The sequence below is a fragment of the Sciurus vulgaris genome (genome assembly GCF_902686455.1).
Source record: "Sciurus vulgaris genome assembly, chromosome: 6".
In the NCBI taxonomy this organism is placed as follows: Eukaryota; Metazoa; Chordata; class Mammalia; order Rodentia; family Sciuridae; genus Sciurus; species Sciurus vulgaris.
This window is the reverse complement of record NC_136466.1, coordinates 69,907,732-69,977,914: the sequence shown is the minus strand read 5'-3', so window position 1 is coordinate 69,977,914 and position 70,183 is coordinate 69,907,732. Positions and strand designations below refer to the sequence as shown.

The 70,183-nt window shown below is 51.8% G+C and overlaps 1 protein-coding gene and 1 long non-coding RNA gene across 5 annotated transcripts; both read right to left on the bottom strand.

Moving 5' to 3' along the window:
• Positions 1 to 29,643: 29,643 nt before the first annotated feature.
• On the bottom strand, positions 29,644 to 39,977 carry LOC306664690. Its single transcript, XR_013764775.1, has 2 exons — positions 31,226 to 39,977; positions 29,644 to 30,617 (listed from the first exon to the last, which is right to left on the bottom strand). It is a non-coding gene; the product is annotated as an uncharacterized lncRNA (long non-coding RNA).
• A 3,722-nt stretch (positions 39,978 to 43,699) lies between these two features.
• PCDH1 (protocadherin 1) lies at positions 43,700 to 69,508 on the bottom strand. Of its 4 annotated transcripts, XM_079144363.1 has the most exons (6): positions 67,076 to 67,371; positions 60,237 to 61,099; positions 55,157 to 57,352; positions 49,961 to 50,180; positions 48,940 to 48,978; positions 47,611 to 47,722 (listed from the first exon to the last, which is right to left on the bottom strand). In XM_079144363.1, exons 1-5 carry the CDS (start codon positions 67,227 to 67,229, stop codon positions 48,953 to 48,955), a joined length of 3,459 nt encoding a protein of 1,152 aa, XP_079000489.1. In that variant the 5' UTR covers positions 67,230 to 67,371; the 3' UTR covers positions 47,611 to 47,722; positions 48,940 to 48,952. The 4 variants fall into 4 exon arrangements, with proteins under 4 accessions (XP_079000490.1, XP_079000488.1, XP_079000487.1 ...); XM_079144364.1 differs by lacking the exons at positions 48,940 to 48,978; positions 67,076 to 67,371 and adding an exon at positions 69,301 to 69,508 and having other exon boundaries at positions 43,700 to 47,722; XM_079144362.1 differs by lacking the exons at positions 48,940 to 48,978; positions 67,076 to 67,371 and adding an exon at positions 69,166 to 69,188 and having other exon boundaries at positions 43,700 to 47,722.
• Positions 69,509 to 70,183: the final 675 nt, after the last annotated feature.

The following is a 70,183-nucleotide window of genomic DNA, read 5'->3' as shown; positions in this document are numbered from 1 at the left end:
ACTGGGAGATCACCAGTGGAAATTACAGAGGACTACAGCACAAAAGACTTAAGTCAGACTGGAAATGAACTTTCAGGAAATCAGGCAACAACAAACCCACCTCTTCCTGGGATCTTTGGCTGTATCCTCTCCTGCAAGAGGATGAGCTCAGCCTGATTGTGCTGGAAGGCAGACAGGCAGACAGGGTGCCCCTGAAGGTGCCTCCTCAGGCCAGAGAGGGATGTCGCTTTGGTGTGTGGTAGGGCAGATCCTCCACGGCCTTTCTTTGAGCCTCATCCTCTGGGGGCCTTGTGATCCTGCAGGAAGTCACTGGGCTTGTTCTGGAGCAGGGGTTGTGTCCTCACAGACATGCCCAGGTCAGCCACAGGACACAACTCTATTATTTAAGGTTTTCATAAAAGAGCGGACCTCCGGGGCTGGAAGAATGGCCAGGATCTGACTCTTCCTGCACAGGAAATGCAGCAGCTGTGCTGGAGGCCTGGCTTGACCTGCAGAGGACGCCCCAACCCCTGCAGAAGTCCCCCTGCCCAAGAGGTCCCACTGCAGCTGTGATGATGCCCCCTGGGCCGGGCTGGTCCCTCCCCTGCACCCTGAGCCAGACCCCCACCTGGACACTAACTGCTTGTGGACTCTGCGCTGATTTTATTGTAATTTCCTTCTTGTCGCAGTTAATAGCATTAGTTTGTTAATTACTGTATATTTTAAAAGTAAGAGGAAAGGGAATTCCCACTGGAGACTTGTTCTTGGCTGAAACAATGTGACATGAGGGAAGGGAGAGGGTGGGGTAATGAGCTTGCCTGGCCACTTTCTGCTCCTTCAGACCGTGCCTGGGGCCAGAGAGGGCGCTGCGAGGTGGGAGGCGCCCAAGCCTCTCCTTCAGGGGACCGTCCTTGCAATGCCACACCTCAGCCCCAAACCTCTGCTCCACCCCCAAACCTCTGCCCCACCCCTGCACGAGGATCAGAGAACTCCTGCTCAAGGCGAGGGGGCTGGACCAGGAGCCCTGGGGTCAAGGGAACCAGATCAGAGTGAAATCAGATGCTGAGGATCCTGGCCTGTAACCAGGGCCAACTGATTGAGTAGGATGGAGTTTTAATTAAGAAAGAACCAGAATTTGGGGAGAAGCTCCTGCATTGAAATTAAGCAAGAGACTGCAGAGGAAGAATGGGGGTGGGGGACACAGGTCCCAGCAGAGGCAGGAGCAGCAATTGTGGTTGTGCACAGAGATCAGGCTGAGGGGGACCGAAGCCCTCACACCAGGAGTCACTTCCGCAGAGGAAGGGCACCTCTTTTAAGTCCTGCGACTGAAGGGGTTCAGTGCACACCAGCAGCACGCTGCTCTCCATTCTTCCCACCCAGAATCTAGGGAAGGGAAGCCGGCCCTGAGCCCTGGGACCCAGGAGGGGTTAGGGCAGAGGATGGGGGAGGGTGGACAGGGAGAGAGAGCTGGAGGGAAGAAGGCCCAGAGAGGGGAGAGCCTCAGACAGAGAAGGATGGAGACCAAGAAGGAAGTTCATCCCATCTAGAGGAACTGATTAAAATCCTGGAAGATAATGTGATGGAAAGACTTTCTATCTTCCTATTGAGACATTTAACCTAAAAGAAATGAGTTAAATAATTTATACAGAGAACGAGTGAAATTTGCTTTGATCAAATTAAAAAATATGACTGTGGAAATAAAGTGTCCGCCGCGTCGTTTCCAGGCGGCAGAAAGAGCTGCCGAGAAACAAAATGACAAAGACATAAAAATAACTAACCCTAACCCGGCGAATATTAGTACCATATTTTTTGGGAGATTACAGAGCGTCACTGTAGGCCACGCAGAGAAATCCTCTCTAAGCACCAACAGGAGAGGTCTTGCTCATTGTGGAAGCCCCATAAAAGCCAGAAAATGGATAAAATTTTCCTTTGCAAAAGTGATCTGACTTCACTCAGGGATTGGCCCAGAAGTCACAAGGGATCAAGTTAAATTTCCCACTTGTGCATTTCAAAAAAAGAAAACTGCTCAGCTCCCCACCCCGACTGTGTTTCTTGACAATGTCTCCTGTTCTTCTCCCAAACACCTTACACACGCACCCACACACACATGGACTCAACTGCTCTTCAGAAACATCACAGATCAGCTCCAAGAGCAAAGGGTAAGCATGAATACCTCTGACTGAACCTGTCTTGGCCTTAGTGTGTCACTCTCTAAAATGGACTCACCTCTATTGCACAGGAGACTGGCAGGCAGACCTGAGTCAGAAAGAAATTGGGACCACTTCTTCCTCCTCCACCTGAAGAAATGCCCAGCAAATGCCCCAAATGCCAGGGACTCCAGCCTCACTTACATCTCCTCCTGGAAAGTCCAGTCCCTGAGAAAAAGTTGAGCTTTGAGGGGCACCAGTCCTTCTGAATTTTGGGGTTCAATTGACCACAAAACTGACTTAGTTTTGGGAGAACATCCACAGATAAAAGCACTGGCTTGGGTATTAGTAACAGGCTCAAATTCTGGCTTCCCCATTTTCCATAGCTGTGTGACCATGGCCAAGTTAACTTACTTCCACTTTCTCTTCATCTGCAAAATGGGGCTGATAGGGAAAAAGATCTGCTAGGATTGACTGAGATAAGGGATTTAAATGGGGTGCCTCAGATGTTGTAAACATTTCATCAACGACAACAGATTTCACAAAGACCTTGGAGAGACATTCAAGGTCAGAATGAATTTTCTTTCCAGATCATTAGTTATGGTTTCTGATCCCCAGATAAAGAGGGTCTAGCTGACCTCTGTCCTGGCTGCAGTCAGCACTGGAGCCACCGCTGATGGTTCTCCAACACATCCTGGTGGCACAGAGCAGGGGAACCAGGATGAAGGGGCAATGCAGCTCACTGACAAGAAGCCTGGAGAGAGGATGGGGAATCAGCTCAGCAAGAGAGACTGGAGGAGTCAGGGAGAATAACGGCAGCCTCCCCATTCCCAGAGATGGTCGTTGGCCAGGAGTCTGAAAGTGGAAGTGGGCTTTGCAGTAGTGAGCTCCCCGCTTCTGGGGGTGGTGTGTGTAATCAAAGTCTTGGGGCATGTCAGAGGGGCTTTGAGCATCCACCGAGAACTACAGGGGATCCCTGTGCAGTTCCCGGGACACGTCAAAGGGGGAAGCAGCTCAGAACCTACCCTGCCTGCTTGGTCTTGGGGAATCTGGCCCCTGTCCTTCTTTTCTGTGCTTCTTCCTTCTTCTTGTCCTTCTCTATGGAATTCTCTTCCCTTCTCCCCACCCCATTCCTCTGAGGGCCCCTGAGAAAATGCAAAGACCATATGGGGATAGGTGTGCGCATATTGTGGGTTTGTTTGGCTGAATAGTGTGAAGATAGGAAGGAGCCCAGGTGATGGAGAGGCAGGTGTGTGTGTGAGAAAGGGAGGGAGAGAGGGTGATGGGAGAAGAGAAAAAGGAAACAGGAAACAGAGAGAAGGAGAAGCAAGAAAGGCTGCAAAGAGCAAATGAGCAGAAGAAGAGGGGAAAAGAAATATCAGAGGAAAATGCTGAGAGGGGGAAAAATAAAAATGAGAGACAGGACATTCAGAGGAGGGAGAGCGAGTGAGCGAGCACAGCAGGGCCGAGCCCAGCGGCCTGCACTCGCAGCTGTCCAGGAGGCCAGTGCGGGTGGGCCCGGGGCACACGCGTGTGCACACACAGACATGGCCACTGAGCCACTGTGTCAGTGCGAGTGCGTCAGCCCCGGGACGGGGATGAGCTGGCTTTTATCTCCTCTGGCTGCGCAGGATTTACAAGCTTTTGAAATGCAGGATTAATAAGAAGAGGCCGGTGTTTTAATCTATAATGGAACAGAAAGTATCATTATTGTTAAATAATGCACAGCCTGTCGTTTATTAAGAATTAATGGTTTATCGAGTGCTCAGGTTGCTGTAGCCGCCTGTGCCCTCCCAGGCCTGGGCTCCTAGCTGCTGGCCTGGCGGTCCAGCTGTGGCCTCCAGAGACCACCTGGCCACCGGCAGGCTGGAGGAGCAGCAGCCGGCCAGGAAGGCTCTGTGCTCCTGCTCAGAGTCTCAGGCTTTCTGTGGTCTTCCCTTGGAGTTGCTGGGAGTGATGGGATGAGTCCCCTTCATCCCTTCAGCCTGGATCTACCTATCCTTCCTGAAGAGGTTGGTAGAAAAGTATCTTCCCACATGAGGCTTAGCCACAAAATTCACCTTCCACCTCTCACACCAAAACCTGTGGAAGGGGTGAGAATATAGGGAGTCAGGGTGTAGGAATACAGAGGTCCCCTGCTCCCCCTGGGGCCTAGAGTAAGGGATCCCACTTCCCAGGAGAAACAAGCACCTGTGGAGGCCGGCCACCTGGCCCCGGGAGAAGGGAGTCCTGTCAGTGAGAACTTTCTCCAGACGGGGCTTCACATGGCCTCCATCACCAATCCCACAATGCCTCCATTTTACAGATGGGAAAGCCAAGACTTGGGGAAGATGTGTCATCAGCCAAAGGCCAGATGGCAGGAACAAGTTGTTCTATTTTATTCCACAGCCCTTCCCACTCTAGGTCTTGTCTCAAAATGAGTGACTTCAAGGACCAGCTATATTCAAGAACTGCTATAGGGTCTCTGTTTGTCACACAGAGCTATGACTCTCATAAAACACCAAGCCACAGCAAACTAGCAGGGGAAACTGCAGCTGGTGGGTGGCTATCCAGGATGGCAACCTGGGAATCTAACACCCAGCTCAGCCAGACTCCATCCTGAGCCTTTGTGACACAGGATGTTCTGTCCTTCCCCACCACCAATCTATATAGTTTGAGTCTCTGGCCAGAAATATCCAGGTCCAGACACAGAAGCTCACCATGTATGCATCATCCGAGGCAGGAATTAGAGCTGTGTGGCCTGGGGCAAGTTACTCAGACTCTCTGAACCTCCATCATAGTAATAATGCTTGCCTCAAAGCGTTGTTGAAAGTACTGAATGAGGTCCTCCATGTCAGAGTGTGGCACAGACCCTATAGTAAGCACTGGTGTTGATATGGGAGACAGGAAGTGGCACTAGGGGTTGCTGGGATTATTGATTCCAGCATAAGTATGCTCCCAGCAGCCACAGCCCACCTTACTCATTCATTCCACAAAGACATGTGAGCACCATCTATGGAACAAGCACCTACACTGGCCAGGCTGTGCCGGGTCTGTGATGAGCGAGCCCAGAGGCTCCTCCTATTACACCTGTCTTCACTTCTTTTCCTAGATCCTTCTCACCCAGTCCCAGATCCCAATTTCTTACCTCCATCTTCCTCCTGCTCCGTCCCTATTCCCATCCTGGCCTTCTCTTGGTTTTGTTTGTTAATTTGCAGTTCTGGGAAAGGAACCCAGGGCTGCTTTTCTACTGAGTCACATCCCCAGCCTTTTTTATTTTTTTTATTTTGAGGCAGGGTCTCGCTAACTTGCTGAGGCTGGCCTGGAACTTGCGATCCTCCTCTTCAGCCTCCCTAGTCTCTGGGATTACAGGTGCACCACTGCACTCTGTCCTGGCCTCATCTCCATGCCCAAGTCCCCATTCTACACCACCCTCCCTTTCCTCCAGCCCATTCCTCCTCCCCAGCGGCAGCCGGCAGCGTGCCCATCTGTTCCCGCCTTCCCCTCTTTATCCTTTTCTCCACCCCAAGCTCCCCTCATTCTCGCCTCTTCTCTGTCGCACCAGATCCGCTTCCCAGTTCCAATCTTTCACTACCATCTCTCCTCTAATTTACCCCATCTCTATCTCAGTCCTTTCTCATCCCCATCCCCAATTGTAGGAATCCAGGGAAACTGACAAAGAAGGGGACGCTGCCCCAGAGGCCACACTGCCCCCAGAAGCCACTGTGGGAAGGCACATCCCAGGGGACGAGCCCCAGATCCCCGAGGGTTGGTGCAGCCACAGCACCTGCAGTAGGTAGAGTCCCCTCCATTGGCTGGAGTGGGGTGAGCACTGACTGAGCTGCAGACGCGCTTCTCTCCCCACCCCCATCTTCTCTCTCTCCTCTGGGCGGGCCACCACGCTGGGACCTCGGCCCACAGCCTGGCTCCTCACGCGGCTCCTGTTTTATTAACCTGCCTGTCGCTGCTCTCGCCACTGAATAGGGCCTGTGGGGGGGCCAGGAGGGGGGGGCCCTGGGCTTTGCCAGGGATCACCATGGAAACAGCAGCCTCGGCCAATCAGTGGGCAGCCAGCTCCGAGTGCGCCGGGCAGCTCGGTCTCCGAAGCCTCGTGCAGCCCGCAGGCTGACTCCTGCCTGACAGGCCCTCCACAGCCCCTGCCGAGGGAGAGGATAAAAGGGGGGACAAGACCCTAGGGGAAGGGGCAGAGGCAACAGAGTGGTGGGGGTGTAAGGGCAGGGGCCCTGAGCACTGGACTAGGAGATGAGGAGAAATTGGAGGAAGGGGATCAGAGACCCCTGGTGTGGAGATCTAGGGGTAGAATATTGGGAACCCGGGTAGGGACTGAGCTTCTCCCCAGCCACAGCTCTCTGCCTAATTCAGGGTTCCGCAACCTCATCACTACTGATTGGGACCAGGTAATGCTTTGTCATGGGAGGCTGTCCTCTGTGTTGCTGAACATTAGCTGCACCCCTGCCTAAGCTCACTAGACCTAGTACATCCCCTGCCCCCCAACTGTGACAACCAAAAATGTCTCCAGACATTGCCAAATGTCCCCTAGGGGACAAAATCGCCCCTGTTTGAGAACCACTCTTCTAAGCACTCACAAGGCAGCGGTCACTGTGAAACTTGCTCTCTCTGAGCTGACTTCTCTAAAGGGAAAAAGGAAGAAGGGGAGGGGAAGGGGGAGGGGGAGGAGGGAACCCAGGGCAGGGTTCCAGGTGGGGGGTGAGCCTCTGGAAATGGAGATGACATTTGGCTGCCAATTTGTGCTGCAGAGATTAAGTATGGTCTCTAAATGCCTTTCTTTGCTGGGTGTGGTGGCACATGCCTGAGGCTGAGGCAGAGGTAGGAGGATCACAAGTTCAAGGCCAGCCTCAGCAATTCGGTGAGGCCCTGAGCGATTTAGCAAGACCCTGTCTCAAAATAAAAAATAGGGCTGGGGATATAGCTCAGTTGGTAGAGTGCTCGCCTCACAAGCACAAAGTCCTGGGTTTGATCCCCAGCACCGCCAAAAAAATAAATAAATAAATGAAAATAAAAAATAAGCAGGATTCAGTGGGGCACCGCCTACCGCCTATAATCCCCAGCAGCTCAGGAGGCTGAGGCAGAAGGATCATGAGTGAAGGTCAGCCTTAGCAACTCAGCAAGGCTCCAGAACAACTCTGGGAGACCCTGCCTCTAAATAAAATATTTTAAAAAAGGGCTGGGGATGTGGCTCAGAGGTTAGATGCCTCCAGGTTCAATTCCCGCTATGAAAAAATACATAAATAAAAATAAATAAATTCAAAGGGCTGAGGATGTGGCTCAGGGGTAAAGCACCCTTGTGTTGGATCTCCAGTAAATCTCCCCCTGCCAAAAAAAGCCTTTCCTCATTGAGGTTCCTGGTCCCTTCTTAGCCTTGCCCAGATGTCTTTTCTTCAGGCTCACCTCAGGCACTGCATCCAGGAAGCCCTCCTGGATTCACTTATTAGGCTAGTTTTTCTTCAAGATTCCTCATTATGTGACTTCTACCTCTGTGCCAGCAGCCTGGATGCTGGTTCACCTCTAACACAGATAGCTTTACTGAAGGTTTCCATATGCTGAATCCTGACTATAGGCTCTAAGCATATTATCTCATTAATCTTCCTTCTGATTCCACGAGCTAGGTACCATTATCATCGCCATTTTACAGATGAGGAAACTGAGGCTCAAGATAAAAAACTTGCCCAAATGACTCAAGTTAGATCATTCAAACAGAGATAGCAAAATGAGGACACAAACCCAGGATGTGGAGACCCAGTGATGAGATTTCTAACCTCTGATGTGCACTAAGCTAAGTGCACATCTACCCCACTGAATTTGCAACTCCTCACCATGTCCAGTATGTGCTGGTGAGTAACAAGTGCTTGAGAGTTGTTCTAAATTGACTGGTGGTCTCTGGAAAGGTCTGAGTGGGCACAGGGCATCTAGCTGGGAAGGAGAGGGCCAACGGGCAACTCCAGGGTGCAGGTCCCACTAAGGCCCCGGTTTGGGCTGGGATGTGGTTTAACTGGGCCAGCCCCATGAAAAGCAGGTACCATGGAGGCTACATCTCAGTCACACTGCTTCCTTGCGTCACCTCTGGTTTCTAGGACAGGAGTCCCTCAATCCCATGGAAGTTGGGCCATGGCCCCCCCCTAGTGGCCAGAATGCCTTGCTGGTGAAGGTGGTGGTGATACTGCCCAACGGGTTTCTATCCGAGCCCTATTCCCAGGCTCCAAGGCACCCCCTGGGGTAGAGGGTTAGAGCCAGAGGGCTCAAGTTAACTGTCATGGAGGAGCCTGGCCTCTCGCCTATGCCTACAGGACAAAGCAACCCCCTATCTCCCACCACCGCCCCCCAGGAAGAGCCCATCTTGCTTCTGCCCCCATTGAAATAGAGGGAGTGGTGTTGGCAGAGAACTTCCATCGCGGCTCCCTCCCTCCGCCAGTATAGATCCCACCCCCATCCCTTCCTTACATTCAGTAAGAGAGGGCTTGAGGCTGAGGGGCGTCTGCCAGGAAGCATCGTGTGATGCCACTTCCCGCTCAGGTTAGGGTTTTGATCTGGAATCCAGGAGCTGGAGTCCCAGGGGGCTCACATCAGAACTGCTCCCTGCACACACCACCGCCTCCCCCAGGAGCCTGCAGCACACCACCTCAGCTTTGAAGGCAGGGCTCCTGACAGGCTGCTGTTCCCATGGCAACCCCATCCCAGGCTGCCCTACCCGGTGCTTCCCTCCACCCCCTTCCTCCACCCTGAACCCACATCACCTTCATTCACAGAACAAGAACTGCCTCATGTGGACAAAGTGGACTCCCCTTCCCCCAGCTCTCTCAGTCCCCTTCTTTTCCTTCCTCTCTTCAATGGAGAACTGTAAGCCAGAGAAATGGATGGAAAGAGTGGGGGTGGGAACAGGCTGAGCTAGAGTGGGTGGAAGGGTGGGACAGAAATGGAAAGGAGCCATGGCTCAGCACCCTCCACCCCCATTATGGCATCCAAGGTTCAGGTCTCTGTTCATCTTGTTCTCAGCTCCATGGGTCTGTACCTCTCCTGCTCTCTTTGAAGATCCAAAGCCCAGACAGCCTCCCTCATTATCCCCAGGTCCCAAGTCCGACAGGGCCAGGTCTCAGCCTCCAGGCCTAGGTCTTCTCTCCAGCACCAGCCAAACCATAACTCAGAGGCCAGATACAAAGGATCGGCCCTGGAGCCCCAAGGCTGCTCTAACCCTGACCCTGGTACCCTTCTTGCATAGGACACAACCTTGAAGATGTGACTGGGAAGCAAGAGGACTCAGTTTTAGGATGGGATTGTGGGAAAGGCTAGAGGAGAGCCTCAGATCCCAGCCCTGGCTAAACTGTGCAACTCCCCTGGCTAGACAACACTTGGCTTTGGGGCTTTGGCCGGTGCTCTTGAAAAGTCAGGAGAGGGCTGCTCAGAAGAGGCACCAGTCCCTTTCTGCAGGAGGCCCTGAGCAATGGTCAGCAACTCAGCTTTAGAATCCACTAGCCTGAGCTTGAATTATAATGCCCTCATTTATTCATTGATTCATTGTATGATGCTTATGTTCTCTGAGCCTTGATTTCTGTATCTGAAAAATGGAAATAGCAATTACGTACAAGAATATGACTGACACTCATGAGCCCTCCATCCCTTCCAGACAGGTCTTGAGATAAATTATTTCACTTAATCTTCCTGTTAAGCCCAGTGAGGAGGTAGATGTTGTTGTTTATTATACAGAAAGGAAACTGAGGCCCAGTGATATTAAAGTCAGAGAGCAGAGCTTCAAAGCCAGTGTAATACACAGGATCCCACAGCTGCTAAATCTCCAAAAACTGAGGATATTCTTTCTTTTCTTTTCTTCTTCTTCTTCTTCTTTTTTTTTTTTTTTTTTTTTTGGTACTTGGGATTGAACCTAGGGGTGCTTAACCATTGAGCCACATCCCCAGCCCTTTTTATCTTTTATTTTGACCCAAGGTCTTGCTAAATTGCTTAGGGCCTCACTAAATTGCTGAGGCTGGCTTTGCACTTGCAATCCTCCTGCCTCAGCCTCCCAAGCTGCTGGGATTACAGGTGAGCGCCACCATGCCCTGCAAATGGGGATATGCCTAATAGTGCGTTTTATGTCCTAAACCGCGGCTTCACATCTCACTGTCCTTGCTCCACAGATGCACAGCCTCCACTGGCAACCTGGATGTGTTATCACCAGGCAAGGTCAAGGAAGGGGTCCAGGCTTGGTGAGACTGGGGATGTGGTAAAGGGGGGGAAACTAGATTTGGTCCAAGGAGCACCTGAACTGACAAGAGTTGTGACTATGCCTAGCCACCCCCTTGACCATGGACACAGGGCAAGGTGAGTCCCCAAGGAGGAAGTGACTTGTCCAACCTTACTTGGTGAACAGGACAGCTCTACCCCACCCATCCCCCACCCCATAGTGAGCAGTCTTTGGAAAACAAGACAAGGTCAAAAGCATGAAGTGGGGTGCTTAGAATTTCTGAGGAAGGCTGGGAGGAGTTGGAGGGAAGTGATATTTCTACAGGGGCTGATACCCAGCCTGGAACTCAAACCCACTCAACCAGACCTGCAGCTTCCCCGCCTCCCTTGGGTCCCACCCCGGCAGCGCTGGCTTCCATCCGCCGAGCTAAAGCGTCCCGCACCCCTGAGCAGCCGCGCCCCTCCCAGAACCTCCAAGCGGGGGCCCAGCCGTCTCCCCCACCCCCACCTCGAGTGAATAAGCAGAACAAACAGCATTGTTCCCCCACACAATGGACACAAAGAACTTGGGAATTCACAGAATGGTCCTGAATCTCAGCTTCCTTCCCCTCCAAGCCCTAGAGAGATCCATTGTCTGTAAACTCCACTTAAAATACGCACCATTGCTCCAGCTGGGGAGCCACTTAGGACGCGCGGAAGAGCCTCCCCCACCTCCCGGCTCTTCCTCTCCCTCCCGGCCCTTGCAGAGCCCGACCCGCAGGGGAGGAGCAACCACCCAGAGCCCCGGCGCCCGTAGGATGCTGCCCCCAATCCGCGCCCAGTAGCACTCGGTGGCCGCGTTTACAGCTGAAAAGAGCGACTCGCGGTGGGGCTGAGGGACCTGATCGCCGGTGGAATCCTAATCAGGGGACCGTGGCGTTGAAATGAAGACTACCAGGAGCCCCTCCCTCTATTCCGATGTCTGTGTTCAGACCCCCAAGGACAGGGAACTCACCACTCTTCGGACACCTGTTCCACTCCTGAAAGTTCTCCTTCCAAGACCTTCCTCGGAAGGAGCTCCACCCGCTTCCCTTAAGGCCCGGTGCTTCTCCTGGGCTCCGGGTGCCACTGCCTTCCTCCAGGATGAGACGGACTCTTGGAATTTGAAGGCTTTCATGGTATTCCCCTGAAGCTGTCTTCCACCCCAGGCTGAACGACTCTGACGTCTTCCTTAGACCCCATTAATCAGTAGTGCTGAGTTCCTTCCCTATCCTGTTCCCCCCATCTAAGTTGCTCCGGTGTGTCCTTGGGGACTCAGTGGTGCCCAAAGCTGACCCTAGCATCATAATCTTTATTCAACAGTCTATCAAATGCCTTCCAGGTACCAGGCAGTGTATTTGGAGCTAGGAATCAGATAAGATCCCAGCTCTCCTGAGGTTTGTAATTCTGGTGGGGAAGTTAGATATTGATAAAAGATAAGATGGGAATTAATACATAATTACCAAATGAAATAAGGATGTGTCCGCAGGAGCTTGGTAACATGAACGCATCCAACAAAGAAATCTGATTAGTGTGGGAAGGAGAGGGATAGCCTATCCCAGACTACCTGAGATCCAAAGAAGGGAGGATCTAACTGGAGTCAAGGGCTGTTACAGAGTTCAAGATCATAGGACTTGACTGTGCAAAGGTCCTGTGGTAGGAAGAAGAGTGTCTTATTAAAGGAACTGAAGAGGCCAATGGGATTGGAAGCTAGTGGGCTATTGGAGTGGGGTTGAAGGCCTCAGTGAGAAGTTTGACATGATTCTTTTTTAAAAATTTTTATTTATTTTTTTAGTTATCAATGGACCTTTATTTAATTTATTTATATATGGTGCTGAGGATCGAACCCAGGACCTCACACATACCAGGCAAGTGCTCTTGCCTGAGCCACAGCCTGAGCCACAACCACAGTCCTTGACATGATTCTTAAAAGCAATGAAAAGACACATGTATGTATGCAATAAAACCTGGTTCACTTTTTTTTTTTTTTTTTTTTTTTTTTTTTTTTTTTTGGGTGCTGGGGATCGAACCCAGGGCCTTGTGCTTACAAGGCAAGCACTGTACCGACTGAGCTATCTCCCCAGCCCCAAACCTGGTTCACTTTTACCTCAAGAAAACAAAGGTACCTAGAGTCACAGTTTCAAAACATTCCTCTAAGCCTTTGTACTTACTGTTTCCTCTGCCTGGGATGCTGTTTCCAGAATTTTTGTTTGTTTGTTTTGTACTAGAGATTGAACCCAAGAGTGCTTTACCACTGAGCTACATCCCCAGCCCTTTTTGTTTTTGAGACAGGATCTGGCTAAGTTGCTGGGACTGGCCTGAAACTTGGCAATCCTCCTATCTCAGCCTCCCAAGTTGCTGGGATTACAGGCATGCTCCACCATGCTGGGATGCTGTTTCCAGAATTTTCTGAGGCTGATTTATTCTCATCATTAAGTTCTTTGCCCAAACCACCCAGTTTAAAGGAGCTCCCTCAACATGCATTGCCATTCTCTATCCCTTTAGCTAGTTTTATTATTTTTATGGCATTATTGCAAACTGAAATTAAATTATTTATTTCTCTCCCTGTTTACTGTTACTCCCTCCCTTTGCTAGAAAATAAGCTCTGTTTGGGTAGGAATTTTGCCTACTCGTTAAATTTGTATGCTTCCAAAATAAGTCAGGAGGCAAATAAGTCAGATGAGCAAAGAACCAAATTGTCCCAGAGAGTGTCCACAAGTGACCTGCGTCACCCCTCCCTTCATAAAATTCTATTTGGTAACTAGAGAAAGATATACTGGGGACAGGGAATCCATCCCTTAGTGACTATCGCATCACAGCATATGGCATAGTGCTGGCACATAGTAGGGCCTCAATAAATAATCAATGAACAATTTAATACTGACTGCATTCCAAGATAAAAGGGCCAGTGTTTACCCACAAATATGCACATATAAGTGTATGTGCACTTATGGGCAAGTGCACAGTGCCCAGTAACTCAGAGACTTCCCTCACCTACATGGGCCACCTCTCAGGGGTCTCTTAGACAACCTAGAGTCAAGGTCTATGCAGTTGATCACCTAAGTAATCAATACTCACCCTCTCTGACTGGACAAGGAGGAATCAGACAAGCAGATTTGTGTCAGGTCGGCTAGTGATTAATCAAAGATGAAGGTGAAATTTCATTTATTTATTTTTATTTGCAATAGTGAGTATTGAATCCAGATGCACTCTACCACTGAGCTGCCTCCCACCACTTCTTTTTTTTTTTTTTTTTTTTTTTGTAATAGGGTCTCACTAAGTTGTCAAGGCTGGCCTTAAACTTGTGATCCTCCTACCTCAGCCTCCAGAATAGCTGAGATTACAGGCATGCTCCAACACGCCTGGGAGAAGATAAAAATTTAAGTGCCCTCAGAGGGGCAGTGGAAAGTGATTGATTCACGTGGCCTGGGAGCTGTAAAGCCCCTCCCAGCCTCCTCCGTTTCCCACCTCCCCCTTGTCCCAGTCCACTTCTCATTATTCCCTGCATCTGCTCTACTGGGAGTGGTAGAATCAGGTATTGTAATGGGAGCTGGAACAGAGAGATTAGAATTTAGTGAGATTTTCCAGGGTTTGAAAATTTGACTAGTTAGGCAACATTTTATTTATTTATTTACTGGTCACAGGGATTGAGCTCAGGGTCTCCAATGTGCTAACGTGTACTCCACCACCGAGTACACCTCCAGCCTGGGGCAACTTTTCTTTTTTTCTTTTTTTTGGTACTGGGGATTGAACCCAAGGGTGCTTTACCACTGAGCCACATCCCCAGCCCTTTTAGATTTTTTTCTTTTGAGACAGGGTCTTGATAAATTGCTTAGAGTCTTGCTAAATTGTTGAGTTTGGCCTAGAAGTTGAGATCCTCTTGCCTCATCCTCCTGAATTGTTGGGATGACAGGTGTATGCCACCACGCCTGGTCTGGGGCAACTTTTTTTGTGGGAAGAAGGCGGTACCAGTATTGAACTCGGGCACTCAACCACTGAGCTACATCCCCAACCCTATTTTGTTTAAAGACAGGGTTTCACTGAGTTGCTTTAGTGCCTTGCTTTTGCCAAGGCTGGCTCTGAACTTGTGATCCTCCTGCCTCAGCCTCTGGAGCCTCTGGGATTACAGGCTTGCACCACCACACCTGGCCTGGGGCAACTTTTAAAGTAAGCATTTGTTGATTAATTGAGTGCCTCTGTAGTGTAAAGCATGTGTAGGGACTTGCCAGACTCATACATAATAGCTGGTTCAGGGCAGATGGCGAAACATTATTTAGGTGGAAACCTTAGTGGTATAATCTTTTTTTGTATGTGTAATACTGGGGATTGAACCCAGGGGCCCTTTATCACTGAGCTATACCCCAGGTCTTTTTAAAATAAATTTATTATTTATTTATTTATTTATTTTTATTTACAGGTAGAGTCTCACTAAGTTTCCAAGGCTGGCTCCAACTTGCAATCCTTCTGCCTCAGCCTCCCAAGCCGCTGGGATTACTTGTGTGTGCCATCACACCCAGCTTTGAGGTAAAATTTTGTGTACTTACGGTATGTGTTGGAGCAGGGTAAGGTCAATTCCTGGCTAAGGAGCTCTGGGATAGCTTACTGAAGTATTTAAAATAACTAATGACTACAGGGATAGAGCACTTAGTGCGTGTTAGGTATTTTTTATGTGGATTTTCTCATTTAATCCTTTCTCTAAACCTGTGTGTGTCTGTGTGTCTGTGTATCTGTGCGCGCGCGCGCGTGTGTGTGTGTGTGTGTGTGTGTGTGTGGTGTGTGTTTGCTGTAATTCCACTCAGAGATTGGGACTGGCACACCAAAGCTCAGGGAGAGTTAAGTAACTTGCTCCACAAGCGAATTTTCCACAGCTGGTAAGTGCCAGAGTAGATCCTCCAGCTCCAGAGGAGGCCCCAAGGTCCCTGCTCTTAACCAAGATGGTGGTTTGAAGCAAAGGTGAACCTTGGATGGGAAGATGGGGGTCTGTTCTAGGAAGAGGACCGTAGTTTAAGTCAAAATGGATAAGCAGTGCTGCCTGTTCTGTTTTTTAAAATCTCTGGTAGCCTAAGGTTGTAGGAGATTAAAAACCAACAAAACACCAGCATGATGACTTTCCCTCTCTCTCTGGCCTTTAGCATATTAGCTCCCACGATGGATTGCTTGCCCTGGGTGGATCTTTCTCTGGTCCCCAAGCAGAATTTTATGAAAGGATGGATGAGGTAGAGGGGTAAGTGACTGGGGAGAGGCCAAGAGGGTACAGTACTTTCAATGAGTTGGTCTTCTCCCTACCCTGACTGGGGATGGGAGCTACTTGGGGACACTCTGGGCCAAGCTAGTCCTGTGCCCATCTGTATCCCTCCCTCCTGACTTATTTCATTCCAACCAATAGAATTGAAGCATGCAAATTTAATGAATAGGCAAAGCAATGATTGGCTCATTTTCCCCTGATGTAATAATGCCACTATTCAAGTAAGTTCTATGTACCCCACCCCCACCCCAATTCAGGGCATTTGATCATGTTTCTGGCAAGAATCCCCAACTCCTCTGTTTCCCTGTTCTTTCCCCATTCGGGGTTAGTAAATCACTTCAAAATGCCCGACTCATCTCCCAGGGTGAGATGTGTGGAGGACCAGCCAGCATGCACCCATAGGCCTAAAGCACCACAGCCTTCCTAGGAGGTCCCATATGCCTCTGCTGGTTGAGAGTATCATCAAATCAGGGATAAGAGAGCCCATTTACTAAGACATTTTGTGAGAATCCATGTCCAAAGGCTTCCTGAAACCAAACCCCAGCATATCGGCTGTTCTTTTCAGCCCCTAATTTAGTAATTCTATTGAGAAAAAGAGATTGTGGGTTTTTTTATTTGGTGTGATTTATTCTTTATCATATAAATAATAATAATTTACACAAAGCTCTTCCCCAAACAGAAGAGAATCTGTACATAAAAATAAACAAAAATTAAACTGAGCTGGGCCTGGTGCCCAGAAAATCAGCCAATTCCAAACACAACCAAGGGAAAAAAAAAATCCTGCAGGTCCTGGGAGCTCTGGGGCCTTGGCTGGAACTCTGGGTGGAGGCTCTGATCCGGGAAGCCATTGCCCTCTCTTCCTAGTTCCTTGCAGCATGATGGCACCTCTGGCAGCCAAGCACTCCGAGAGCCAACCAGCAAACTCATTGGGTTGGGAGGTGGGTAGGGTTTGGACTCGAAGGAATAATCATTTTTAAACTCCTGGGCAATATTTCTTGCTGCTGGCTTCCAGGGCCTGCAAGAGCTACTGCGGCTGGGGAAGATGGGGTGTTGGCCAACACCCAAAGTGGGTGGAAGCTGCCTATGGTTCCGGCCCTCCCCTATAGCTCATTAGAGGCCAGGTTGGGTAGAGTATCTTCTGGTCTTCTATTCCCTTGGAGCTCCAGCCCCTTCTCTGGAGGCTTGTTATTTCTATAGATATTGAAAGATGACAAGCAATCTCCCTGGCCATTGATTAATTTCCCTCAGCAGATACTCTTCAGCTGTTTGAAACTTCTTCCACCCCTACCCTTATTTCCAGAAAAGTCTCCAAGAGGGAGAATGCCTGTTTTAGTCAGCTTTTTCGCTGCTGTGACTAAATGACCCAACCAAAACAACTGTAGAGGAGGAAAAGTTTGATTTGAGGGCTCACAGTTTCAGAGGTCTTAGTCCACAGAAGGCTGGCTCCATTTCTCTGGGCTCAAGAGAACATGATGGCAAAGCATCATGGCGGAAGAGTATGGTAGAGGGAAACAACTCACATGACTATCAGAAAGCAGAGAGAGACACTACTTTCCAGATACAAATATAAACCCCCAAACTACACCCCAATTCCCATCTCCTCAGCCATACCCTACCACTTCAGTTACCACTCAGTTAATCCCTGACAGGGGATTAATTCACTGATTGGGTTACAACTCTCACAACGCAATAATTTCTCCTCTGAACCTTCTTGCATTGTCTGACACATGAACTTTTGGGGACGCCTCACATCCAGACCATAACAATGCCTTTCCATATTCTGGTTTTGTACCTGTGGATTAGACCGGAAGCCCCTCCTGCCGTCCCATGGCAGGAATTGGGTCTGGGATGGTCTATAAGGACCACCATTGCAATTAGGGATGTCTTAAAAGTTGAAGTTGATGATGATAGTGGACACAACGAGGTTGAAGAGGACCCTGAGGAAGATGAAGGGGAAGACGAATTGGATAGCCGTGCTGAAGCTGTGCTGGGGGTGAATCTGTGGATTAGACTGAAATGAGAAAATGCTGCCATGTGAAGGTGGTAGTGATGGCAACAATGAATGGGAAAGTGAAGGACAGGAGAAGGGGGAAGAAAAGGGACATGTGCAGGCACAGGTGCAGCTTTTGGAGAAGAAATGGATAGCAGAGTAGTTGAGAGCTTAAATTCTGGAGCCAGTCATTCTGGTTCCAAATTCCAGCTCCAGGAGGTGGCTCAGTGGAAGAGTGCCTATATGGCATGTGAGAGGCTCTGGGTTCAATTATCAACACTGCAAAAAAAGCGGGGAGCGGGGGAAATTCCAAATTCTATCTTGACCACTTATTGGCTTAGGGAAATTACTTAACCTCTCTGAGCCTCAGTCTCCCCATCTATAAAATGAGAATCACAGTAGCACCTGCCTTGTATGGTCTCTGGGCATACACAGAAAGTGCCTGGCTTACAGTAAATGTGGTGTATGGGTGTGCCACCGACGGTGTAGATGGGGTTACAGCTACATCAGGAGCAGGAGACACAAAGCACTGCAAGCAGCATGGGAAAGATTCAGAGACCTTGGTCAGGCTCTGTCACGTAGTCTGCGATTCCCACCTCACCCCTGTCTGGGCTTCAGTTGCCTTGTGAATGAAATCAGAGTTGAAGTAGATAATGTTCAAACATCAAAAGTCCCTTTGGGCATTAAAACTCTATGTGTGTGACTGATGCATGGCCCTGTGAGAACATCCAGGCTCAGACAAGCCCCTACAGGTGTGTAGGTCCAGGTGTAGATTCAGCAGGTATGCCTGTGCCCGAGGTCAAACACAAGGAGATGCTGAGCAGGTTGGACTGGCCTCTTTTTAGGGGGAATGGAAAGGTGGGAGGTGAGCTACTGCATGGTGGAGGAGGTTCCAGCTGCCCCTTCCTCCAAGGCAGCTGCCAGGCCCAAAGTGCAGCCCTGATGGGCGAAGGTGCTGCAGACCCTAGTTACACTGTGACTGTGGCCATGTTGGCATCTTTTCCCAAGCGCGAGTAAACCTGGAGTTTTACTAATAAACTCAGCCCTTTCCAGTTCTGCCCCTTGTTTGCATTCTTCACAAGTCTCTTCCTTCTCCCTAGGGTTGGAGGACAGGGATGGGAGGCAAAGGTCACCCATTCACAGTGCCTAATTAAATCTTTATAGACTCCCCTTGCTTAGCCCTTGTCTAAGGATGTCAGAGCTCTGTAAAGTCTCCCAAACCAACAGGTGCTAGCTGAGGCTGCAAGGTTGAAGGGGAGGAATAGACCACAAAATATTCTCCCTGTATCTTACCCCAGAGGGAACCCACCTTCCAGCTCATTGGTTACTGGAAGTCCAGGGTGAGGGAATGGGTTCAGTATTCAAGAGCCTTCATCAGTCTCTTGTCTTTCTTCCTGACAGACATTAGCCACTCGTCCCCCCTTTTATTTTTTCACTCATCCCCTTGAAGGGGACAATCTGAGTCCTGTCATGTCCTGGGTTCCAGTCCTGGGAATTGTCCTCACATCATGTTCTCTGGTCCCAGCCTGAATTTCAATCAGAAACCCAGCTCTGCTGGGAGAAGTTTGCCCTCTGGTCTACCACGTGGCTCAGGTCCCAGTTCCTCCAGGCAGGGCAGCTTGTGGGCTATGTGGATGCATCTGGTTGGTGCTTAAAAGAAATGCAGTCTTCTAAGACTGGGATGTAGCTCAGTGACAGAGTGCTTGCCTAGTGTGCAGGAGAGCGGGAGGCCCTGGGTTCCATTCCCAGCACTGAAAAAGAAAAAAAAAAAAAAAAAAAATAGAAGACCTGCAGTCCACTTCTTGAACTAGAACTGTGCCAGGCTTTATGCTAGATGCTCCACGTGCACTATTTTGCAGAATTCTCCTTTCCAGGTGAAGAAAAAGACTTAGAGATACTAGGTCACTTGTTCAAGGTCACACAGTTAGAAAGCATCAGAATGTAAACTCACCGACCTCCTTGATACCTAAGGCTGCCCTCTTACACTCTGCATTCTCTGTCCAACTGGATGCACGTGAGGCTGCCTTCTGTCACTGGGTAACCAGGTGTGCTGAGAGACCGTGTGGAAAGCCAAGATGGCCGCCCTCAGGCCCCAGAGCCACCTGTCCACCCAGGAGCTCCTGTCTATCTGAGACTGCCAGGAAGCCTCCCCGAAAAGCTGGAGCAGAGTGCAGAGCTGCCCAGACAGCTCAAGAATGTGAGTCTGCTGAGTCAGCAAACCCTCATCTACAGGCCCCATGAGGGTACTGCTCCCCCAAAAGCTCTCTCCAGCCCATGTCCCCACCACCAAAGTGACCCTTCAACCCCTGTCCTCCCTGTTCCCTCTCCTACCTCAAGAACAATGTTCCCGGCAGTGCCCCCAGGCTCCCTTCCTCCTGTGGCCCAGACGGGTAGGGTTAGGCTGGTCCAGACTGCAAATCTCTCAGTTGGGCTTCTCTTTGGGGAAGAGGGGTAGGGTCACAGCTTCAGATGCTTCTCTGCATCCTGCCTAGATGCCTGGACTTCTAAAAATCAAATGAAGACCCTGGTCTCCTTACCTTTCCTCTGGACTCCCCTCCCCCCCACGACTTCTTGCTGCTCACCAGCTGCACAATGCAGTCAGGAAGCGGGTGGACTGGCAGAAACCAGCTTGTTTCTGAGGCTGGAAAACAGAACTGTAGGAAATTAACAGGCTGAGAAATGTCTGCTCAGCTCCGTGTTTGTTGGGCACCCTCAGTCTCTGCAACTCCCTCCTCCTGCCCCCGCCACCTCGATCCTGGCTCCCTCGCCCCCACCGAGTGGGTGCCTGGGGCTTGGTGGGTGTGTGTCCGGGGCTTTGCAAGAAGGTGCACTCGGGGTGTGAGTGTTTCTCTGTGTGTTTAGGGATGGCAGACCTGCCCCTCCTCGGGAAGCAGCTTAGCCAGAAATGCCAGCGGCAGAGACAATTGTGCGGGTGGGGTGCTGAGCCCAGAGCTGGCGGAGCCCGCAGGCAGGCAGAGAAGCACCACACAAGAAATTGATTCCATTAAAAAGTAATCTTAAATTTAATAAAAGTTATGATTTGATTATAGCCACAGAACCTACAGGCAAGAGGGAAGGGGGTGGTGGATTCTAGTGATGGATAAACAGAAAGAAAAAAAAAAAAAAAAAAAAAAACAAGATGAGAGCAGGGAGGAGGGAGAGAGAGATGCTTAGGTTTGGATGGATGAGAGGATGGGAAGACCTGGGGGTGGGGAACGAGACCATTTTCTCTCTCAGATGGAAGAAAAAAGCCTGTGGCTGGTTTCCAAAGAGGAAGCCAAGTGAGGAGTGAGGGGGAGCCCGGAGGAGCTCTCAGGAGATGGAGAAGTTGGAGGAGGCTGGGTGTGCGGCCAGGCCTCCACTAGGTAGATCCGCAGGAGGATGGTCTTGAACCCCAGGAAGGAACACAAAGCATGACTTTTGACAGACAGGCAGTGTTGGTTTCCATTTCAGGACAGACTCTTTCTAGCAGTGTGACTGAAAACCTCTCAGAATCTCAGTTTCTTCATCTACTAACCAGAGTGCTGAAGATAGCACCTACCCCTGAGGTGGTCACCAGGAAGAATGGACTTATGTAGGTGCAGGATCTGGCATGTTCTAAGTGTTCCATGAAAGGTAGCTCCCTTGCTGATTCTCTCCCACTAGAAGTCATCACCCCAGCACTGCTTTCTACCATTTTTTTTTTTTTTGCAGATACTGGTTTATTCTACTTCTTTCTTTTAATCTTTTGGCAACTGAGGGGAACTGACTGGCTTTCATCCCCAATCTCAACCTGGAGGTTGGTTCTACTAGGTATTCTTATATTTGGTCCTTTGTCCGTCTCTCAGGGGCATTGACAACGCACCCACTTCCATTGTGGGTTAAGGGACCACATAGGGGACACATTGACTGCTCAATTCCTCACTTTGCCCTGCCTCTTCTCTCTCCTACTCAGCCCAGGATCATGCAGCGGCACAGAATTGAAACTGTCCCGACCATGGAGAGGAACACGTTGGGTGAGATGGCCCAGGTCTAGCCTCTCAGTCACTGCAGTCTGGTGGGTTTGGACAGAGCACTTGGCTTTCAGGCAAGTCTCCTGTCTGTCCCTTCCAGCCAGCTCAGGCCTTGCTGTGAGGCATGTGGGGAGGGTGCCAGGGCCTGGAGGGTCAGCACTACACCCTGTGAGTGGGGCCTGGGCAGGAAGCCAGGACATCACTGTGAGATGCTAAGTGAGGCAACAGCCAGAAGATCTCAGCTTCCCCAGCACCCAGGAACTGGGAACCAGGAAATGTAGTCAAGGGAACGTGAGTCTCCAAGGGACGTAAGAAAATCATTTCTGGGGATAACTTGACCAGCTCTGCTCGGTCCTCTCTTCCCCATCTGGACTACTTTCAGAGAAGTATTTCTACCTGGTTTCACTCTTGCTCTTTGGTCTGTAAAGACATCTGCTATTAGAGACACTCAGGAAGAGAGGACTGGAGGTACTGCACCTTCCTTTTACTGAAGAAGCTGAGGTCAGAAAGGGTCAGCTAAGGGCTGGGGTGCAGTTCAGCAGTAGAGTGCTTGCCTAGTATGTCTGAGGTCCTGAGTTCGATCCCCAGCACCACAAATAAATAAATAGAGCAAGCTACTTCCCTCAGACCCACAGCTTCCCCCGAACCATCATGACTATATCTACCTTGTCATGTACCAGGTGACGACATCTGCCTTGTAACCTGCTGCTCAGCTCCACTCTTACCAGGTTCAACAGAATCCAGCTACCTCACTGTTCTTTGCAAGGATTCCCTTCTTTCTCCTCTGCAGAGTCTGAGAATGTGAAAGGCAGTGACTGGGGTGAAGAGACCATTTAGGGAAAGGTCCCCGTGGAGTCTTGTCATCTGCATGGCATTCACTAATAAATCAGTCTCCAGGTCTCTCCTCAGACCTGCTCTTCCATGATGAATGCAGGAGATCCAGGCAGGGAAAGAAAGATAACATTGATTAAGAGCCTACTATGTGCCAGGCCCATGGTGAAGGTTTGGCCTGAGAGACACCATTTTATCCTTGCAATAGCTTTGTAAGGCAGCTCTTATGTTCCTTGGCAGTTAAGGAAACAGGAGTTCAGAGAGGTTAAGTGACTTAACCAAGATCACACAGAAAGAGCAGAGTCATAATTTGAACCTGAATATCTCTGAATGGACAATCTATGCTGTTTGTACCCTGGGTGTCTTTTATCTCTGGTTCAGCCCCTGGGAGGGAGGACTCCTCCACAGGGAAAAGGTCTTCACTCCAAGTTGGCAGTATCTTTCAAAATGAAAAATTCAGGGCTGGGGAGATAGCTCCGTTGGTAGAGTGCTTGCCTTGCAAGCACAAAGCCCTGGGTTTGATGCCCAGCACCCCCCCCCCAAAAAAAAAAAAAAAAAAAAAAAAAACCACACACACACAAAATGAAAAATTCATACACATTTTAAGCCAACAATCTCTCTTCTAGGAATGACTCCTCAAGAAACACTCATACATGTGCACAGATTATATTTGATGTTCTTGTTTGCAATGGCAAAAACTCAGAAACAAATGTCCATCAATAAAAGAATGGATAAATAAACTAAATTAATTTGTAACTATAAGAAAAGATGAGTTAGGCTAGGCACAGTGATGCACGATTATAATCCCAGCTACTGGAAAGGCTGAGGACGCAGGATCACAAGTTCAAGGCCAGCCTGAGCAACATAGTGAAACCCTGTCTCAAAATTTAAAAAAAATAAATAGGGCTGGATATAGCTCAGTTGGTAGAGTGCTTGCCTCGTAAGCACAAGGCCCTGGGTTCAATCCCCAGTGCCGCAAAAAAAAAAAAAAAAAAAAAAAATTAATTAAAAAAATAAATAAAGGGCTGAGGATGTGGCTCAGTGGTAGAGTGCTTGCCTAGCATGTGTGAGGCCCTGGGGTCAATCTCTGTTATTGGGAGGGAAAAAAAAAGATGACAGACTAAAGCCACACTGGCATAGAAATCTCTCTGTATCAAGGAGGAAAATAACAATACTTTGAATAGTGTATATATTTAGGTATATTTTATATATACAAATACATTACAAAGCTGTTTCTGATTTATGCAGGGTTTTTTGGTTTTGTTTTGTTTTTTGTTTTAAAGGCATCAACTGCTGCCCAGTGAAGGGAAGTAGGAAAAAGTGGATTAGGATAATGGGGCTCCCAGGCACCAGGAACCAGACCTTCCACCCTCTGTCTTTCTTTTTTTTTTTTTTTTTTTTTTTTTTGCGGTGCTGGGGATCAAACTCAGGGCCTTGTGCTTGCAAGGTAAGCACTCTACCAGCTGAGCTATATCCCCAGCCCTCTGTGTCTTTCTTTAGGGCTCTGTCCTCCCTGTCACCCCTGACGATTCCCAGCACAGACATAACAGTGTGCGTGGGACCAGGGAAGGGAGTTTCTTATGGGTTCTGGGCACGGCTTCCTCCCGCGGCCTCCGCCTCACCTGGCTGCTCCTGCAGCAGCCTTAGTGCAGACCCATGCTCGCCCCCAGGAGCTCATCTCTTTAGGTTTACAGCTAAAGGGGTTTAAGCACATCTTGCCACTCAAGGATGAGGGGCAAGTGGGGCTCACCCGCTCTGGGCAGCATCTCATGACATGTTGGAGTTGTGCAACCTGGACCATTTAGTTCTGCCATCTGTCTCTCTTGTTTATCCCTGAGATTTGCATACTGTACATCAGATGAAATCTGGGAACATCCGATAAGGAAGGGCTTGAGCTAGGGGAGGAATTCCAGTACATGCAACAAGCAGGGATGCATTGAATGTTCCACTTGTCTTTAAAGATATGTTTTGGAATGCAGTTGGCGTAATAGGAGCTATTAGTATAGATGTCCGTTGCAACTGGACACTAACCAGATAAACTCCAACAGACTTCATCTTCCTCTCCACCCCGTGTAGACCCACACCCTGCACAGTTCCTAGGGACTATTACTATTATGCCATGTTAGCAGCAAAAATGTTTTCACCCCATCTCAGATGGCCTCTCAGAAAAACATCTTTGGTTGTGTGTTGTTTTCAATAAACTCTCCTATTTCTGCTTCACTGCTAAGTCTCAGCTCAGTGATCCTAATGGACACCCCGCCACCCCTCCGCTTCTGCCACATACACACTTGCTTTCTCATAAACTCAGGCTTTATCCCTCTAGTTGTGTCTCTCTCTGTCTGGGTTGCCCTTCTCTCCATTTGTTTCTCTAAGCTGACTTAGAGTCTCTTGGATGCAAGCAACAGAAATTCAAAGCAAACTGGCTTAAGCTTTTTTATTCACATAATTAAAACTTTCAGGAACAGACTTCAGGCACAGATGAATCCAGGCACTCAGACAATGTCATCTGGCATCTGTCTCTTTCTGATTTAGGCCTGCTCTCCTTTTGAGTTAGCTTTACTCTCTAGTAGCCCCACCCCAAATAATCTAAGCATGGGAGGCTTAAACCTTTCCAGGTGACAAACCAAACAGAAAGAAGCACCCTTTTCCCAGTAGTTCAGCAAAAGATTCAGTGCTGATGTCATTGGATCAATTTCTGTTGAGTCACTGTGGCCCGGAGAAGACAGGCACAGATTGACATCCAGTCTCATGTCCACCCTAGGGTCTGGGGTAAGGTCAGGAAGGTCAGCTTCTTTCTAAGTAGACACTTGGAAGGGGGTCCCCTAGGGAAATTCAGGAATGCTCCCCAGAAGAAGGAAGGTGAGAATGGAAGAATGGAAGTGACTGTTTAACCAAGACACTGACTCTGGGGAGAACTTTACCTCTCTCTGTCTCAGTTTTTTTTTTTTTTTTCTCTCTCTCTTTTATTTTATTTTTGGCAGTGCTGGGGATTTGAACCCAGGGCCTTGTGCTTGCAAGGCAAGCCCTCTATCAACTGAGCTATATCCCCAGCCCTATTTTATTTTTTTGTACAGGGGATTAAATCCAGAGGTGCTTAACCACTGAGCCATATCCCTAACCCTTTTTTATATTTTATTTAGAGACAGGGTCTCTCTAAGTTGCTTAGGACCTCCTTAAGTTGCTGAGGCTGACTTTGAACTTGTGATCCTCCTGCCTCAGCCTCCTGAGCTACTGGGATTACAGGTGTGTACCACCATGCACGACTCAGTTTTCTCTTTGAAAACTGGCGTGTGGTGTCCAGATCTGATTCTTTGCTCTTGGGACTCTGGTGGCCTGGCTTCTCCTCACAGCCTTGGGCAGATGGTCTGGATTAAAGCAGCTCCCAGGTATTTCCTGACATCACCACTCTCGCTACTCCCTTCCACTTCCACTCTCAGTGGAGACCCCGGGAGAAGAGAGAAGGTAAGGGATAGGACAAGAGCTGGCACCAGTGCACACTGTAACCTCAGCCACTTGAGAGACTGGGGTATGAGGACTGCAAGCTCAAGAACAGCCTAGGAAATTTAGTTAAACTGTCACAAAATAAAAATCAAAAAGAGAGCTGGGGTTTTGGCTCAGTGGTAGAACACTACCTCACACGTGTGAGGCACTGGGTTTGATTCTCAGCACCACATAAAAGTAAATAAATAAAATAAAGGTATTATGTCTACAACGACAACAACAAAAACAAATCAAAAAGAGCTGGGGATGTGGCTCAGTGGTAGAGGGCTCCTGGGTTCCGTCTCCAGTACTAAAAGAAGGGGGTGGGGGTGGGGAGATATGATGGGAAAGGGAGAAAAGGGAAAAGCAGCAGAGCAACAGAAGTAGAGAAATGGAGGGAGACAGAAGCTCCCGAACAAACTTCCAAGGCTGCGCTGGTCCAGGTCACCTCAGGCCCACCTTCCCGCCTGCTCACATGCTCCAGCCTGGTGGGTGGTGCGAGATGGCTTAGCTATGCCAGCACCCTGGCTGGGCTGGCCTCCAAGCCCCTGCTGCCTTGTCAGGATATCATTATCCCCTTTCTGCAGCTCATGTCACCTGGAGGTTCTTTCTTCTCGCCAGCCCACACACTAAACCTGCACACAGGTGCTCCATGCTCACCTCTGCCAGCTTTTGGATCTTCCTAATTGCTGCCCCTTTGAGGGCCCTTTCACTGTCACACGGTCAGGGCCTCTGCCCAGGGAGTGCTGTCCCTCCCTAGCCCCATGCTCACCTCCTTTTCTTTCCCTCTGACTGGATTCTCTACTCTCTCTAAAGACAGCCTGGGCCTCTGCTTCAACATCTTCCTTTTTCTCTGTGGCAGACAGAGGGAGAGAAGGTCAGAAGAGGTATAAGAAAGGTGGCAGAGGGCTGGGGTTGTAGCTTAGTGGCACAGTGCTTGCCTAGCACATGTGAGACACTGGGTCCCATCTCAGCACCACATAAAAATAAATAACTAAAATAAAGGTGTTGTGTTCCTTTGAAATGAAAAATATTTAAAAAAAAAAAAAAAAAGGTGGCAGAGAGCTGGGCATGGTGGTGCATGCCTGTAACCCTAGCAGCTCAGGAGGCTGAGGCAGTAGGATTGCAGTTTTGAGGCCAGCCTTGGCAACTTAGTGATGCTGTAAGCAAACTAGCAAGACCCTGTCTCAAAATTAAAATTTTTAAAAAAAGATCTGGGAATGTGGCTCAATGGTAAGCTCCCTTGGGTTCAGTCCCCAATACCAAAAAAAATAAAAGGTAGCAGAGATACCCAGGTGTTGGGCAAATTAAGGTACCTGATCCTCCAGTAAAAACTGGGCATCCCTCTGGGCTCCAGTCCAAGATGCAACCACAATCTCCCCACAGCTCTGGATTTTCTGTTCCTCTACAGTTATCCCACACTCAAGGCTTCTGAATTCCCCATTCTCCTCAGTCTCTTGTCTACATCTAGTTGAGAAATGCCACCTGGGTTTTAGGAGACAGCAAGAGGTTTGAGAGTTGCCTGCAACTCACCTTGGCCAAATCCCTTCCCCCCGGGGCTCTTTAGTTGCTCCATAGTGAAGACATTGAAACTAGAGCAAGGATGTAAATCCTAGCACACACCACCATCTCTCACCCAACGACCATGGCAGACATTGCTAATCAATAATGGCACTCTCTCCCAGACAGCTCCTACTTATCATTCCACATTAGCCTGTGACTCGAAGCTTCTTTGTCACTCCTGGATTGGCAGATCTGAGGGCCCTTCCTATACTGACAGTAAAGGATTCTTTGGGCCTGACTGAATCAATATCACTTCCTCCATTTCCCATTTCTCCCACCAGCTCATTCTTTTGATTATCCCCAGCCCTCTCTCTCTCCCATCTTGCCATGTTTCCAGGTTTCCACTGCTGAGTCCATGTAAGCCCTAGATGATGTCTGGGTCTCCAAGGTTCTATTTACTGTCACTCAACCTCAGGCTCCTTGAAAGTTACATTTTATAGGCAGTCACACTTACATGCGTTGGGCGGTTCCGTGACACTGGCTCGGGGGAGGTTGGAGGACATGGCCTAGCCCATCAGGACTGTCCAGAGCAGTTTCAGAATTTCAGGAAATACTGTCCATTTTATCTGAGGGGCATGTGCACTTGTGAAAAGAGACACCAGAGTCAGTCAGAGGAGGTACAGGAGGGACAAGACCAGAGAAAGGTTGAGATAACAGAGTGGGCAGACAGAGGGGTAGAGTTAAATTTATGTATCAAGGTCATCCTGGTAGGAATGAGGAGGAGAAGTTTGAATGGAATTTTTCTGAACCCCAAGGTCACAGTGGGAAGAAGGATCAGGTAGAATCTAAAAGCAAAAGGACAAAGAAAAATTAGTGGTTCAACTGACAAACATGAAAGGAAGAAAGGGATACTTTGGTAGGGGGAAGTATCAAGAGTTGCCATAATGAGATGGACTGAACAGTGCTTTGTGAGTGTAAAAGCAACCACAAGTGATTGATCAGAGGAGTTTGATAGGAAAGGTAGGCGCTGGCCAATAGCCAATTAAAGGCTTAGAGCAAAGCCTGACCCAGGTTGGAGGACATGGCCTAGCCCATCAGGACTGTCCAGAGCAGTTTCAGAATTTCAGGAAATACTGTCCATTTTATCTGAGGGGCATGTGCACTTGTGTGGCATATACAAAGACCAATCAGTTAGAAGAGTGACCACAGGCTGGATGTGGCGGCACACACCTGTCATCCCAGCAGCCCTGGAGGCTAAGGGAGGGAATCAGGAGTTCAAAGTCAGCCTCGGCAACTTAGCCAGGCCCTAAGCAACTTAGTGAGTCCCTGTCTCAAAATGAAAATACAAAAGACTAGGGATGTGGCTCAGTGGTTAAGCATCCCTAGGTTCAATCCCTGGTACCAAAAAGGAGGAAAAAAGAAGTGACTACAAAAATCTCCCTAATCTCCAGACCTGGGTTCAAATTCCAGCTCAACTGCTCACTAACTGTAAGACTCTGGCCTCAGTTTCTTATCCAAAATCAAAACAACTCTAACTCTTAGGATCATTTTGAGGGTGGGTTGTGTGTGTGTGTGTGTGTGTGTGTGTGTGTGTGTGTGTGTGTGTTAGTAGGGATTGAACCTAGGGGTGCTTTGCCATTGAACTACAACCCCAGCCCTCACTAAGTTGCTGAGGCTGACCTCGAACTTGTCACCCCCCTGCCTCATACTCAGCAGTGCCTATGGGGTTATAGGCACACACCACCACATACAGCCAGAGTTTTTAAATTTTTTTTTCCCTCCTGATTCTGAAAATGAAACCCAGGACCTAGTACATGATAGACAAGTGCTCTACCACTGAGCTACATCCTCAGTCCTCATTTTGAGTATTAAATAAGAATGCACATGAAGTACTCAGCAGTGTCACATATATCAATCACATTTATATGTACATATGTATGTGTATACATATATATGTATGTATGTATATATGTATATTTTATATATACATATTATACACACACACACACATCAGGTACTGGATTATGAGTTTACATGTTTGCCAACTTGAAGGGTGGGATCCTTCCATGCCATCTAGTCCGATATGATAGATAAATTTTGTTTAAACCAAAAAGGCTGTAATCCAAAATGCCTGCTCTTAGGAATTGTTATTGGTATAGGAAGATCTGAACAGCTTCCACAGGGCATAGGAAGATAGGCTCGTTTTTCCCTAGGATGTAAAAGCCAGATGTGGCAGAAAAGCACTGGCTGGAAAGGACCCAAAGATGGTGACAGGAGAGAAGGGCAAGTTCTCAAGTCAGTCTTTTTTTTTTTTTTTTTCCCCTGGCAGGACTGGTAATTGAACCCGGGGCCTATGCATATGCTAAGCATAAGCAAGTGCTCTACCACTGAGCTACATCTCTAGTCCCAGTCTTATCTCCTTTACTATTGTGCTATGATTGGGTCCCTTCCAAGCCATCAGGCCCGCCCAGCCCCTAGCCCCTGAAGGAAATGGAAAGGCAAACAGGACTTCTGCTGCGGCTCCTGGGAGCCCTCCACTGTGAACTGCCTGGTTGGGGTCAGCAAGGGTCAGCCAGACCTGCAGGCGGGCTGTCAGGGCAGTCAGGATGCTAGTCACTTGGGACAAGAATCTAGGGTTGAGGCTGATGGGCAGCTTCCCAGAGCCCCTGCAGCTGGCCTCTCTGCTGCCACCGGGAGGCTTGCACTGAAAGGTGGCCAGGAACGGGAGCCAGAGACCATCTGACCTCATGTGTTGTGCCCACTGACTCTAGCAGGAGGGCAGAGTAGAAGCCCAAATCAGTGCAGGAGGAACCTGTCTCCCAGCAGGCTACTATCCCTGGGGCATGAGGAGGTGGACTTAAAGTTTGGAACACCATTGTTTTCAAGCTGCTGCCTCAGTGGGGGACTATACCCTCAGGCTGATGGCACAGAGGTTAAAAGGAAAAGACTGCAGAATCAGACCAACCCGAATTCAAGTCCCATCTTTACTAGGATCCAGGACCAGCTCTGTGAGCAATCTGTGCCTCAGTTTCCTCACCTGTAAGTTAGGGATGATAAAAATGAGTTCCTGACAGGATTGAGAATAATATATATGTAGTGTTTAGCCCAAGTCTGGCACACAGTAAATACTTGAAAAACGTTAGCCAATCTTCTTTCCATTAATTTATATGGTCCTTGAGGCCCCCAGAACATACTGTAGCTAAGCTGTTCCACAATTTCAATCAGATATGCCGTAGGGCCTAGTATGGAAGTGAATCTTTCCGAAATACACTTTACTGTGGTCCTGGTCCTTCTGCCACCGAGGATATGAACCTAGACTGCCACAGACGAGTTAAGAGTGTCTTTTTGGACCACTGTGGAGCCCATTTCCCATGGCTACTTGGTTGCACAGCTGGAAACACAAGCAGATCTCAGATGGTCACACTCCTGTGCCCCCTTTGGCCTCTGTCCTGGCCAGGGTCCAGGAGGAGGCAGAGGGTTGGGAACAGATGCCTGATCTGCTTTGCCCAAAATGGCTGTCTTCCCATCCCTGGGAAGCACAGGAACGGGATACCCTCAGGGGATATGACCCCAACCTGTTGCAGGGTGGAGATGGGGGAGAGGGCTCCCTAGATTTTAGTCCTGACCCTGGATGGTCAGGGCTGACCTCCAGGGAGGCAGCCCACGTTTCTCCAAGTCATTGCTGAGGAAGTGGGAAGACAGCTATCACTCCTGATGAAAGACCCAGGCCATTTTGGTTAGGGACCTTAGTTCAAGAGCTCCACTGGCAGCGTTCTCGCTCCCACCCCGTTCCATCCCCCACCTCTTGCCTTCTTTCTCCTCAGGAACAGACTGTTCCTGTGTTTACCTGTGGGTGCAGGGCCCCTGGGTCTGGGCATTTCTTTGTGGGTCCTTCCTTGTCCCCACCCAGAGGATGCCTGAGCCGGATTGTATATTTCCGGAGTTGACTACTTGAATCACAGGCTTTTATTTTTAGAAGATTACAAATGCGAGGGTTGGAAGGAGAGGACGGGGGCCTAGAGCTGGAGCAGAAGATGAAGTTTAGGGGTCTGGACATGGTGAATGTGGAACAGGAGTGGAGTGAGGCCCCAAGGGGAGTAAGTGGAGTGGTGGGAAAAAAACAAGGTGAGGAAGCGGGGGTGGTCTCACCCTCCCAGTGCCCTGAGGGCCCTGAGCCTGGATCAGAGTTTTTAGCTGGCTGGGGAGTCAGTGGAGGGGGCCAGGTCAGGGGTCACCTCTCTGGCATGTAGCTGGATCCCCTGGGAGGCTGAGGAGCCTGGGAAAGAGACTGAGAAAGTCGCTCCCCTCCCCCTTCCCCAGAGGCCTTTGAGACTGGGAGAGTAGCTTCCTGTGTGGACAACTCCTCTGTCCCCTGGGCTGGGGACATCTTAACCCTTCTGGTGCTGGTATCAGAGAAAGCAAAGAGCAACACATGTACACACATGTTCTTGCAGCGTTCTTGCAGGCGTGGCCCAAACGCTGTGTCCCACGAAGGCAGCAGTCCTCTCACTCCTTCCTGCTCCATGTGCTTGTCCCACATGCAGAACTCCAAGCCCTAGATGGCCCGAAACTGCAAGGATTCAGCGAACTCTCCCAGAGTACAGTAGGGAAATGGGGTTCCTCCGCTCTAGGGTGGTGAGGAGACATGAACCAGAATTCAGGGCTTGTGGCATTAGGAAATCTCCATCCTGCAATGAATGGGGGATTTCGGGTTGAGAGGAAATGAGCCTTAAAGTCCAGAGCCCTGGTTTGTTTTTCTGTCTCTGCGTGTGACCTTGGGGGGTTCCTATGGTCTCTGTGATTCAAACACCTCTGAAAAAATATGACAAAATCAAACAAGAGATGGTCTGGAGCCATGAGGAGCAAAGAAAGGATGTCTTTTGGTCCTTCCTTCCTTGGAGTCCCCTGACCAAGGCAGCTCCAAGTTCATAAACAATGATCTTCAGGACTTTCTTCTGCTGCATGAAAGCAAAAACTATTTGCTTTCTTCACCCCTGAATTAATACGCCAACCACACACTTGTTTTCTAAAAAGCTTATGAAAAACAAATAAATAGACAAATGATGCACTTTGACCTCAGGATACAATGTCTTTCTTTTTCCATTGTCTCCTTAAGAGCACTCACTAGACTACAGGTGAGAACTGGCCTGGGTTCAAGTTCTGACTGATACTTGCCAGTTGTGAGGCTTGAGACAAATCACATTGCCCCTCCAAGCTCCAATTTCTTTTATCTGTAAAACTGAAGTCAGAAATAAAACAACTACCTTAGGATAAAACAACGACCCATGGTAAATCCAGAAAGCCTTTGTAAGCTCTGAAGTTGAAACAGGGACGGAACAGCTCCCACCTCTAGTTATCAAAGTGATATACAAAAGCAAGTATACTGCAGTCAGTGACATTGTTGTCAGTCCTAGACCTAGTGCAGGGGAGTAGAGTGTGGTAGTTTCTGAGGTTAAAGAGGCTGGATAGATGTGTGACCTTAGGCAAGTTTCTTAACCTCTCTAAGCCTCCGTTTTCTCATCTGCAAATTGAGGCTTCTAATAATACCCACAGCCAAGGGTTGCAGGAGTGTAAATGAGAGAGTACACATAAATGGTGTGCGCGGTGAACTCCAGAAATAGTGGCTATTGTTATTTTCACATCCCCATGAACTCCTCTGGCAGCTTCCCTCACCCTTCCACCTGGAGGTAGTCACTGCACCCATTCCTTCCTTGCACATGACAGATATTCCCAGTTTTCTCCTTTGGCCTCATTTGGATGAAGATGTATTGCCCAGAAGCTACCTGCCTCACAGCCCTGAAGAAAAAAAAAAAAAAAGAGCAGGAGTGAGGGTTGCTGAGGGGAGGACACAGGCTTAGGGCATTGTGAAATGACGGGGGGCTCAGAAATTGACCGCCGGCACCCACCCCTCAGCCTCTTGGAATCAGGTGGCTCGGCCTGCCAGGCGGGGCACATAGATGTTGGGAGCTGCTTATCAGGTTAGAGCGGAGCTGCTGTCTCTGGCTGTCTTTGCACATTACCCGACCCATCCGTCCTGCTCTCCTGCGCGCCCTGCTTGCCCCCAGCTCTGCCTGCGCTAACTAGTTAATTGGATCTTGGCTAACCTGGTTATGGGCCAAGTCAGCCAGTTCCTCTGCCTCCAGAAGCACGGTGGGGGAGGGGAAGGGCGCAGGGCATATATGTTCCTGACCGTGGTGTTTGTGTAGAAGCCTGTCTTTGAGACCCAATTCCAAGCCTCCTGGGATCCCAGGAACCCATAGAGACCGAATTATAGAGGCTGAGGGAAGCCCAGAGCACTTTACCCCACTGTGAGATTTGGGAGCATTGAGTCACATGACCCTTTACAAAGGCCAGTTCTGCCACTCACGTAAGTCTACATGACCTGGGCAGGTGTGATGGGGCTGAGCCTCAGCTTCCTCCTCTGTAAAATGTACATTATAAACATATCACCTCAGGTGGCCGTGTGAGACAGGGAACATCCACATCAGTGCCTGGTACTTAGTAGGCACTCTGTAAATTATAACTGATCACCACCATCTTTAGTTATGCTGGGCTCCTGCCGCTCCCCGCTCCCCCATCCTGGGTGGAGGTAGGAGGGATCTCGGGCGGGGGTGGAGCGGCTTTCATTCACAGTTCCTTGCAGGTGTTTCCTCTGAGGCCCGACTCCAATCTCCTCAATTGTTCTTTATGCAAATGTTATGCTAATGATCACGTCAGTGCACCCCTGTGCCCAGCTCGAGGTGAAGGGTGGGCTGACTCTCTGGGTTTCCCTTTGGCTAAGTCTGTCCTCTTCCTCCTGCAAAAGGGTGCCAGTGCTGGTCCTCCTCCAACAACACCGTCCGCAGGGCAGAGATCGAGAGGCTCCGATGGAGAGGGAAACAAAGCAAGGCCCCAGTCATGGGCAGCCTCGTCATCGCCATAATCATCAACATCAAAAAAAGGCCTTTGGAAACGTCAAATTTTTCTCCGCCCTGTGCAGGCTACTCTATAATTATAGAGGCCCAGCCCCCGGCCCTCCCTCAGGGAGCTGGAGCTGGGTGGAAGGTAGGGAGGAGTCGGAGGCGGGGGAGAGCTAACAGGCTCTGTTTGCTAACAGGCAAGTGGCCATTCTTCTAGTTCCTGGGCCAGGCCCCAGGCTCAGGCCTCCTGGTGCTCCAGCTCCAGTTGGACCAAGGGCTCACAGTAGAGGGGAGATGACAATTAAGGAAGTGATCCCAGCATTTCTTGTCACCACCCTGTTTTCACTTTCTTCCCAGCTGGTGACTTCACCTCTTTGTCTTGTGTCCTTAACTATAAAATGGGCCTAATAATTCCGGCCTCTCCAGGTTACTGTGAGAATGGCATTAATCCTGTAAGTTTCATGACAGTTGATCCTAAATGGTGAACAGAACAACAGCAGAGGAAAGGCAAATGGCCGTCCTGGTTATGGCCCACATTAGCAAGGTGGTCCAATATAGCTGTCCCCACTTTGCGCTTGGCAACTTGATGTGTGATCTGTTTCCTGAACCAAGGTAAATATAATGAAATCAAATGTAAATATAATAAAATCAAATGGTATGTGTCCTCCCAACTAGGTGGGTTTGAGATTGGGTCTCCACGGAACACTGACTGTCTTTCTGAATTTGGAGAACAAGATTTACAGTTGGACCTTAATCTTATCACTCTGTCTCTAGATATTTCAAGGTTAGAGATTGCAGGGTGAGTCTGTAATCAAAAGTGCAGCCACAGGTGAGGGGTATTGATGAGGCCACTGTGGACCAGGGCAGGACTGCTCTGGAGACATAGTAGGTACTCAATAAATACAAATAGGATGGACCAGAGAGAAAGCCCTGAGGATACTGCCAAATAACCAATTGTGCAAGCAGCAGTCCGCTGTAATTAGACCAAGAAGGACAGTCAGTTATTAATATCAGACACGTGGCAGGGTTAACAGCCATTGAGGGTAGGGATAATGAAGAGAGAGTTACTTCCCACACCTTCAGGGCTTTCCTCCCTGATGTTATGGCCTTCTAAAGAGCACAGGTCAGCATCAAGTACCCTCGCTGCCTCAGGGCCCTGTTGCCCTCGTGGTGCCCCATATGGTCTCTGCCTTGGTGTCCCACAGTTAGGTCCTCCACCTGTCCCGATCCTACCTCTTTCTTAGAACCTCCACAATTCTTTATCTGCATGTCCCTCACTTTATGATGAGAATCTGTATGGAGCCCAAATTAGAGTTCTTTACGCCCAAGCCTTATCTCCTCTGCGGGATTCTAAACTCCTCCAGGGTGGGATTTAGCCTCTGCCCACTGCTGTATCCCAGAGGTGGAACAGAGCCCCCATGCTGTAAGGGACATTTAACATGTGCTTGTCGAAATGGGGATTTCAAGTGAGGAGGAGAGGGGGAGTGAGAGGAGTGGAAACAGGGAAAGGGGAGGAAGAAGACAGTGGCAGAGGAGGAAAGAAGTCTAGCTCGAAGAACAAAGAGAGGAAAGGAGGGGAGAGGGGAGGGGAGAAAAGAAGGAAAGAAGGACAGGAGGAAGAGATAAAGGGTGAACAGGGAGGTGGCCATGTCTGTTGTCTGGATAGGAATACAAGCCAACCCTGCCTTATAAGCTCATAGTCTATTTGGAAAGATAAGGTGACCACAAACACAGCTCTGTCCTCCTACCCCATGTTGGCCGGGGCCAGCTGTGTGTCCTTGGCCTGTACCTGCTCTCTGTCCTGTCGACCCAAGCCCTCCTTACTTGTTGGCTCCCCTTGGCAACCTGGCCCTGAGGAGGCACTCCTGGGTGCCATCCAGGGGGTGGGGGCCTAGCAGGAACCATGCCAAGCCAGGGAGCATGGCCAGGAAGGAGTCGGCAAAGCAGATGCCGCCCCTCTCCTGCTGCCTTGATTAGAGAAATTGAGATGTTAATAATATTCTGAGATGCAAGGTGCTAATTAAAGTTAATTACTGTTTCCTTGTGAAGTAACCTCTTCTCGTGTTTACCAGGAACAAGGCTGCCAGCCGCTCCCCTGGCTCGTGCCAATCACGATGCCCAATGCTCAGTGTACCCCACACCCTCACAGGTGCCCAAGCAGGATCTGAAGTTTCCAGACCCTGCCCCTTGGCCTAGTACCAGACCAGTCTTGCCAGAGAACATGGGAACCCTTGAGCATGAGTGACCTGGAAGGCCTGGAGACAGGACTAAGGCCTCAGGGGCTGGTACCCTGTACTATGCCTCCTCCCTTCCTGCAGAGTCTTTCCTGTCTCTTTCCAACATCTTGACCTGGAAGCACGTTATTTAGAATCTCAGTTTTCTCATCTGTAAATGGGGCCCATAATTCTACCTTGTACTGTTGTGAGAATCAAATGGGATACTGCCTGTTAAATGCTTACCATAACCACAAAGTTGGATTTAATAAGCCCTCAATTAAAGTTAACTGTGATTATTGTTGTCTTTGTTAATAAGCCTCTCCTCCCAAATCCCTGTCCTGTGTGGTCTGGCTGAAGGACTGGAGTAGGTGAGCTGAGTATAACTGTCCTTCACACATACTGGGACACACCCGAGTATAATGCACATATTACCCCACCCTGTCCTCCTTGTGAAGGACCTCCCCGTCCCTAATACCCTGACACATCTTCTCCATGGTCCCCTCCTTGGTCTTAGCCTCACCCAGAAAGTAGGGAGAAGAGGGAGGAAGCCAGCAACTTTCTCAGGAGTAGAGTTCTGCAAAGCAAGCGCGCGTGCGCACACGCGTGTATACACGCGCACACACACACACACACACACACACACACACACACACACACACACACAGTCTCCACTCTCCTGTTCCAGGCATCATAGGGCTTTGGGGGAGAAGCCACCCCCTTGGGATTCAAGTCAGGTTGCCATGACAACCACTGCAGGTGCACACCTCCAATCTCCTTTGCTCCCCTTCCACCCCTGCACACACAGCCACTCTGGCCAATTCTGGGGGGAGACACTCTCTCTGATAGGAAATCTCCCCACCCCCATTCCAGGCTACTTCCCCTGTCCTTTGCCTGCCTTCTTAGGAAGACCCTTGCCTGGAGGGAGGGCCAAGGGACCAGGCTGAACCCTGTGAGCAATTACTCCCTCCAACCCAGTTTCCTTTGGTGGTTTAGTGCTAATGAGTTAATATTGCCGTCACCTTTGATTTGGGAGGATGAAGGCTTCCGGAGGGGCCTCTCTGAATATAGCAGGGTAATCAGAGGGTCAGGTGCCCCTGCTGGCTGAGTGCATCTTCCTCAGCTAGAGGAAGATCCCGGGTTTTGGGTTTTTTATCTAAGGGCAGGACTGGCCACCCCAGCCTGGGGTAGTTCCTGTTTCTGGGCTTGGAAGGGCAAGAGGAGGGTACCTGGGCTGGGCAAGGGTGATTTGGAGGAACACCAGCAGAACCAGAAGGCTCTGGGAAACCCCTAAGATTCAATTGCTCCTGGTGGGCCCCAGACCCCAATTTCAGGCTCAGCCTTGCCGCCTTGCCAAGGGCTCCCTATTCCAAGCTTAGTCTCCTTCTTCCCAAAGCCCCTGCATGGACCTTGATCCCTCTCTCCAAAGCCCTGGCTTCCCAGGTCCCAGGTCTAGCTCCACCTATTTCTATCCCAGGTCTTCTTCATCCCCATCTCTTTCCCTCCCATGCCCTACCCTTCACACTCCCCTCCTTCCAAACTCACTTCCTCCTCTCCCCACAGTCCCTCTCACCCACAGCCCACTCACATGGGCCTGCCCTCCCTCTGCCTCCCTTTTCTTGCTTTGACTGCACAATCCCCAAGCAGATTTTCTTTCATTCATTCATTTGGCAAACATTTTGGTGGTGGTAAATAAATTAAACAAAGTTCTTGTCTCCTGCTAGCTTTTATTTTAGTGGGAAGAAACAAAAATTGAACAAGTAATCAAAATAGTGCTATTTGGGGATAAGTTCAGGGAAAAGGACAAAGGGAAGCCTGGGACGGACAGTGAAAGGGGCACCTTCCATTCCCCTACTTTGATATGGAGTTAGAATAGAGTCATAGAGTATCCCTCTGGGGACCAGTTGGAGGAGGCACAGATTTGGCAGAGGCAGTCCCCTGGGTCATCTGTGAGTGTGGACGTGGAAGCCACTAAACCCTGTTGCTATCCCCCATTCCTGCCTGCTCAGATGGACAACTTCCTCCTCAGTCAACCATGATAGGCATAAAATTAGGAAAGCCTTGGCTTCCTCCCCACCAGCCCCCACCTCTACTTCTGTGCCCAACCACACAATTTTCCAACATTTGGATTTCCTGATAATGCTGAGGGGATAAGTAAGGGTCCCAGTCCTTGGGGAAGCTAAAGGGGTAAACTTCAGCTGGGGTAGAGTGCCTGCCTAGCATGCATGAGGCCCTGGGTTCAATTCCTAGAATGGTTCAAAAAAAGTGGGGGTACTGAATACATGGGCAAGAAGAGATGTGACCAGGTAAAAAACAGCCTAAAAGCTTGACAGATTCCACAGCTGTAAGAAAGAAAATATGTGTGTACTGGGAGGATTTCAGAAGGATCATGGCCAGGAAAGGGCTCCTGGGGCAGCTTTCAGTGGGTGCAGGGATTTGCAGGTTGGGTGCAGAGGGCATTGGGCAGGTGGAACAGCTCCAAACCACGTGCAGGAGTCACATGCACATTCACAAACAGCTCAGGGACTTCGCCCTTTGCAGTGCTGCAGCCCCATGAAATATTTAGGCTTCTGGACGCTGCTCATCTCTTATTGTCCCCCTCAGCAAGTATACTTCCCCTACATCATTTATGGCTGTCCCCTTTTCTCCTCTCAGAGACCTGCAGAGCAGGGCAAAACAGACCCTAGGCTCTGTCCTCCAGAACTTGTGGGCAGAGGCAGGATCCAAGCCTCACCTGATAAGCAGCTACACCCACTGAGTGGCCATGGAGCAAGGCAAGGGGAGAGATGTAGGAAGAAGTCATTTTGGCACCTAAGAGTAAGAAGTAGCAACAGGAGGAAGGGATTTGGAAGATACAGATGTCCTGGCTCCTAAAGGGCTCCAAAGTAAGGAAAGGAATCTGGAGTAACCTCGGAGCTGTCATTTATTGAGCCCTTACAATTTACTGTCCTAAGCAGTTTGTATGCATAATCATCTTAAATCCACAGGACAAATGACAATTTTAGGAATTATCATATTCATTTCTTTTTTCTCTTTTGGTACTGGCGTTTGAACCCAAGGACATTTTACTACTGAGCTACATCCCCAGGTCTCATGATCACGCCACCCCCTTTAAATTTTGGAGACAGTCTCACCAAGGTTGCTGAGGCTGGACTCAAACTTGCAATCCTCCTGCCTCAGCCTCCCTAGAAGCTAGTAGCAGGGATTCCAGCTGGCCTTTATCTATCTATTGAACAAGCTTTGCAGGAGGCCAGAAGTCAGGAGATCCTGAGGAAGGGAAAAAGAAGTTGAGTGGTTCTCAGGGGAAAGTAGGAGAAAGTGAGACAGCTACAACTAGAGAGACACACAGAGATAGGATGGGTGGGGGCAGGGCAGAGCAGAAAGCAGGTAAGTGTGAGGGGGCAGTGACAACTGGAGAGGCCAGTGTTAGAGTGACCCCTGCCTCCTTGGCAGTTACAGCCCACCCTAACTATTGGGTGGTGATAGAATGGGTGGAAGGTGGGAAAAAGAACCCCCAACCCCACCCAACTCTGTCTCCACATACCCTTCCCCCTTCACACCCCTGCATCTCTTTCCCCTCCCCCACAGTCTTCTCTGGAACAATTCTAATTAGACTAAGTGACTAAGAGGTTGTTTCAGCCTGAACAGCCAATTAGGCCTGGAATAAGGGAAAGTAGCTTCCCCAAGTCTCCCACCCCTACCCAACCCCCTTATCTGCCTTCTACCCGGACCAAGTATTCTCATACTGACACCTCACTGCCACTCAAGCTCCTCTTGCTCTGGCTGCTCTTTCACTGCCCACTGTGCCCCATTACCTGTGTCCAGACAGCCCCCAGCCCATCCTTAGTCCCCACAATGAGTCCCCATCCTCAGGGCCTGAGTCCACTCACGTCTTCCTGGCAGGGGGTGCAAGGAAAGGGTAGGGGCCTCCTTGGAAGGCTATCTTTCTAAGTCTCCTGATTTCTGAGGTTTCTCTCCTCATTCTCTTCTTCTTCTCCTTCTTCCTCCCTCCCTCTCTCTCTCTCTCTCTCTCTCCTTTTCCTCTGGCACTTATTTCTAACATCCATGGACCAGGCCTCCCGGTTACCATGGAGACGCAGTGTGCAGCTGGATGGTGAGTGTGTGAGAGGAGCTGTGTGTGCTCTGCAGCAGGGCGGGTGGCTCTGGGAAATGTATCCATGTGTAGGAAGCATTCTTCAAGGGGGCACTGGATAGGGATCCTGGTCCCCTCCCAGAAGTGAGACCCAAGCAGAGGGAGAAACTGCACAAAGACTAAACCTCTCAACACTGACTATCTTCCTCTGGATACACCCTCCTCTCAGCCCCTGCAGGTCAGACGCTAAATCCTGTCCAACCCAGGTTCTGCATTGGAGATTCTAGAGGAGCCTGCCTAAGGAGAGGACTGGGAACTGGTGTGGGGGAGACAGAAGTAGAGCAGAGTGGGGGTTAGGGGGAGCGAGCTGGACTGCCGATTAAGCTGGGCAGATAGGCTGACTGATAAGAGGACAGCAACTCTCCAACACCATACAGGTGATGGGGTGGGGCATGTGATTCAGAGAACCAGAAATTCCCCTATTCATTTTACTCAGAATTTACCCAGAAGGTTAGGAGAAGTGAGAAACCTAGGTGACTGCCTTCAGGAAGCCCAGTATATTAGTGGACTCAGGCTAAATTCTTTGTCTCCCACTTTGCAGATGTAATTTCTAGTACCTGGGATGTTCTTTTTGAACTCCAAACCTTCTGGTTTCTTCAGAGAGCTTCTCTGGCTAAGCGGAGGAAAGCAGCCCCTTCCCCTACCCCAGCTCCAGTTATCCTTTCTCATGCCCCACTGTTTGTTTCCTCCACAGCACTTTAACACAATCTGTAATTATCTCATTTGTTTGTTTGTTTATTGTCTATCTTCTCCACTGGAATGTATGTTCGAGGAGAGAGAGAGAAAGAGTAAGGAACCTGCCTGTCTTACTCAGTGCCCTAACCCCAGCACCTGGCACAGGGCCTGCCACATGGTAGGTGTCAAACGTGTGTTAAACAAGAGTGGACAAGTGATTTCACTGAAGCCTCACAATAGCCTTCATTATTATCTCCATTTTACAGCTGAAGAAACTGATGGTCAGTCACATCCCCAAGGTCATACCACTAAGGAACTGGTACAGCCAGGTTTCTAATGTAGGTCTCTTTGACCCTAGGTGTGATGGAAGAAGTGGAGACCATCTTAACCAACTTGAAGTGCACCTGGTTCCCCGTCCTGTCTTTCCACTCCCCACCCAGGCATCCCCAGAGAAACTTAGGGCAGGGAAGGGAAGAAGACAGAATCTGTAAAGAATGTAAATCTGACCTTTCTTTGAAGCTTGGAAGACTTCAACAGCCCTCCCCTTTTCTCAATTCTTAGGTTGACCAGCAGGTCATTCTAGTTCTGGCTCTGGTTCCTCTCCAAATTCTCTTGCTCTCCTGAACCACCCCACCTTCTCCTCTACCTCCAGGCCCTTCTACACATATTCCTTCCACCTGAAATGCTGATTCCTTCCTCAGTGAGCTTTCTCCTATGTGCCCTTCAAAATGGAACTCTGGCACCACTCCTTCCAGGAAGCCTTCTGGTCTCTGGAGGAGGGAACTCCTTTGGTTCTTCAGTTGGAATTTCCGGCTCAAGGCAGGGCTGAACCCATGACATAGTCATTGTTTACCTGTCTGCCTTTCCCATAGAGATAGTGTGTCATTCTTGAGGTGTCCCAGTACCCTGTGCTGGTCTGGCATGAGCGAAGGGCTCAGGAAATGTTTGTAGAATGAGTAAATGAATCAGGATGAGGATTCTTCTGGTACCCAGCTGGCCACTCCCAACTTCCCCAGCTCTCTTGAACCCTGAAATCTTTTTCTGGGCTCAGCATTAACAGGAAGGATTGCTCACCCTCCACTTTCTGGTCAAGTCAGGGATGGGGATGATGTGAAACCTTCCCAGCTGATTGCTATTCGGATTAAGGTTAACGGTGGGTCACCATGTACACTGACTAGTAGGGGGAGAATTTGTGATTCTGTAGCTAGGGGATTGGTGGGGGGCACACTCAGGGCTGCAGGCTGAGCCAGGGGGCTGACCTAACCTTTGTGGAATCAGAAGCGGACAAGGAGGTCTTTGCCTTTCCTTCCCTCCTCCCTACCCATCTCACTCCCAACGCCAAGCTCTCGGTGTGTCTGTTCCCACTGTGTCTTCTCCACTGCCCCTCACCCCACCCGCAGCCCGATTCCTCCCCATTGCACACAGAACCACAGGTCTCTCCAAAAGTAGCAGGGGGCACTTGGCGTAAGCTCCAGGTCCCGAGATGCCCTGCGTTCGGGAATGGATGAAGGGGCGCCAGCGACGCCCGCGGTCCCCACAGTCTATCCGGGTTTACACGGAGGCTCATCCGGGATTAGTCCCTGCGCTCGTCTAATCCCAGAGGCTGGACCGACCCCGGGGTCCGGGAGCTAGGCCCACGCAGCGCGGGCCGGGGGAGAGAGGGCGCCTGCCGAGCGGAAGGGCGCGGGGCGGGGGAAGAGGCGCGCCCGGGAAGGCGGGGCCGGGAACCTGCTAATCCGGTCTCCGTCCTCCAACCTCTCCCGAGCCGGTGTTTACCCCGGAGCCGGGCAGAGCCGGCCAGGGCCTCTCGAGTCCGGAAGAGGGGCGGGGAGCACAGTCGGAGACCCGGGCTCAGACCTTTTCGGTTCGCTTCCCCGAAATCGACTTCCAACCCTCATTCCTGAGCGTGGGAGAAAGCGACAGACAGACAGATGTCTCCCGCCCCTTCTCCCATCCAGTTCCGCAATTCATACTCGTTGCCAAAGGAGCGGGAAGTGATACACCAGGGAACGACAGAAGGGCCCCAGTTCCCACCAGCAAGACCTGGGAGGGCGACCTGTGGGAGAAGGCAGCACAGCACAAATCTCCCCAGCGCCCCCTCTATCCCTGGTCTGCACCTGAGCTCGGTGCGGATGGAGTCCCCGGAGCGGGCGACGTCCAGCAGATGGGGTAGACGCCACTTTGAGGTATACGACTTAGGTTTGTCCTCAGTCTGCGTCCTCTCGCCCTCATCCCCCGAGGCACCGAGGAATCCCAGCTTGGGTCTGTCCCTCCTCTCCCTCACGTCCCCCACGCCAGTCCTCTTCAAGGCCTCCACCCCAGACTTAGCTCCATTCTCCCCCGGGACGCAGACCCGAGGGCCTGGAAGAAGTGGAGTGGGGTCCGGTTTTCACACTTTTATTGTAAAGCTCGGGAATAATTACACGGGTCTTTCATTGACAGCTCGCAAACAAACCGGAAACGAACCGAACCGGAGGGGGTAGGGGCGGTGCCTGCGCATGCTCGCGGCGAGGGGGGAGGTCAGAGAAAGAGAAAGACAGAAAGAGACAGAAATCATTACAAATCAACGGGATTGTGCTCGCAGCGCCAGGGATGGGGATGGAGTGGGGGCGGGGCGGGGGCCCTTCCCGGGAGGAGCGAGGCGGTGGGAAGTGGCACGAACCAAGAGAAACACGACCCCAAAGTGGGCACCCGACGCGCCCAAAACCCCCCTCCCGACCCCCCTCCCCGACACACGAGAGAGACACGGCCCCCCTCCCCACTCAGATAACCCGAGGAGACACAGTCTCCCCCTCCCCATGGGCGGACATATCCGCCCGGAACCCCATGGGCGAGACACAGTCCCCCCTCCCAGAGAAGTCCCGCATGGAGACGCCCCCTAAGAGACCTTCTCACAGCCAACACAAGCCCTCCCAATGCCCGGAGACAGCCCCCACCCAGGGAAGAAATGGCTCCAGAGGCCCCGCCCTCGGGAGAGAGAGGTATCCCAGAGCCCTAGGAGAGAAGACAACTCAGAGATGCCCAGCCTCATCGCAAAGTGCTGCAGGGCAGAGACACCCCCATAGGAGGGATGGGGCAGGGCCAGAAACACTCCTTCTCGGGCGCTTCAGAGATAGCCCCCTTCCCTGGGAAGAGAGTTGGCCCAAGACTGACTTGTCTTAAGTGCTCCCAGGAACGCTGGGAGAAAAACAGGCTCCCCAAGAGCCTGGGTTGGGAGAGAGACATGCTCCCATGGCCCCCAGCGGGAATACATGTCCCCCAGAGATTCCCAAGGGGAGACATAGAGGCTAGGGAGCCCCCAGAGGTCAGGGCTGCCCAGAGACACTCCCTGCCTCAGGAGAGAGATGCTTCAGGGACCCCAGGAGAGAAATTTGTCCCCGTGTATTCTTCCTCTACCAAGAGATATGCTCTGAAGTAGGGGGGTGGGGACCAACTAGGTCCCCTCTAGGAAGACACTGACTGGGTCAGGCTGGGTTTGAGGGAGGTCTCCTCTGGCCAAATGTCGCCTATTTGTACATAAAACTGTACGCGACACAAGGCATTGGGGAGGGGCTTCACAGACCTAGGACCAACTTAGTCCCCTGTGCTATCACCCATCCCCTGCCCACCTTTGGTTTCACCTCTTGAGTGCCCAGGTGGTAACAGACTCAGAACTTTGACCCCAACCAGGGGGCCAGGAGCTCTGCCTTTGCCTGTGGGAAGGACTTCTGTGTGCTTCTCAGTCCTCCCAGCCATCTGGGCAACCCCCTTCCTTCTGGCTTCTCCATTGTGCAAAATGCTCCTCTGCCCTTCCACTCAGTGCTCAGGAGTCTCCAAGGCCAGTGCAGGGTACCAGGCCACAGAGGCTTCCAGCAGGAGTCCACTGACCCGAGGAATGCCTCTAGTCTGGACCACCCTCTCCACCAAGCAAACAGGCCTCATACAATCTTTTTGCCTGAATCCTGACTTCCAGAACCCAGGACAGCCCTCAAGGCCATGGCCCCACCAAATGGGCACCTCATGCTACCAACTCTATCGCTATTGCACCTGCCCCGTTTGTGCAGGGGAAAGGGGCTGTCTCTTTAACAAGCCCCCAGCCCACTTTCTGGGCCTCCCCCAGGGAAAGGAGCCTTTGGCCAACCCCTAGACCTGGCTGCTGCCACCCCAGCCCACTGTACCCACTACCCTCCATAGAAGGGCTGTGGAGGCTGTGGCTACCAGCCTAACAATGCTCTCCTTCCCAGCACCGTTACCCCAACCAAGCAAGGGGCAAGGGGGCAGAGAATAGGGTGATTCTATAGCCCCCTGGCTTTTCTGGGGTGGGGTGGGGTCTCTGGGGTTACAGGAGTCAAGACCCCAGCAGCACAGCTCCCAAAGGCACCAGACGACCCAGCAGCCTGTACCCACCCCTCCCACACTTGGGCCACCCCTGCCCCAAGCTTAGACTAAGCAAGGGCCATACCCTGAGTCTCCAGCCTCCCAGCCTGGGCCCCTGGGAAGCTGGAGAGGTATGGGCCAAGGCAGTGGGGGTTTCTGGAAGGAAGAGGGGCTGAGGCTTTGAGATGGCCACAGTGGGAGATGGGGGCTCTGTAGGATGCCACTCACACCCTGGCCCCCGAGGTGAAGAAAAGAACCCCACCTCATCATGGCTGACTGGGCTTCTCTGCCCCCCATTCTCCCCACCCCCTCCCTCATGGGACCCCTGACCTTGGTGAAGGGAAGCCCAACTGGAAGAAGGGGGCCTGGAGCCCAGGGTGCCCTGAGGCAGCCCTTCCCACCCCCTGAGATCAAGGCAATGGTGGTTTTACAGGCTGACGGGTCAGTCATGGCAGGGGCTGGAGGTTGGGGGGCAGGGAGGGGGCAGGGTGCAGGTCCCCCCATATTGGAGGCAGCAACCAGCCACCCCCTGAGCAAACCTTCCTGCTCCCAACTCACCCAACCAGGCCAGAGGCACAGTCATCCCACCCCTGTCCAGCTGCCCCCCCCACAGCCTCAGGGCCCCTCTGTGATGCTCATCTGGATGTGGGAGGCCAGCCTGAGCGGGGATTTCCCCCCAGGGCACAGCGCAACAGTTCCAAAAAAATAGAGATTTGTATTTTTAAAAAAAATTAAATAAAAGCCCAGCTCTGCTGATAGGCGAATGTTACCCCCATCCCCACCCCCACCCACCCGTTGTTTCCCTGGCCTGCACCCCCATCCCACCACGGCCCAGGGGTATTTACAACATGGAACAATAGAGGCCTGGGGTGGGGGGCACTGCGGCAGGGAGGAGGGGCACAGGGCAGGTCCGCCCCCCAGAGGGGTCCCCCAAGACAACACAACATCAACGAGAAAAGTTGCAAATCAGGCAGAAATGGGGACATCATTCCAAGGTCCTTATATACAGACACTGCATGACCAGCAGGGAAGTAGGGAGCCCAGATGGGGCCAGGCATGGACATGTGGCAGGTAGGTGGGCCAGCCCAGGAGCAGTACTGGAAGACAAGGCCTCCACCCCACTCCCACCCGATCCCCACCCCACCTTTGGTAACAAAAGCCCTTCAGGGAGCCCCCGTGGTCAAGAGTTTCCTCTGGAAGTTCCCGGGGAGAGGGGCTCCCCAGTTCAGCCCTGTTTCAGGGCTGAAATGGGGCAAGCTGTCCCCACCCTGGTTGGTCATGTGGGAAACAATGAGTTAAAAGTGTGCTGCCCACCCTTGACTCCACCATCTGCCCAAGAGAGGAGGTACTCCCTAGAAGTCGAGAGAAGGGAGCCCAGTCACTGTAGAGGAGCCCTCTTGGGCATCAGCTGGGAGGAGCCCCATGGAGGGGAAGAAGGGGCTCCTGGGAGCTGGGGGATGGAAATGAGGGGAGAGGACTTGGACCCTGCATGGGGGAAGGGCCAGCGTGGTCAGGAGGTCAGTATTCCCCTGCACTGGGGGCCCTGGCCATGGAGTCCACGCTGGAGGGGTCAAAAGTAGGGGCCCTGGAATGGGCCCATCTGGGAGCTGGCCGGCGGCTAGGGGAGGAGTGGCCGGCCGGCCAGAAGGGGGCTCACAGGTAGATCTCGCGCTTAGCCGTCTGGGCAGATGCCGGTGTGGCTGCAGGTGGGAAGTCCGAGGTCTGGGTCAGGGGAATTTCCTCCAAGGTGGCCGAGTCCTTGCAGGAATCATGGCTACTGTGGGAGAAGGCACTGTAGGAGGGCAGGAGGCGCACGGGGGCCGTTTTGGTGTTCCGGTCTTCCGGGGGGCTGGGGCTGCCGGCGCCCGCAGGCTCCTGCCCTCCTCGGTCCTGGTAAGGCACGAAGGTGGAGAGTTTGAGGGCGCTGCTCTTGGTCCGGCGGCTGGGAGATGACTGGCCAGGCATCCAGCATGTGTCAGAGTGGCCAAACTCACTGCACTCTCGGGTACATGTGCCCGTCATGGCAACATCAGGCAAAGGGCGGAGATCTGCAGGAGAGAGCAGGGAGGATAGTTATCAGGAATGGCGGCCTGGAAAAGATCTGCTCCATGGTCTCCCACTGGTATCTACACCCTGCCTCAGAACAGGGGTGTGGGATTCTTCCTGCCCACTGAGCTCACAGGCACACACCCTTCAAATAGACACATACCCTCCCACTCTCTAACCAAAGCCCACTGTGCACACAGCCCTCAGATACACACACACACACACACACACACACACACACACACACACACACAACTTATCCTTAAGTAGACACGTTCCTTCCAGTCTCGCCCACCCTCCAGTGCTCTTCTCACACACCCACCAATATGCCCTCAGTCAGGTGCACAAATACACAACTCATCTGCACACTTTGTCATCTGTCTCCATACAGGTTTAAACATGCAATTCTACCCTCAGTGTTTAAGGAAACCTCCATCTTCATTTAAGAACACAACTGACTCCTCTCACATACCACTCACATACACACAGTCGCCTGCACACATACACTCTGGTAAGCATGGACACACAAATCTGTTGCATTGAGCAACTCTGACCTCAGACAAAGATGGGCACATACCTTCCTTCTAAGCCTCCTCAGACCTCACGTGCTCCCACTTGTCTTAGAAGCCCACTCTGCCCAGCATGGCGAGGCCTTGCTTTAAAGCCAGGGGGAAGGGATGAGCTTCTATGCAACTGTTCACACACAAACATACACTCACACACCCACAAGCACGCTCATGCAGCCCCTGCCCACCTCACTCCAGCCCCCTTGCCAACCACCACCCCTGGCCTTTCCCCAGCTCCCTGCCCAGAACACCCACGGGAACAGGAGTTGGACGCCTGACATCAGCAGTAGCCGGTGTGGTTGCTGGGCAGCGGGGATCACCATGGGAACGGTTGGACCATGAGCACTTCCTGTCACAGCTGCCCTATCCCGCCCTTGCTCTGGGACAGCACCAGGCGATGACCCCCCCCCCCCCCTTAGGGACATAGCAGCAGCACTGCCTGGGGCAGGGGCTCCCCTAGCACCACCCACCCTGGCTTGGTCTCCAGCCAGAGCAAGGTGAGGAGGGGACAGCTCTGTTGTTAACCCTCAAAGTGCCAATCTTCAGCTCAGGGCAGAGTTAGGGGACCCAGTGTGGCACGGAGCACTGGTGGGCGGGGCTGGGTGCTGGGCCGAGTCCCACAGACCCCAGACCCCAGAGCAGCTCCCACATACCTGGCAATCTGCCTCAGGGCCTGCTCCGGCCAGCCGGCTCTGCGCGGGCACAAAAAGGACGAGACGGGCATGAGATCACACGTGGAGGGGCAGGGGTGGGGCAGAGGGCCCTCTGAGACCTAGGGCCTGGGAGGTTCGACAGGGCCCTTTGACTGAGGGGTAGGGAAGGGAACTTTTCATCCTTTGGAGAGAGGGGCAACTTTGGATTGAGGGAGGGGATGAGAACCAAGGACAGCTCCAAGTTAGAGTCTTGCCACCCCAAAGGCTAGCTTCTTCAGGCTCCCCAGCTTCATAGCTGCCAAGGACACCTTCATGCACACACACCCATGCACATACACATGCACAGCGCACACACATTCTGACAGTGCACGTCATCCATCTCCACGCTGACCTCTGCTCCGGCCCACACCTCCCTTCCATTGCCCACCCCTCCCAGACAGGCCTTTCTCCTCCCAGACCTCCCAGCAGCTCTTCCTTAGCCAAAATTTCTCCCACTCCTCTCTCGGGGGTCGGGGGGGGGGTCATCACACCATTCTCTGAGCTCCTCATAACATTGGGGGTCCACTCTCTATTCTCAAATCCTCCCAACCCATTAGGGGGCCACCATTTGCCTTTCAAGGTTTCCTCACCATTACCTGAGCCTCTGGCCACTGTTCTCAGGGTCCCTGTTCCCAGGGAGGCAGTGAAAGGTAGTGCTGAATGCAAGGGCTCTGGTCTCAGAGAAACCTGGGTGTGAATCCCTCCCAGGTCTGTTGCTTCCTGCATGTGTAAATTTGGGCAAGTGACTTAACCTCTCTGAGCCTCAGATTCTTCCACTGTAAAGTGGGCACAATAAAGTTCTCAGATCAGAGCGTGGTTGTGAGGAGTAAACGAATATATACCTGAAAGCACTCAGCACGGTGATTACTATTGAACACACAAGAAGAACTCAATAAATGGAGGATATTTTTAAGGTCTTGTCACCATTCTCAGGCTTCTCTACTCATTCCTGGGGTGCCTCGACCATGCCGACGCTCCTCACCATTCTCAGGGTGCTCCATCTCTCCTATGCTGCCATCAGGGGTGGTACGTTCATAGTGATCCTCAGGCAGTGCCAAGGGACCGAGTCGAGGCCCCGAGGATGACTTGCTAGATGGTGTCTCAGATTCCTCCAGGCCACTATCATAGTAACTGTGCTGGGATGGGTCCTGCAGCTCCTGAGCCTGGCTGGTGGCCGAGAAGGTGACACGACGGTGAGGTAACTGCAGGGAGAGAGAGTGTCACTGTTGGCTGCCCAGCACCACACCTGGCCCCAGCCCCAGCAAAGCCCCCTCAGGCCTCAGCAGCAACCAAGAAGTCTCAGCCCCCAGCACAGCAAAGACCCCAGAAAGCACAGGCTCCAACAGAGGACTGCCCCTCAATTCTAGGACAGTTCCCAGTACAGCCAAGTCCACACGAAGAGAATCCCTGTAGCACAGGCCTCAGGCCACCCCAGTAAGCGAGTCCAGCATGGCTTCTGGTTACAGCATGGACCTTCTAGTTCTGGTTTAGCTTCCCCATGTGGGTCCGGCCTTCCTTTAATTTCAGAACAGTCACTGATACAGAGTAGAGCCCAATACCAGAACAGCACAACACCAGCCAACTCCCCAAATGCCAGCATGGCTTCTAAAGACCAGCACAACCTAAAAGCAGTAGACTCCTAACTCCCAAAGAGTTCTCCAATACCAGAATAGTCCCCTAATTTCCCAAAAGCACCTTCCAGACTCCAGCTCCTCACCTGTCTCACTGCTCTGTAACTCCTAGGGCCTTCATCCAAATGAGTTGCCAACTCTCTCATCCTGTTCCTCATCCCTGGTTTGATTGCTGAGGCCACCTCAGGACTCCCTGCCAAGTGCCACCCTCCATCCCCAACCTCACCTCATTCCCCTTCAGAGAGGCCTGGGAGTGGAAAGGGACGGAAGGGAAGTAGGAGAGGGAGCCTGATAACAAGCCGGGGCACCTAGGGTGGGGTGTAGAACAGTGGAAACTCCCCCGTCCTCCAGTTAAGGAAACAGAATACTGACTGTGGAGGGCAGGCCCCTGTGAGGAGCCAGGCAGGGATGGGGCATGGCATCCATCAGAGAGTAAGCAAGTTGGCCTCAAACAGGGGAGACTCCTAGGACATAGGAAGGGGCTCTTAGGAGGGGCCTCTGGCTTGGTGGAGTCAGACTTGGAGCTTAGATTGGGTGCTGGGGTTCAGGAATGTGGAACAATGACAGGCTGCTCCCAGCCAGCAGCCCCCTTCTGCCTGCCACGGGTTAACTATCAGCCCGGGGACCTGGCAACCTCAGCCTGGCACTTGGCGCAATCATTCAGCCACCCAAACACCCACCTGGGACTGCCATTGGTTTTCCTGCCAACCAGAAATTAGGAGTTGAGGGCACAGACCCAGGGTCCCCGGAGGCCAGGTGGGAGCAGCAGGGCCCAGGCCCTACTACTGAGCCTCCAGGCTCCTCCGATCCTCCACACGTTGGCAGCACTTTACTCTTTAGCCCTCAGCAGGAGATTGTGATGATGCTCGGAGGAGGTGGTCCCGGGTCTGCAGACCTCCCTCCTGATTCCCCCTACACATACACAATCTCCATCCCACTGCGGGCAGCTGGGGTGGGGAGGCTGTCAGGACAAGAAGCTATGGCCCCGATGGGAAGGCGGCCCAGAACTGCCCTCCATACCGTGATTCCCAACACTGAAGAATTTGGGTGAAGAGAATTAATGTGCATGTTAGGGGTTGGGAGTTAGAAAGGAACATAGTCCACTTAGTGTTGGGGTGAACAGGCTCCAGGAGGGTTCTGGAAGGCACAGAGCAGTGTGGTTGTGGATGCTTCTCTTTTCAGTTTTCTTTCGAGACTTTGACCAGCAGCTCTCCCGCCCTGTAGGACCCACACCTGGTAATGGAGGGCTTCAGTTCTGCCCACCAGGCAAGTCACCTGGGCTCTTTTCCTATGATTCTTTTCTGTAAAATGGAGGGTTGGGTTATATTCAACAAAATGTTTCCTATAATTCTGTGACTATCAAATCTTCAAAGCCTGGGACTGAATCTCTTACTCTAGTTTTGATGTTTGAAGCACTTGCTGGATCATTCTAATTAGCTGCCCCTACTGACCCTTCAGATTCGACGTGCCTGAAACTGAATTATTTTTCTTCAATCAGCCTCCACATAGACAATGATCTCATCACCGTCCCATTACTCACACTCAGAAGGCAGACATCCACCTGGGAATCCCAGCAGCTCCCCCCAGTCCCTATCCCTATTCCATATCAAATTAGCCTTGAATCTGGTAGGTCCTTTCTCCCTAAATATAGCCAAGTCCACTCATCACCCCCATTGCCACTCTCTTAGTCCAAACCTTAGAGTTCCAACTTTGGACCTTCACTTCTGCTCCTTTCTAAGTTCCAGTGAACTTACTAAACTCAGTTCACCTGAAAAGCTCCTGAGCTTTCAGGGACTTCCATTTCCTTTGGCAAGGCAACCATGTCCTCCACAACCTACGGTGCTTCCAATCTCATCTCTCAGCTCTCTCCTGTACCCTCCACTCCAGCCAACACACTCCCCTCTCTGGCCTCTCCCTGCCTCCAGTGTGGTCATGCTCACTCTTGCCTTGGGAGTTTGCTCACACGGTGACCCTGGGCAAGGGGATGGGACCCTCTTGCCCAAGTTTTGTTCATCATCGACAAGTTAGCTCAGGATTCACAATCTCTTCCCAGAATCCTATACCATGCTCCCCAAAGAAAGGGAGGGGGCACTCTGGTCAAATAAATTCAGGAAACTCAAGAGTTGTAAAGTTTAACGAGTTCCCCCTTTCTTGCACGTTTTACAGAGCCTTTAATAGGCTAATATGATAGTGAATCTTTTACTATCAATCATGAACCCTTTTGAAAATAGCATATGGCTAACGGTAAACTCTGGAAATCAGATTTCCTGTTTTGTGTGAATTCTGGTTCCATCACTAGTTTTCACTTCTGTAAAATGAAGAGTAAGATGACCTAATCATCAGTCATGAACTAATTCACATGGTACTTGCTCCTAGCAAGGCCTCAAAAAATGGAAGTGAGAAGCAGCAATAGAAGTAGTTTCATGGAACAAGTTGGGAATAGATTTACTTTGGCACTTCTAACTTGAAACAATTCATTTCTCTTGTGTCTTGGGCAAGTACAACCATTTTTTTCATCACAGTCTGGTACTATGCTGAGAACAAAGTAGGAGCTTGGTCCATGTGGGTTTTTTTCTGTTTGCAGTGCTGGGGATTGAACCTGAAGCCTTGCACATTCTTGGCCAGGGCTTTACCACTGAGCTCCATCACCATTGTGGCCTATGTTTTGATGATGACAACAGGTGGTATGGTTGGTGTGGCTCTATGAATGAATTGGGTTGACATGGAGCTGATAAGGAACAATCCCTCAGATCCTGAGAAAGAAAAGAAATGAAGGAGCTAAGGGAATGAAAGAAGCAGAGGTTGCAAGGATAGAAATGCAAGAGAAAGAATGGGAGCTCAGGATTTGCTGGAGGTCATGCTACACACATTTAATTTGTCCAGGAGAAATGTGATTTAAGCACATCTCACTTCTCCACTCCTCCAAAGTCCCTAAGAGTTTTAACTTTGGGGGTACCCCAGGGCATCAGGGAGTTTGTGGATGGTATCAAGGAGAGAACTGGAGCCTTGGACCTCCTGGGAGTGTCTCGAGCCTCTGCGGTGACCATGGAGATAGGTTGCCTCTGGCCTTAGAGACTCCCCCAGGACCTCTGAGGCCCTTCACCCACACTTTAGCCTCCCTTAGGCACAACCAAGGACAGGGCAAAACAAGGACAGGGTAGACCTAGGAGAGCAAGAAGTGAGAGATGGAGAGAGAGAGAGTGAGAGCCAGCAGCCCCGGCTGGTCAGAGCAAGGAGGCAAAGGAAGCACCCATGAGTGGAGGTGCAGAGCAGGTCACTGCAAAGAGCTCAAGAAGTCCCTTGCCTCTCCTGGCCCTCCCTCCCTGCAGCCCAGGCCCTGATCACAGTGGGGAGACATAGGGCAGGGCTAGTTAATTGCTAGGTGTGCGTGGTATCATGATGAAGAGGCTGGGAAAGGGATTTGGGGGAAGATCTTGGCCCTGAGGGAAGGTGACTAGTGTAATCAAGAGGTTCTCTGGCATCACCAGAGGCAAGCAGGCTGCTCACCACCCCATAGGTGGTCTTGTCTGAGGTCTGTTGGGCTTCTCAATTTGGGCAGTCTGGAATTATTAAGTCTTGGACCTTGGAGACAGGGCAGGACTTGTGTGCATCTCTACCCACCCTTATTTGGAGAAGGGTGTCACCTTAGGTAGAAGGCCTCAAGCATGGGGGGCAAGGGAACAGGCTACCAGATGCCTCCATTTGAAGGCTGGTCAGGAGGGAACTTCCCCTAGACATGGATATGGGTGTGGGGTGGGTGGGGACATGGTCTGCTAAGATAGGGTTGAAGTAGAGTAGGCAAGTCTAGGATATGGGAAGGGGTAAAGAGTGACGGAGAAATTGAGGCAGGACCTGAGGACCAAGGGCTGCTTCCAGTCTCTCTCGCTTCTTCTCTCAGTTCCAGGAAAATAAGAAACCAAAACTCCAAAAATAGAGAACTTTATTGTCAGGGACAAGTGTATAGGGCTGGGGTAGGGGATATGGGGCCCAGCCCCGGGTGAGGAAAAGGTTAATACACAGTACACATAGAAGGCACAAATTGGGAGGACCCCCTCCCTAGCAGATTTCCCATCTGGTTCCCAAATGGGACCCCAGGTCTCCCTGTTTCCCCTCCAGAAAAGCACCTATGGTTGGTCTCAGATAGAGACCCAGGTTTGGAATAGACTTCTTCCCAATTTTCCTGACCCCCATCTCCAAATCCTTCTGCTCACCTGCCCATCAGCCCCAGCAGCTGGTCCAGCATCCAGGAATCTGACAAGTCACAGGCCTCTCCCCAGTGGGGAGGGGGCAGGGAGGAGACCACAGAGCATGCCCTCCCTCAGCCTAAACCCCATGTCTGGGTGAGGCAGCAGGGTCATTATTAAGGCCTCAGCATCTCCAGATTTGTGATCCCACCTCCCACTACTGGCTCAGGCTGGCCCCCAGGTGGACTAGTGAACGTGGCAGGTATGCTATACCTGCTGTCATTCCCACACCTCAGTCCAGATGGCCCCGATGTAGGGGTGGGGTGGGGGCCGGGGTGTGCTGAGCCGAAAGGGCTGGCCTACCTGCTTGCTGGGGTATTTGGGGGGGTTGGTGCGGTAGCTGTAGTCGGAGTACTGCTCAGAGCCCGTGGACGTGGTGTCCCCGGTGCCCACAAATGTGTTTGCAGGCGGCAGGTCCTGCACCACTTGGTGCTTCTTGGAGGCCGAGGGTGACTGGGGCTGCAGCTGGATAGAAGGCAGTGGGGAGTTAGAACGGTAGTGGCGGCCCAGGTCAGGGCTACCTGGTGGGTAGTTGAGGGGCAGATGGATGCGGGGACTGTCCCCAGGTGCATCGCTCATCAGGTTGAACTTGAGGGACTTCTGCAGTCCAGCCTCGTCTTCGTCCTCCACTGGCTTCACAGGCTTCGGGGACTTGCTCTTCTTGCCCTTGCTCTTGTTTCCCTTGGAGGCTTTGCCACTGGGCTTGGGGGCATACAGGTCCTTGGTCTCTTTCTTTCCAGCCTGGTAGCCACTTTTGGCCTCCCGCTGCCGGCAGTAGCGCACAAGCACTGCCAGGGCAATGAGCAAGGCCACAGCCACAACACCAGCCACCACACCAAAGAGGATGTTGCCACGCTGCTTGGAGCGCTCATATTCTGGATCCCCAGCAATGTCAATATCCAGCGGTGTGTCCAGGCTATGACCCAGTAGGGTCTCCAGCAGTGTGCGATTGGCTAGGGTCTCATTGACATATAGGTGGACCAAGGCTGTGCCATAGCGTGGGGGCTTGCCACGGTCACTGACCTTCACCACAAGGCGGTGCAGCCCGTGGTGGCGCCTCTCAATCTCCTTCTCCAGGGTGATGGCACCTGAATGTGGCCCGATCTGGAAGAGTCCATAAGGGTTACCACCAGCGATGCTGTAGGTCAGCTCAGCATTGACACCAGAGTCAATGTCCTCAGCTGTCACCTGGCTGACCGTCTCACCAAGACGTGTCTGGGGGGTCAGCAGCCGGTGGGATGTGTTGGAGGGAGCAGTGATAAAGGGTGCATTGTCATTCTCATCTAGCACATTGATGGTGACGCCAACGTAAGCTGAGCGAGGTGGGATGCCACCATCCACTGCCTTCAGCTGAAAGGTGTAGGTGCTCTGTTGCTCTCGATCGAAGCTCAGGCTGGACAGGATGGTACCTGTACCATTCTGGATAACAAAGTCACCATTGTCTTGTTCCACTGAGAGTTGCACCCGGGCATTCTCCCCCTTGTCCCCATCGATGACAGTCACCATGCCCACTGGACTCAGTGCTGGCATGTTCTCCATCACTGAGAAGTTGTAGCCACTCAGCATAAATTTGGGGTCGTTGTCATTGCAGTCCAGCACATTGACAAGGACGGTGGCTGTGCCCTGGAGGCTGGGGCTGCCCCGGTCAGCTGCCACTACTTTCAACTCATAGCTGTCTCTCTGTTCCCGATCAAGGGATGTCTTCACCCGGATTTCTCCATTCTCTGGGGAGATGGTGAAGAGGCCCTGGGCAGCTGGCTCAGGCTCCAGAGAGTAAACCAGCTCTGCATTAGAGCCAGAGTCAGCATCACTGGCAGTGACCTCAGCCACCACTTCACCAGGCTTGTTGTTTTCTGGAAAGGCCACCTCAGTGATGCTCTGGGTGAAGACAGGTGCATTATCATTGACATCCACCACCTGCACCTTGAGGGAGTTGGTGCTAGAGAGAGGGGGGTTGCCAGAGTCCACAGCCACAATTTCAATGGTGTAGTCTTTGACTTTCTCATAGTCAAGCGGGGTGGTGGTCTGCAGGAAGTACTTCTTCTTGCTGTCACTGCCTGTCTCACTGGCTTGGCGAAGTTGGAAGGGCACGTCACCTGCTACCACACAGGTGACAGCTGCATTCTCTCCCTCATCTCGGTCAGATACCTGTACCAGAGCTACGGCTGTCTCTTCTGCCACATCCTCTGAGATGTTAGCCATCCCATCTTGATGAGTCACCAGTCCTATGCCTCGGATTTCAATGGTGGGGGCATTGTCATTCATGTCCTTCACAGTCACAACCACTTGGGCACGGGCACTCTTGGGGTTGGCACCTCGGTCCTTGGCAAGCACAGAGAAGCGCAGGGTGCTTAGGTCCTCACGGTCCACGGGGCCCTGAACAGTGATGAGTCCAGTGTTTCTGTCCAGTCGCAGAAGACGCCTCACAACTTCAGGTGCTTGGTGGAATGTGTAGTCAATCTCTGCGTTGGCACCTTGATCTGAATCATTAGCTTTCACCTATAGGGTAGAAGCAAAAACCAAGGAGAACAGGCTGGGTTAGACCATGGATAGCAAGTTCAGGGATGCATGAGCTGCTAATGTCCCTTCCAACAATCATGGCATACACAATACTTAGTGCCCTTTCCAAAAGTGGCATGTGTATAGCCTTTTCCCCAGTCCGGGCACTTTGGCAGACACTACTAAATTCTTTTCCTGAGGAGCCCAGATGTAGCCTGCAAATCCTCCACAGTGATACAGTCCACGAATACAGATGGGACATGGCAAAATTAAACTCCTTCTCATTCCTCTACTGGTCCACCCAAATATGGGGGTTAGGATCTAACTAGCAACACTTTCATCCAATTAAAGTTCTCCTAACCATCTGAAGTGATGGAAAGGTGGGTTGGTAGTTGAGATGGTGCACATATATGTGTATAATTGTGAGCTTATGTGTGACTGTAAGAAGGTATATGTGTGTTTGTGTGCAAGAGTGGAGAACCACATGCCCACCTGGAGGTCACAGGTGAGGGAATTTCTTCTGAAAGTAGCCAGGTAGTGATGTGGGTCAGAGGGAGCCTGCCAGGCCAGGCCCAGCCACTGCTCTGTCAAACTGGGGAAACCTGTTTCAGCAGTTCCTTCGACTGCTGGCTGGTGCTGGCAAGGCACCAATGTGAGGAATCCGGCCTGAGCCTGCGGCCAGGAGGGAGGGGTTGGTGCAGGCCACAGAGCCTGCTGGCAGCGGGCTGGGCTCCCAGCATCAAACAATGAACTGTCTGTCCCTTTGCAGTGGGCACGCCCTCCCACGCCAACGCCGACGCGCACTGGGTCCAAGTCTATACAAACACTGGTGGTAATGGGGCAAAAAGAATCAGGTGGAACTGGCCATGAGGTACCACTTCTCAGGGTGAAACATGAGGGCTCGAGTTAGGTCAAGTCAGACAAATGTGATGGCGGGGTCGGGTGTGGTGGGGGGCTAGGCATAACCTGGCAGAGTCTCTAGGGAGTAAAACAGAAGCCTTGGGTTCAAATCCTAGCTCTACCACTTCTCGAATAACTATGTTACTTTGGGTCAATTATTTAACCTCTCCAAGCCTCAGTCTACAAATGGGGATTAATCATGGCATTTATTTCACAGGACTGTAGAAGAATAACATGCGTTATTCCACTTGCCAACATTGCCTGGTACATAGAAAGTGCTCCCTAAAAATTCTTTCTTTTTTTGTCCATCAGTCTGTCTATCTATCCATCCATTCTCCTGTCTGTCTCTGCAAAATCAGTGCTAATACCATGCTGGGCACTATGACTAGTGGGAGCTCAAGCCATGGCTTGACTTCTCTCCTTCCCCTTTGGAAGGGACTCATACCATGCCTGCCAGGGCTCTCTACAGAGGAGACTCATGGACAGAGACTCCCAGCTACCCTTCTGCCTACTCAAATCTGTGAGGGCCAAACCCTAACAGTTTTTTCTATTCTGGACCTCAGTCTTATCTGTCACTAACTTTATGATTATGCTCCCCACTGTCTCCAGATTGGTCGCTCAGTTCCTTATCTTTCTCCTGCCATCTGTCTCTGTCTCTGACTCTTGGCTTCTGTCTGCCTGCCTCCCGTCCCTGCTCAGTTCTGATCCTGCCTCTTTCCCACTGCCTGTTCTCTTCTGTCCTCTCTTTTCAGCCTGTCTATCCCTCAGCCTACCCTCTGCCCTGTTCTGCTGTATCTTGCTGGTAGGGTGTAAAGCTGTTACACACATAGGCTATGAAGGCACCCTGTGGGATGTGAGCCAAGGTGGGTTCTGAACCTATCAGCTGTGACATCAGACAAATTTCTTAACCTCTGCGAGCTCAGATTCCCATCTGTAAAAATAAGGATAATGCTCACTTACCCTGCACTATAAGAATTAAATTATATAATACACAGTGTGTTTAGAACAGTGCCTGGCACTTGGGCTATTATTATTCACCATTCCCAACTGTCTGTCTCCCTTTTCTTTCTCATCCTCTTGTCTAGATTCCAGTCCACCAGTTCCTAAAAAAGATGAAACTCCCACCCACCACTTCAGCATCAGGACCTAGGATAAGGGTCTCCTAGGCTGGGTAATGGTGCCCAAGGCAGCTGAGCCCCCCTCAGCTCCCTCTCATTGAAGACAGGCAGCTTCAGCCCATGGAGAAGGAGAAAGGAGCTGGGCTGGCAGGAGGCCAGTGCTGAGATGACAGCAGGAGATACGCCCACCTGTCTGCAGGGACGCTTTCTTTGCGCTCTCCCAGGCCCCATCCCCATCAAGCTGCCCAGCCCCTGGGGCAGTTCCCATGGAGAGGGGTGCTGAGAACTTTCATGAAGGCAACTGACCCTCCCCCACATGGTGCCAAGCACCCCACATCCATGGGCACCCCATAACTAGGGGTAGAGGCAGGTATACCCCATATGACTTTTCAGAACTTCGAGGATCTATCTGACTAAAATGATCTCACTGGACCCTTCATGGAGGGGTGCAGTGAGGATGTGTCCCCAGTTTCAGGAAAATCCCATCTGACTAATGCATACCTGCCTCTGTTTGGGAAGGTTCTACCTGATAAAAAGCAGCCCTTCTGTTCCACCTCGGCTCTCTTTGCAGGGGAGAAGGCACTCCTTGGACTTAAGGGGGAGTTTCACTTTTCTGAGTTTCTAACTCACATCTGCCTTGGGGTGGGCACACCAGACGTGATGTCACTTAACAGTGATGGAGAAAAATAACATCACCTATTGGTGTGGGAGGGGGAGGTTGGTGGGAGTTTGTCACCTGGGGAGAAGTCTAGACACAGCATTCTGGCAGTTTCTCCCCTGAGTGAAGGGAGTTCTTAGCTGGTTGGGGTGGGCTCCCATTTTTAAAGGTAGATCACTGTGACAGGTAGACAGAGGGGACCTCTCACCTGAATGACTGAGTGGCCTATGGGACTATTCTCAGACAGCTCGGCCTCATAGGAGGGCCGCTCGAACTTGGGAGCGTTGTCATTGGTGTCAAGCACAGTGACACGCAGCAGGGCGCTGCTGGCACGCGGGGGGCTGCCGCCATCCTGAACCTTGATGGTGAGGTCGTAGGAGTCCCAGCGTTCGCGGTCCAGGTTGCCCATCACGATGAGCTGTGGCTGCTTTTCCTCCTGGTCCTCGGCTACCTGCAGACCAAACAGCTCCTGGGCCTCAGGCCCGGCCTGAAGCTCATAGGATGCCACGCCATTGGGGCCAGCATCACGGTCTGAAGCCAGTGGAATAGGGAAGAGTGAACCGATGTTGGTGTTCTCAGGGATGGCCAGAGTGATGACTGGTGAGGCGAAGTTCGGTGTGTTGTCATTGATGTCCTGTACCTCTATCTGGCCCTCTAGGAGTCGGGGACTGCCGTTCTGCACGAGGTCTGTGATAGACACTTCAAACTCCAGGATGCAGGGCTCACCAGGGAGCTGGTTCTGGCATTCGCGGAGCCCCTCACGGTCAATGGAGGTCTCAGTGGTGAAAATATCACCAGTCTTGCCATCCACTCGAAGGTATGGGGCACCTACCTCTAGTTTGTACAGGTGGCCCACATCTGGAAAGCCATAGTCAGCTGCGAGGCTCCCAATGAGGGTGTTGGGTGGCTGTTCCTCTGGTACTTTGTACACTACCCGAGTGGCGTGGCCTGTGGATGGAGCCAATAGGAGCAACAGTACCAGCAGCAAGGGGGGCAGCAGCAATCGCTGCCCTCCAGGGCCTGGGCTGGGCCTCAGAGACCCCATCCTGGCAGGCTCTACAATCAGGAGGGCTGCAAGGAAAAGAAGCAAAATGGAGGCCATCAGCTGGGCAGAGGAAGCTAGATTTGAGGACTGCCCAGAGCCAGGCCCCCCACTACCCCTCTTCCACCTATACACTCTCTCTTCTCCCACAAGAAGAGTCAATCCCAGTCCCAAAACCCAGTTCCAGAACCCAGAGTCCAGAAGCCTGAGTTTCACCCACAGCTGGGTGTAGCAGTTGTGCCTGGCCCAGCTGGAGGATCCTGTAAGAGGCCTGGCAGGCCAGGAGCAGCTCCCACCCATGGCACGCCCTTACCCACCTGACGTTCTGTGGGTCCTGGCCCTCCCTTCCTCCCTCCCTCCTTTCCTCTTTCCCTCCCTGTTCTCTGCTTTGCCCAACACCTCCTTCTCACCAGCATCCTGCCTTAGTCACCCATGGTAATTACCCTGATACTGAGATACCGAGAGAGCAAGTGGAAGGGTTAGGCTTTGGGCACCCCCAATCGGAGCACCCCTCCCCACATATGTAGTAGGAGAGAGATACCCTCTAGATGCCCCAGACCCTGGGGTCACTTACTGCCCACACTGGGCCCCCTCAGGTTGTCTGGAGGGAAAGGGGAAAACATCTCATTTATCTCTCTTCTGAGATGCCACATCAGTATATGTACATGAGATGTGACGTGTTCGATTCCTTTTTCTGACAATAATCACCCATAGCACCCAATGTTTCTCATCCCAGCAAGGGTCCAGCTTGGACACCAACCAAGATTTGTAAAAATGGCTAGGGTTGAAGGGTATGTGTTAGCCCTCCCCAACTTCCCTCACAAACAAGTGTCCAGAAGCACTTGTGTGCGTGCACATGTGAGCACACAGGCATATGAACAGTTTCTAGGTTCTTCTCTCTGCCTCTTGCCATGGGCAGGTGCATAGACAAAGAGAATAGAAGTAAAGATTGGGGTCACAGGGCTGAATGGCCCTCAAATTGGCATTGGGAGTTGCCCTGACCTGTCCTTAGCACCTGAAGCCCAGCAGGTCTAACTGGGACAGAGCTTCAATGACACCACTGGCCTTTTCCTGGCCCGTCCCCAACCCCACTGTGGGTGACCATCTGGCTCCTGTTTGACCCCCATCCCCATATAGGTCCAGTTGTACACCTGGTCCCTCCCCGTCTCTAACTGGTCCAATCCCACTTCACACCTGCTTCTCCCTGCCCACCCCAAACCTTTCCAGTTAGAGCTTTTCATGTCCTAGCCAATCACAAGCTGCACCCCCATCACCACGCTCACCCTTTTCTTTCACCCATCTCCCCGCCTACCCCACTTCAAGGCTGTCCCCATTTGCTGGCCTCTGTCACACCTGTCAACTGCGCTACTCTGCAACAGAATATGATGAGCCTCTTCTCTACCCAGATCTAAAGATCTCACAGCATTTCTGTGGAGGGTTCAGGCTCAGTCCTCCTTCCCACCTCCCCTCAGTGTACCTGGAAGGACCTGCTCCACTTCTGGAATTCCTATCCCAGGCCTATTGCTGACCACACCCACCCCACTGAAGGCAGGTTCAGGCCCCCCGAGGAAGCCTTCCCAGGCCTTCCCAACCCACAGTGACCTCTCCTTCCTCCAACTCACAGTCACTTATTGTCTGCTCCAATCCTAAAGCAATGAATCATGGGCTGCCTGGGACACCGCCCGCCTGTGTTTTTCTCTCTCCAGGCAGACGCCAAGCATCCTGAAGGAAGGGGTAGGACTTTGTACACTCACTCCCCTGACCCCCGCCAATACAGCTTTGCAAAGCCAGGCCCACAGTAGGTGCTCATTCATGCATTCAACAAATGCTCATTGGGCACTTATAATGTGCCAGCCTCTATCCTGGGCACAACAGTAAAGACTGGCCCAGTCTGCCATGACAATAGTTCTAGCAAGGACTACCTGTCAATGCCTCTCTGTACTCATTTGGAATATGTTAGGCAGCAAGGGGGAGAATAGCAAGGGTTGTATTGTCAGAAAGCCTGAAGCAAACCCCAGCTGCCCACTTCCTGTATTTTGTTGTTGTTTTCATACCAGGGATTGAACCCAGGGGCATTCAACACTGAGCCACATCCCCAGGGTCTCACTAAGTTGCTTAGGCCCTCACTAAGTTGCTGAGACTAGTTTTGAACTGGGGATCCTCTTGAGCCACTGGGCTTACAGGCATGCACCACTGCACTCGGCTGCCCACTTCTTGTTTACATGAACTGAAGCAAATTATTAAGCCTCAGTTTACTCATCTGAAAATAGTAAAGATATTGCCTATTTCCTGGGCGCAGGGATTGAGAAAATATAGGCTAACTGCCTAACACGATGTGGGTACTAAACAAATGGTCCCTGAAAGTACTCAGCACAATTATAATTATGTCCTTATTTGGAAAATTTGATAACCTCTGTCACAAGAGTGACCAGAGTGGGAGAGCCTCTACTTTGCTTATTTCAACATCTTCAGGGCCTTGCACTAGACCTAGCACAGAGTAGGCTCTCAATAAATAGCTCTTGAGTAACTGTGTGGTTGTTTTCCCTCAATGACTATCTGCTAAGCCCAGAGCACTTGTTGCGCAGGTCACTGGTCCGGGTCACTGGTTCATTTAGTTGCCAACTTGCAGATTCCCTGATTCCTCTCCTCCACCTAGGGTGCAGAGGAGACTCTCAGCAAATGCTCATTGAATGCATGGGTTCCTTATACATTTCAAACACTTCACCTCCTCTGGTGAGCCTTCCACAAACACAAGCCCCTCCTCTGTGGCTCCTCAGCACTAAAGTACTCAATGTGTGTGAGGCCACTATCAGATTAGTGTGCATGTTTATTCTCAGCTGCAATCTTAATCTTTTTAAAGGAAGGAGGAATTTATCTGGTGTTCCATTTGGATCCACCCTCCAGTCACATCCCCTTTATCTGCATGGACCATGGCAAAGGTTTCATTTTATCATTTTAAGCCGCAACCCAAATCCACCCCCAACGAACCCCATTCCCTTCTGGGTAACTTCATTCAGCCACCACCCTACTCCACACACACAAGGGGATCACTGTGCACCCCTAAGTGTTGGCAGGTTACAGGTGAGATGCGATACCCATAGGAATGACCCTGAACCTTGTAGAGAAGTTTGGCAGTGATTGCTTGCATCTATGCCCCACCCCTCCAGATAAAGGTTATTTAACCATTTGGGATCATATCTCCCTTTATAAGAATTTTACAAAAACCACAGACGTAGCCCTCACCTTGGGACTTCTTCCCTATCTCAGGGTCACAATACCTCCTAGGCAGCACCCCCCAACCCTGACACACAATTTCTCTCACCCGTAGAAGATCCTTTACTTCCAGTAGGCAGAAACAGGGCCTGGGGTAAGATTATGGTATTCAGCTTCTGAGTTGGAACAAGGAGAACTACAGGGTAAAATCCAAGACAGGGAAGGCATGGGGGCAATGTGGAGGGGTGTTCCTGGAATTCAGGAAGAGTAGGGGAAAAGAGGACTGGAGGGAGGCTTCCCCAGAGTGGAGGCAAGAATTGAGGAGGGGTGAACTCCAGAAGAGGAGTTGAACCTCTCTGGGTCGAATCACCAGGAGAGTTCTTTCAAAAAAGTATTATCTGGCCCCACCCTTAGGAATTTTGATTGGAAGGCGGGCCCTGGAGAAACCCCCAGGCATTTGTGATGCAAAGGTCCCAGACAATCCGGGAACAACTTTGGGGTATACTAGATCCACTGAGTTAAGAAAGAACCTGAGCACTGTGGGGGTGTAGCTCAGTGGTGGAGGGCTTGCCAGGCACCACCAGGTCGGGGTTCTATTCCCAGCACCAAAAAAAAAAAAAAAAAAAAAAAGAGGAAGAAGACGAAGCCTGAGGCCATATAAACTCCCATCACCTTCACCACCACCACCACCACCACCACCATCATCATCATCATCATCGCATATCACGATCACCACCCCAGTGAACACTAAGGTTTCATTAAGGTACTGCTAAGCGTTTCACATACAAGATCTCATTTAATGCCCCCACCCTCTGAAACAGATAATATTCATTATTACAGCCCTCTCCCCATATTATAAAATGCATTAATTATCTTAGGCCAGAGAAATAGTATTAGGAAGAACCCGGATGTGAGAAACAGGGCTTCTTCACATACCAGAGTCTGGGGGAAAGGCTGGATTCAGGAAGGGAATCAACAGTAATCCCTAAGGCTGGAATGTGATGTTTGTTATGTTACCCACAACCCCACCCCAGCACACACAAACATCAGCCCTGGGCTGCCAACACTGCTCACCATCAGGATAAAAAGGGCAAGAGGAGGCTAGGTTTCCAGGACTGAACCCAAGCCTCCCGGGCTGTTGTGGCTCACCCAGAGGTCCATCAGGATGCAGAAAGCCATGTGACCAGGAAGGGCAGGAGCAGTGGTTAAGTGGACCCTCATCGTCCCTGCCCCCACCATTTCTGAACTTTGTCCCCAGCAGTTGGTATGGGGAGTCATTAATCTCAGGCGGTGGCCTTTGAAGCCACTGGTGCCTTATCTGCCCTTCCCCAGGCTCTGGCTGCCTTCCTGGGCAGGGGTGCTTCGCCTTCACCAGTGGCATGGTGTCCAGGGCACTGAGAAGCCAGAGCTTAAGCAGGGACAGGCACTGGGACCCATCTCCCTCAGAAGCAGAAGAACCATCGGAGTATAGGAGCGAGGGAACAGAGTCCAAGGAAAGTTAAAAGAAACCTCATCTGTGTCAAGATTTGGGAAGGGTTGAGGACAGAGGTGAGGGTTCATCTGAAACCTTCATTTCCAGAGTTTTTCCTGCATTCTCTGATCAGAGAGCTACACTAAGACCAGTGATAAGGTCAGGCTCTGACACTTCCACTCCCTGCTGCCAGCCCCCTGCCCCAGCACTATTACACAACAACCACACTTCCTCAGGGACAGGGTGAAGGGTACGCAAGTGGGGCTGCATGGGGTGAAGCTCTCCAAAGGCCACCCACAGCAAGCAAGTGCACAGCCCTCAGCTCCTTTCCTCTCTTCCACAAGCCTCTGCAGGCTTCCATGCACTTGCATTTTGGTGCCATATTCGTTTGAACCCTTTCTCCGCACTTCCTAGCTGTGTGACCTCAGTCAAGTGAATTCACCTTTCTGAACCTGTTTCCTTAATATGAAATGGAAATTGAGTTATTGGGAAGGATTAAAGGAGATCTGATGTATCTAAAGTCTATTACAATTGTAAAGGTCAGATATAAAAAGTCTCCAAAAACCAGAATAGAGCAGTTTATTTCCAGCATTGGGCACATAGTAGGTGCTTGTTTGTTCAACAAATAAATGAACAGTTGGCAAATCCTATGAAGGTAAATAAATACAATACATATCTTACTACTGCATCCTTTCCCCTCACCATGGGCCCTGGCAGATAGAAGATGCTTAATACATTGCTGAACAGAATTGCTCTCTGCAGCACCAACTATCCCTGCTCATGGCAGGGGCAGCCCTCACCCCATCAGAAGGGCCTCTTCCTTCACCACCTCCCTATTCAACCTTGATTCCTTCTTAGCTCTTCCCCACCTTTGTAGGCCCCCATCCTGGCCTTTCCAGCCCTTTCCTCCTGGTAGTATTCACTGTCTTTTGCCCAGTTTCTCTGCAGAGTAACCACAGTAGCAAGGGTTCTGGTAGGAGGACACCAGACCAGCAAGACACGGCTTTCCAGTCAAAGTGCCTTCTGGAATTGGAAGCTGGGCATGGAAGGGCGAAGGGGAAAACTAAATGCGGCCAGATCAGAACTGAACCCAGGCCTGCCCTCTACCACCCTGCCTCTGGCCATCTCTGGAGGGCCTCTTCTCATGCTTGTTTCCTGGATTCCAGCCCATGCCCTAGTCTAGTTATTACAGGTTTCAATCCCCTCAGACTCCCACGTCAAGAACGTCTAACACCCACTCATCCCCCCACACACCCGGACCTCCGGGTTCTCACAAACACCTTCTGGGAGGCCCCTTTTCTGGCAGCTCCCTAGGACTGACCCAGAGCAGGTGCTGGAAGGCGCCCTGCGTCTTCCGGCACGAAGTCCTGGCCTCTGCTCGCCCGGGCAGCCTGGCTCCGCACTGCTTGGGTCAGCGGGCGCTCCCAGAACACACCCAGTGCACCGAGTGTCTCCTCCCAGAGGCAGCCGAGCATGTGTACAGTTGGGGGACCGCGATGGCTCCTAGGGTTCGGGTGGCCCCGCCCCCACCCCCGAGGCGCCTGGCCTCCCGAAGCCTAAGGCGAGGCCAGGCAAGCGCGCAGCACACTGAGAACGCGCCTAGGCCAGTCGGTCACTTGCGTCCCCCGCCCCGCGGGCGGCCGCGGGGAATCCCTCCTCCTTGGCATCTCCGGCCTCGGCCTAGGGTACCCCGCAAGCCGGCGCCGCGGCGAGCCGCGCAGCGGGCGCCGGGAGGGGGGCGGGGAGGAAGCCGGCGCCGGAATCACAAAGCCGCGAACCCGGCCGGGCGGGGACATTCTCATAAAACCGATGCTCTCGCCGGCGGCGGAAAGGGGGTTCTTGCCCTATGCTCAATTCTCAGTGGCCACAGCGAAACCCCCAATCTTTCCTGCCAGAACGAATCGTCGCCCACCACTGCTAGGGAAACTGAGGCGAGAAGTCTGAGCTAGGGTAGCTTGGGGAGGGGGGGGGGGCGGGTGCAAGTCCATTTCACCCACCAATTCTGCTCCTGCGCCTGTCACGATCTCCCTTTTGGCCCCAAGGCCTTTCCCTGCCACACGACTGGCCTGCAGCTGGGACCGGGAGGAAGGGGCACCCTGGTGAGACTGACCCAGGTGTGCGGGACTCAGGTGCGCTAGGGACCTAGGTGCCTCGCAGAACTCAGCTAAATGGTCCGGAAAGGGTCGCAAAAAGCGCCTCAGGCATGCACTCTGCAAAGGGATCAAGGCCCTCGGAGCCCCGGGGAGGCGGTATGGCGCGGCCTGCCAGGTCCAGCTTGTTCCCGGAATACTGGGCCGGTACGGCCGGGGAGTGGGGGTTGGGGGAGGCGCCCGCCGGGAAGCCGGTCGGTCCGGCCACTGGGCTCCCGCTGTACAGATATTTACAATAACAATGTCGCGATTAAGGTGACAGGACGCTTGGGTCAGTTTCTCCCCACGGAATCTGGCCTCCGAGGAAGAAGGGCAGAGCGTATATGGGTATGCCCCTCAGGGTGTAATGTGACACTGTTGGTGTAAGGTGTGTGTGACACCCAGTGTTAAGATGTGTGAAGACGTGGATTCCGTGTTTGTGACCGTGAGGCGCTGCTGTAGGTGCTTCTTACTGTGTTAGGGTGTGTGCCATCAAGGCGTGTGCTAAGACATTGGGTTGTGTTTGTGTGGGTGCAGGCTGCCGAAGCGAGTGAGACCTATGCTATGTACCTGTGCTCTGGCCAAGGAGTGAGGAACATAATTTATGTTAGGGTGTGTTCCTTAAAGGAATACGAGTGTGGGGGGTTAGGTTTTGAGTGTTCATGTTGAGAACTATGGCCGTGACACTCGAACACGAGGGCACGGGTTTGTGTTTGTGTGTCTGGGTTGCCCAGTGTCACACCCAGTTGTGTTGTTGCTGTCTATGGACACGGGTTGTGTGTCCCTGCTGCTGATCGTGCAGACGCTAAAGCAGATTCTAAGCTGGTGACGGTGCCCCAGTGGGCGCTGGTGTGCGGGAGATATGTCTGTGTTCACATATGTTCGGATGTATGTATGTGTGTGTATGTGTCTGTGATACGGCCCTCCAGGTGCCCGGCAAGCTGGAAGCGCCTGAGTGAGCTGAGCTAGTCGCCCAACAAGTGTGTGTGTGTGTGTGTGTGTGTGTGTGTGTGTGTGTGTGTGTGTGTGTGTTGTGGATAAGGTTTCTTCTTGCTTCATCCTCGGGGAGCCCCCAAACTGAGGGCCGTGCGCTTTCCCCCAAACCATTTCCATCCCGCGCGCTCCTGGAGTCTCAACCCAGCCGCTCCAAGGCGCGCCCGAGTGCGCGACGCCTGGGTTGGGGTCCCGCTCAGCACCCCCTCCCCTCTCTCGGTTTCTTGTAGTGGACCTTGAGGCCAAGTGCCTGGATGCAACCCCCACTCTGTGTCCCAGCAGCCCCCACCTCAGCCCCCGCGCGCTGGGCACGGACTGGATCCCCTCGGCCTCGCTCGGCTGAGCGCCCCTCCCTCAGCTCCCGCCGGCCATGGCCGCTCCGGGCCCGGAGCCGCTGCCGCCTCCACCGCTGCCGGATCCTTACCCGCCTCGGGGCAGCACCGGTCGCCTGCCCCGCTGTCCATGAGCCGCTGCCGGCCCCGGCCCGGGCTGCGGCTCCGTACGGCTGGGGCTGGCGCTGCGGTTCGGGTTCCGGCTCCGGCTGACTCTGGGCACAGCAGCCCGGCGGCTTCGCGTCCGCGCCGCGCTCCCGCTCCCGGAGTGTGTGAGGCGGTAGCGGCGGCGGCGGCGGCGGCGGAGCCAGCAGCGAGCGGAGCGCACAGCCCGGCCCGCCCCCTCCCTCCCCCTCCCTCCTGGCCCGCCCGCCTCTCCGCCCCCCCTCCGGCTGGGAGGTGGAGCTCGGGACCGCTCTGGTCCCGCTGGGAGGGGACCCTGAGCACCGTTCCCTAAAGCCGGGACCCCCTCCCATTGCCGTCTCCCCATTGCCGGAGGACTGGGTACATTAGGCTTACTCCTCCGCTCTTCACCTAGCACTCTCCCACCCGAACCTGCATCTAGGACCCCCTCCCGAATTCCTCTCCTTGCCCCACTCAAACACCTGTCCCCCACTCTGCCTCTTTGGAAGTCGAGGCCGAGGAAGTGTCTTCCCTAGCGCTTTCTTCCCTGGGCACCTGCCCCTCCAGATTCATCCTCTTCCTGCCCAGACCCCCGAATCTCCCCATTTAGCCCTCCCTTCCCACTGCGCTCCGGGGAAGTCCACCCCTCCCCCTCCTACCGAAGCCGCAGAGCGGTCAGCCTCGGTGGCCGCAGCAAGCCATGGGGGGTGGGGCTATAGAGGGAGCCGTGGGAGGGGAAAGTGATGGGACCTGGGGGCTCTAGATTGAGGATGGGGGAGATATACAAGTATGAGGATGAAGTGGCGCGCCGGAGCTCAGACTATTCGAGGGTCCCCTAATCACTTGCCCTTC

Bases quoted from the DNA above. Each gene is read 5' to 3' on its own strand.
- PCDH1 (XM_079144361.1), bottom strand. From the start codon at position 67,229: ATGCTCGGCTGCCTCTGGGAGGAGACACTCGGTGCACTGGGTGTGTTC. The intron at 61,100-67,075 runs GTCAGTCCTAGG...TTTTCCTTGCAG, and splicing joins CCTTCCAGCACCTGCTCTGG to CCCTCCTGATTGTAGAGCCT. The intron at 57,353-60,236 runs GTGAGAGGTCCC...TCTACCCTATAG, and splicing joins TAGGCCACTCAGTCATTCAG to GTGAAAGCTAATGATTCAGA.